Source organism: Rutilus rutilus, assembly GCF_951802725.1.
Source record: "Rutilus rutilus genome assembly, chromosome: 13".
NCBI lineage: Eukaryota > Metazoa > Chordata > Actinopteri > Cypriniformes > Leuciscidae > Rutilus > Rutilus rutilus.
In genome coordinates, this window is record NC_140218.1 from 24787045 (window position 1) to 24858643 (window position 71599).

A 71599-nucleotide genomic window follows, 5' to 3' on the forward strand; every position below is an offset into this window, starting at 1 on the left:
CTATATCTCGGGAAGGAAGCCAATTTAGAGCTCAATACTCCCGGCATAGGGGCCCCACTGGGTGACCCCTTCATGCTCGGAGTCCGGAGCCCCAACTCGGCTTGGGTCCCGAGTTTTGCCCGGTCAAAACTGGACAGTAAGTGGTGGTATCTCGGAGCCAGACGGTCAAAGGGGCTCAGGACTGTGGAGAATGTAGGGTCCATCTGGGACCTCTCCATGCCCGGAATCTCAAGCCTTAACTCAGCTTGGCTCCTGAATTATGCCCGGTTATACATGAAGGACTTTAGGACAAAACGGGCTCTATCTCATTTGAATGAATGTGTGTATTTTGTAGGCCTATTTAAATATAGTTGTAAATTAAGGTAGTAGGGTAAGGTTAAAAGGTTTGTAAGGTAAAAGCACACAAAGAAATGTTATCATTAAACACTTTCAGAAAATGTATCAAAGTTTGCAATTAGAGGGATTCCTCATTGAAACACATAAAGTGGGCTTAAATGGTTCCACAGTGAGTAATGGTGAAAAAAGATTTTTTTTCCTTTAAAAATGTAAGATATGTTTACAAATACATGCATGGACCTTAAATATACTGTGGACTAAGTATCATAGTAATTTTCATTGTGCCCACATTGAGAAATGTTACGTTTTTTTCATTCAAGGTTAGCTTGTGTTGGCTATAGTTTATATGCGTTTTGTGGCCCTGTACCATTAAGCCCATCTTAAAAAAAAGTTAATTTATGAAAATAATCTTCTCTACAAAAAACAATTTATGATGTATTTATTTGTAAATTAATGTAAAATGAATCACAAAACATTTGTTTGCAGTTCACATGCTTAATTCTTTGGCAGTCTAGCCTTTCTGTAAGGCTAATGGTTTGACCTAGAGATTAGCTTTGAACGCAAGCTAATAAAACTCATCTTTCCATTTAAAGGAAAATGATATCTACCAAGAAGGTTAAATATTTCAAAGTCTAACTTGAATGATTGGTTGAGGATTGCATGGCTGTCAACAATTAGAAGAATTCCCAGGCATTAATGCGAAAGACCTGTCTAACATTGTGGGGCCATCTTAAATTACTAGAGTGTTCAAGGGCTACCAAGAAAGATCATCTATTGTTCACTGTGCGGTACTTATAAATCAGAGCGCAGCAAAGCAACAACTAGATTGTGAGTTCAGACCTTACCTAGAGCCATTATAGCAGCTAAAGTGTTCATGTGCTTAAAGGCCCCCCACACACACTCGAGTTTTATTACGTTTTTTTATCCCCAACCGTTCATTGGTTAGGAATGAAATGACTAGAATTTATTCACACCTCTACTATTGAATCCAACGTATTACCAGTGCTCAGATTCACTTCCATGGCGCTGTCAAGTAGCCTATGATTTGCAGCCTGTGAGGTAAACTAAAGGCTATTGGCTATTTGAAAAGGGGGAGGAGCCAATCAATATGTCCTGCCTTAGCTTCCTGTTTCAGTGGAAATGACGTCAACGCATCATACAAAGCTACGTGTTTCAAGGCACTTCAGTGGGCCTTTAAGGTGCGTGTACACTGGAACAGAACAAGCATTAGCAATTAATTCCTATGAAACTTGAGCTAACTTCTGAAATTACTCGCTCTGCTCAGTTCGCACTAGTGGGCACATACCGTAACGTGCAAGATCGGCTGAACATAGCATTGCCGTCATCAATTATAAGAATGATCAGGGAATAATGCAAAAGACACATTTAACTTTGTATGGCTGTCTTAGGCTAGTAGAGTATTCAAGGTCTAACTTGAAATATTGTTTTAACACTGAATCACTCTCATAACAGTAGCTCCTGTGGCACAATCAGTCAGTGTATGGTACTTACAAGGCAGTATGCAAAAGTGCAATGTTGGAGGTTGTGAGTTTAAACCTCACCTGGAGCATGGTTTTAGACAGCAAGAGAAATTATTTCAGCAAAAGTGTTCAAGGTCTAACTTGAAAGATTCATTTTGTCAGATTGGTTGAACATTTTATGGCCGTCATCAATCTCAGGCAATACGTTTTTAGAAACCAAGGAATAGCAGCAGAAGAGTTGAACATTGCATGGCTGTCATCAATTAAGAAGAATTCTCAGAGAATGTTGCAAAAGCTCTGTTTATCGTTCATTAAATTATGTTTTATTAACTAACTTTGGGAGGAGCACCTTCAGATAATTACCCTAATTATCAATTAGCGAGATAAGAGGTATGCAGCAGACTAAAGCTGGGTGCACACTTAGCGATTTATAATAGTCCTTTGCGATTGTTGCTTGTCAGACTGTACAAACATGATCCTCGCTATAAGCCATGTCACACTGTAAGATCTCAGTTGTCATTAATGTCAGACTGTACGACAGTCAACATGCGTTAAAAACGGACGCAGACAAGAAAAGTTGTCCGGAGTTTTACATCATCAATCAATGACACGTTCGGTGACTGACCTGCGTTACACGTGGGATTGAAATGGTGGCTACAAAGAAATCTCTTAACGTTTATTTTGGTCGCAATGATCACAATGGTCATTAATCGGCTGTCGGTGAACACATCAAACTAACGATCAAAGACTTCAGATTTTAGCCTAGGATCAGAGGATTCTTTTAGAATTTGCAAAATTTGTCTCAGATGGCCAAATTGTGGCCAAAATCGCACAGTGTGCACCCGGCTTTGCCTCAGTTCCATGACAGTTTTCCAGAATCCCTCCACCCCATCTCCTCACCTCTGGTCTGTGCACTGTCCACGTAGCATTAATTTCGTAATCAGGAACGTCTGCAGACATCTGCGCACATGATCTGCATGCAACACAAATTTTCTTGTCCGCTCGGACAGTGCGTGTACACAGCACATGTGCAAGGTGAATGTTGAAACAGAAGAATCCACTAGGTCGCAATAAGCAGTTGCTATGTATTGTGCAGTATTTGAAGAAGAGAGTGGAAAGAGTGATACAAAACAACATGCTGTTCCAAGAACAGTAAACAAAGCAGCATATCATTCTCCATCGGTTTTGTCCTCTTAAACTTTGCATGCAATAGCGGATCTGCTGCTTTCGCAGTGTTCCAGGACTAACTTGAAAGATTGTTTTTACGCTGTGTATCACCATCGTGTCCGTAGGTCCAGTTGCACAATCAGTCTTGTGCATTACTTTTAGGGCAGTATATAGATAATGGTTTTAGAAAGCTAGAGATATTATGGTTGCAAAAGAGTTCAAGGGATAACTTGAAAGACTGATTGAACATTGCATTGCCATCATAAACTTGGAAGAATGCTCTGGAAATAATGTTAAAGACCATGTATAAAATTGTATGGATATCTTTAGTTGTCCAGAGTTCAAAGACTGGTTTACACAGAATGGACATCGTTCATTAAGATAGGTCAAGAGCTAATGTGACAGACTACTCTTGTATCGGATCTTCAGTTAAGGCATGCACACAATAGGTAGTATATTAATCTTCCGTCCAGAGACTCAGGTAAGGGCTTTTTTACTTATAAGACAGAATGCAAGAGAGCCATGCTGCAGTTGTTCGAGCCTTGCATCAAGCATGTTTTTAGAAAACAAGAGACAAAAGCAAGAGACTCGAAAGATCGGTTGAACATTTTATGGCTGTTAAAAATGAGAAAAATGCAAAAGTGTTAGAGGGAATGTTCAAATAATAATGTGAAAAACTGTCAACTTCAATTAAAAGACTGTGAAGGTCTAACCTGAAAGATCTATAAAACATTGGCTGTCCATCAATTGAAAGGCACAATCTGTAGTGTGAATGACAGCTAGGGAATAGGTGTCTTGTGATATAGGTGAGTCTGCTGCCACAGTGGTGCAATTATTCAGCGGACAATACTAATGCCACTTGCAGCAGGGAAATGATGAGGTATTTTGGTTCAAGCCTTACCGTTCGAGTGCGTTTTTTTTTTAATGAAAGGGACATTCTAGGAAGACGAGTTCAGTAATTTGAAAAAAAATGTATAGTGTTTGCTGGCAGTCTTGTTTAAAAAATGTCATGTATCCGTTCTTCCTTCTAGTTAGACTTGAAGATTGGGGCTAATCTAGACAATCTTATTAACAACCCCATTAAAGCAGCAGGGCTCTTATCTCTATTTATAAGGCAAGATCAGACTAAAAGGAAAATTAATTGAAACTAGGACCTTTTGTTAATTTAACACTTAATATAATACAGATAAGTAGTTCTAATCATACTGTAAATGACTGGATTTAACAGTTAACAGTATGCATGATGGCATGTTCTAGTCTAGCAAATGTCACAGTATTATGCAAATTTTTTTTATAATTGCTATTTTATATAGTTTATGTCAGGGTTATGTTCTGTTTTTGTTTTCATTGTGTTCACTTTCTGTTTGGCTGTTTTCTTTTGACCCAGTTTTGACATTAGGACATCACCCTTTAGTACTGGACTACTGTGCTAGGTACCCCAATGGAAGGGTCCCAAAAAAGTGTTACGGTTCGGAATTAGGGTACCATTCACAACTTCTGACAATGGAAACGGGAAAAATTGCGTACCGTACTGAAGTGTACCGTACCATTCGGTGGAAATGAGGCATAACAGGTTTTTACTTATAAGACAGAATGCAAGAGAGCCATGCTGCGGTTGTTCGAGCCTCGCTTCGAGAATTTTTTTAGAAAGCAAGAGACAACAGCAAGAGAGTTCAAGAGCTAACTTGAAAGATTGGTTGAACATTTTATGGCTGTTATAAATTAGAAGAATGCAAAAGTGTTTAAGGCTATGTTCAAATAATAATGCGTTTTTTAATTGGTTCATCTACTTCACCTGTCCGTCATGAATTAACTCATCAGCTCCTTTGTTTGCCCTTTATATTTAAGACCCCAGTTCATTCCTTGTTCTGGATTGTTTGTTGTGAGTGCTAAACATCATGTTGGTTGTTTCATTCTTGGTGTTCCTGTTGAGCTTTGTATTAAAGGATTCCTTGTCCTCGTTGGCTTTACCATTTACTACAGCCAACCATGACAGTTTATACAAGCGAAGTTTATACAAAGTTGTGTCTTAAATCAGACTAAATAACATAATTTGATGCTGACCCATTGAAAGTCTGTACTAAGAAAAAAATATCAACGTATAAGATGACGTTCTTTTATTGCAATGTTTTCCCAATAAAAACATTTTTGAGCTTGGGAAACCATCTTTGAACATTGTGTTCTGTTAAGCATTCTACACAATATTTTACATAATTTATCAGATGCATTTTAAATTTCATTTTGGAAATATACACACAGAAAGGGGTCATTCTATTTGTCATGAGCCATGCACCATCATAAATCAATATAAATATATTTACTGACCATATAAATATTCCTGTCTGCTGATCAGTTCTTTAATAAGAACTTTGAGCCAAGGACAGTGCACAGTGGAGACAAGATTATTTAATTGTGACATTCTGTTTTGTGCATTATTTCCTTGTTCCAACTAACTGGTTACACAATGGAAGTGGAGAGTAAAACAAGCATGATATGCTTCACCTGCTTTACCTTCTTAGCACACACACCCGATCAAACACATTCTTCCGATCAAAACCATAACGATAATTTAAATCTTGGTGTGGCGATGCAGTTATTACATCGTCACCTGATCCGTGTGATAGAAGTACATGAGCGCAAGGAACAATGGTTATTCATACACCCAGACGATAAAGCAGTGTATATTTCAGGAGGTTTAATTGTTTTTGTCATTCGTTATGTTGTTTTGGTAAGAGTGCATCAACGGGGAATGAAGACGTTGTTGTGTATGCTCTGTGATAGGTGCACATATCAACGAATATCACAACACGTTTCATTTGCCAATTCGGTTGGAGTTTAATTGTTTTCATGATATAACGCCATTACACATTTGTTTGTTTTTTACTATACTGTTTATTGGAAAGTATGATGAACGGAGACTATCTCCAAATGTTTTTTTTTCCAGGTGTTATTCACCTTTTACAAATGTATTGTTTAAGAAAATATTTCAAACGATTATTTAATGATTGCATATTCAGTATTTGTCATTTTGTGTTACCACAGATGTCCAGTTCTACCAGAAAGACTTGGGAGAAATAATAATGTAACAAAGCATAAAGTTATTGACAGCCCAGCAAGCAATTATTTATAAAGTTCTTTGGCGTAGGCCCCGTCCGTAGTGCATAATCCGAGGGTAGCGGATCTGCATTTCCTGCCTGAAGACGAAGGCAGGGGCGCAGCCGACCCCTCCGGAAGGTATAGACAAGACCTTCCTGGTGGTGGTGGGAGGGTGGAGGTGAATGAAGGTGTCAGCATCTGCGAACTCAAACATGTGTAAGTACCGATCTTTTTTTTTGTTTTGTTTTTTTCACACTATTTGAGTAAAGAGTTGGTTTTGTCCAGTTACAATTCTGGTGGGAATTCAGAGTATTTAAGCCAGACCTTCTCAGCCTTTGGGAAGGAAGGGGGTCAGTGAGTTAAGCTGAGGTTGCGTTTGTGCTGTTTAAAGCAAATTTACTTTGTTCTTTGTTAGAAAAAGTGTGCGCTGAATGAAAGTTTGTAAATATTCTTTTCTTAATTTTTTTTTTTTTCTTTATTCACAGACTTGTAATTTGTACCCCAATTTTTGATATTTGATTAATAAAATTCACTCTCTTTGGATTATCCTGGTTTACGCCTATCTGATTCTGGACTGATCTGATCAAACTTTGTAACACGGTATTGCCACATTTATCTACTAATTCTCACTGGGCCATGTGTGGCTGCCGTAAATAGGAGGTTATTTACAGTGTTATTAAAAATAATAATATTGAAAGCCCATTTTGCCAGTGGTAAATTGCCCCATTAAGTAACTGTTTTGCTCAAGCCGTGCTGTTCTGTGGTTTTAGTAGAGAGTGGAGAATGGACTTCTGAGAAGAGCTCATCAAATGTTGTATTCCCAGAATCAATCTTCCAACACGTATAAGTTGTTGTTGTGTGCTCGAGCCCCTGCCTTTTTTCAAAATTAAAGTGCCCTTCTCAAACAAATATCAATGATAATGTTGTGGTCAATAAAACAAAATGCATTTGATTATAATTAACATGACAACGTGTACAAAACTAAAGTTAGTAAGTAGCCTAAATTCACGTTTATTTTTACGTTTCTGTCAGTCCGAGGTGTCGTTGCCATAACAGGTTGCTATGGGTTTGCGTCAGCATGTGACTGTCTTGCTTCGGAATAATAAGGCATAGAATAGGCATAATAACCATAGCAAAAGTTATGCGTTTTAAAATGAAAATGCACTGGTGTAAACGTACAAGTATTCCACAGTCTGCTCGGGAACAGATGCTCTCGAGACAAATATGGTTCTTTCAGTGAGTAGGCGGCCTATATGGCTTGACGGCAATTTTGAAACTTTTTTTTTCAATAATAAAAGGTTGTGTGTTGATTCAATTAAAAATCAACATATCACATATTTTAAAATATTACATAATTCATTGAAGCAATTGTTATCTGGCACAAGTTCAAATTTCATTGGACAATATGAAGTAATAAGCGGTAATTTTCCGGTCATTCATAAATCGTTTGAAAATTACATGGTTAGACGAATTTACATTTATGAAGCGATCTGAATCTGCGTCGTTGAAACAATGGATGTTAACTGACTACAAAGCACTGAACAAAACCACCACCAAAAGTAGCATTAATGGTAAGTAGTATTCAAGTCACTTGTATTTTGTCTATGTATATTGATACACCGTTAATAATGATAGCATAGATAATTATGCAGCAATAGTATAATAATACAGTACTGGTCAAAAATTTGGATACTACTATTTTAATGTTTTTTTTTTAAGTCTCTTTTTTTTGTAAAGTCTCTTATGCGTATTACAATTTAAATTAATAGTTTTCTGTTTTAATATAGGCTACTTAAAAAAAAAATAATAATAATCATTTATTTCTGTGATGCAAAGCTGGATTTTCAACAGCCACAACTCCAGTCTTTAGTGTCACATGATTCTTCAGAATCATTCTAATATGCTGATTTATTATCAATGTTGGAAACAGTTTTTTTATTGAACCTGTGATACTTTTTTCAGGATTCATTGATGAAAAAAAAAGTTAAATAGAACAACTTAAAGGTGCTGTACGTAACTTTTTTTATAAAATGAATCCTTTTTTTATTGCCCGTCTGTGAAGGGGTTGTAATCACACATTACAATGATCCACTTTTCGCGTTTTGCTATTACCTCTGAAGGCCAGTATTACTATTTTTATGTGAAGTCTCCGGGTCGGATTTTCTGCGAAATCCACCGGATGTGACGTGCATGCGCTCTCCCGAGCCTCTTTCCGTTTTATATATACAGTCTATTGCGACGGACATGGAGTCTGATAACACCAAAAAACGACCTGCCTCCAGTCCAGCACAACACAGACTCCAACACAAACTCCAAAAAAAAAAAAATATATATATATATATATATATTTTTATCTGCTGAAGCTCGTCAGGCCAAACGTCAATCGGATCGACTCAGGATGAAAACACGGATCAACATTGGCAGAGCGTTTGAATTATGGAGAGACCTCGCTTTGTTTTAGGTATAAAAACAGACCCTGAGTTGGCTTTCATCCTTTTGGACAGGTAAGCTAACAATACTTCAAAGCATGTAAAATATATTGTGATTTTGTGCTTTAGTTGGCTCAAGTTAGACATCATTAGTTCGCCAGCTAACGCCGACCATTTGCTAACGTTATCTGATGTGAAAGACTACAGTTGTAACTTTATTGCTTTTCACGAGCACGAGCGCTGTTGTTGCAATCTGAAACATCACAGCTAGAGGCCGCTGGATCCTACATACAGCACCTTTAAGTCTTTACTGTCACTTTTTAAAATCAATTTAGCACAACCTTGCTGAATAAATGTATTAAAGGAGAACTCGGCAACTCTAGCAAACTCTAGTCACTTCTTCGCTGATTTTCCCTTTTGTTGTCGCATGTTTTCCCCACGAGCTCCCCCTACAGCTGTGGTGGGCGTATATTTCACAACACGGTCGTAAAAACTCACTTGCGGCGGCCTCCACCCCCTTTCTACCGCTGCTGATGTGCGTTTGTTTTGATCGGAGCAAGCCAACTGTATCGTGTGGAGCTATGTCTACCGAGGTGGGTAATACATCATACATGCGTACGTTTATGTCGAATTGTCGTAAAGCAATTCGTGTTTCGCGCTTGTTCTCATTCTCGTTCTCGCTTCTCACGAGACTTCCAATTTCTATCTTGCCGGGATGGTAGTCCCCAAGTTGCAAGGTTGGTTTTCCGCCTGGGAACGCCGGGGGGAACGGGGAAAGTCACCAATATCACCAGAACAGGGTTAGCATTATTTATAACTGTTAGCATCAGGTTGTTTAACCATCCAAATGATTTCTAGACCGTTTTATTAAGTTAAAAAAGTTACCAAGTTCTGCTTTAATTTCTTAAATAAAAAAAGAAAGAAAGAAAGAAAGAAAGAAAGAAAGAAAGAAAGAAAGAAAGAAAGAAAGAAAGAAAGAAAATTACTGACCCCAAGCTTTTGAACGGTAGTGTATTTTTAAGATGCTGTTCTTTTTTTTTAAGAATCCCGAAAAAAGTATCAAAGGTTATAAGTATATTATAATAGAAAACAATTATTTCAAATTGTAGTAATATTTCACAATATTACTGTTTTTTTTTTCTGTATTTTAGATCAAATAAATGCAGCCTTGATGAGCATAAAAGGCTTCTTTCAAAAACTTTATAAATAGTAGTGTCTAAACTTTTGGCCGGTAGGCTACTTGTATACTATTATACTTATATACTTATTAATACTACTATGTATATATATATATATATATACTCAGGGTTCGAATTACAAAGTGGCTTTCGGGGGAGCCCTATTTTCCAATCCTCCCTGACTGACTTTAACGCTTTTGGTGCATGTTCGGGCATTTAAAACAATAGGTTTACAGTAAACAGTACAGAACGTACTTGGTTACTTACGTAACCTTGGTTACCTTAGACTAGAGATAAGGGAACGAGTACTGCGTTGCCTTGCCGTGCTATTTCTCTCACGTCAGGTGTTTTCACTTCAGTCGATTATCTGTCATATGGCGAGTTTTCTCTGTATTTACTCTTCTATTTGGCGCGCAGAGTCTGGCAGGGTGCCAAGCGCTCCTATTGGATCGCGCGCTTCTGCTTTCTCGCCATTGGTTTGTGCAGTTGCCTCAGCACAGCCTATCAGCGCGCTCGCGCGAGCTCTGATGCTCTCGCTTGTGCTGCTGCAATGCGTTTTAAAATAAAGGCTTCAATATTCTCGAGAAAAGGAGTTTTCCCTTGTACAGAATGTACAAGAAATGTACAGAAAATCTAAATCTATATGCGACACAAAAAATGGACAGTGTTTTAGAGCTCCCCCTAAATGTCTCAAAGTAGGCTTTCAGGGGAGCCCAGGTCCTTTTCAGGGGAGCCGAGCTCCCCTTAGCTCCCCCGTAATTCGAACCCTGTATATACTGTATATGCCCCTTTTTTACATTTGAGCCCCTGCCCCTGATGAACCCTCTGCACGTCCCTGACGCATACCTATAGATTAAACGCGTAGTAGCTGATGATAACGCTTTTCAAAAATATTCAATGCTTGCACCTTGGAACCTATTTCAAGGTTTGTGTTCTCGAGCCACCAGGCACTGTTGTTGTCCAAATGAGCAGCCGGAGCGCATTAAGGGGTTTCGGTTAGAACGGTGTTGTGTAAGCGGCCCCTAAGTTAATAACTAATGACCTTTGCAACAGAAGTGAATCAATCAAGACTAACTTTAGCTGGACAATAACTATTCTAGAGCTGCTGTAAAGCCAAAACTATCTCTGTTATTGTAATTTCTTATTATCACTGAAAAGCTGCTTTGAAACAATCTATATTGTTAAAAGCATTATATAAATGAAGGTGACTTGACTCTACTTGACTATTCCTCATTCATAATTTGTTGATAAATTCATGAATGTTGAATGTTACATGCACATACTCATGGATGTATAGCAAATGGAATTTAAAGCAAGTTAGTAAAGCGAAGGCTGTTCATGTATTCAACTGCCCTGCTCTGGCAGCTCTTGGTACGACACATATATGAACCCCCGATACATCACACTGCACACAGATACTGATGGATAAACATGATTGAACTTTTCAGGTCACATTAAGCACAATATATAACCAATTCAGTACACAGACCATGTTCTTTGTCCATATCTCATGTAAAGTTAATGCTTGCAACACTCTTTACTCACATAATGTGAGTTTTGTGGGTGGGACTTGACCGACTTCTGAATCCATTGGGAATTGATTGGATGGTGAACCAGTGCATACAGTAAATTGTAATTTGGCTGTTGGCTAACATTATCTAAAAGGGTTCATTTTGTTTTGATGTTTACTTCAAGGGCTCTCACAGTCAAAATGAATGTTGAGATGTCCCTCTTCGACTGTTTCATGCTAATTTTTTTTTGCTTCCAAAATTGAAAATGTCAGATTCAAGCAGTGGGGCTGTTTAAATGTCACTCTAAATTGTTCAGTGATACATTGGGGTTTGCTAAGGAAAACGAAACAACACAGGGTCCACATGAGGACCCGTGGTCTTTTAGTTGTCTCAGTGATTTGAGTCACAGAACTGTCTGGATGGATTGAGACACAGGCGTCTTCAGTGATAACAAGTGTACAAACAAGACTGTGATGTTTAAATTGTTGGATTACAATACAAATGAACATGATGCTGGTCCACAGGTCCACAGTCCTGGAACAAACTATATTAAAATAACACACAGTTCACTGCTTCAATAGATGGAAATTTGTGCTCATATTGGCATAATACAATTGGTTGAAATAGGAAGAAGGAAGAAATTAATCAATTATTAAATTATAGGCAGGCATTAGGTCAGTGTTACAGTCACATCACAGTTTCTTGAATCATTTAATTATATATCAGTACACAAATGATGAGATCTGCTATAGAAATTAAATTAACTGCTGTTATTTCAAATTAAAAATGATGTATTCCATTCTGAGTTAATGGGAAAAATTCCGGTGGGATATGAGATAAATCCTTTTCTTTGCTATAGTGTTAAATTAAGAATGTGTGTCGGTCTTGTTGTTGAAGGGCTTTGACGGAACCATTGTGATGTAAGAGAGAATGTAGGGGACAATGTGTCCCCATAAATTTGTAACCCCCTCCCACTTTCGGACTGTACACTACTAATTCTTTACCCCCTCCCAATCACCCCGACCTGTCCCTCCCAACTTCGGACTGGACACCTGTTGTGGACACCTGTTCCGACCATCTGTTTATCACCCCCACTATCCCCCATCCTGAGGTATTTATGACTGTATAGGAATGCGAGTGTGTTTTTGAAGTGTTAATGTTTGAAAATGGTGAAAAAAACATTAAAAACAATGTATTTTAAACTTTTAAGAAGCGTTGTATAAGGATGACAGAGTCAGAGATAAGATCAGTGTTTTTTATTAAAGAAAGGTTTTTTCACTTACATTTGAAGAAAAGGTGTACTTTCACATATAAATAGATATTTAAAACCATGTATGTCATTAAAATACCATGGGTTGGTATACATACATTTGTAAAATGTTAAAACACAATGAAAAAGTTTAAATTGCATTTTCTAAAAGTTATCAAAAATGTGTTCATGTTAAAATGACATCAGACATGTATCAAAGATAGTATCAAAAATAGTCTTGAACGTTTTACAGTCCGTTGTTAAAGAAGAACAAAACTCTTACGCAGCTCAGTGAAACAAGTCCACCTGCTTCTAAGTCAAAAGTTAGAATGAGAGACTGGGATGCTGCGAGGGGCCACCCACAGACTCCACCCACCTAACACGCCCCTCCTCAAGCTGATGAAGAGGTTTTAGGAAAACAAATTCCTTACGCAGTTCCGCGAAAACACGTCTGTACACTTCTATGTCATGAGTTAGAATGAGCTCTGAACCTCGCACAGACTCCACCCACCTAACACGCCCTCCCCCTCAAAAGCTGATGAAGAGCCGCCCCATCAAACACCAGAGGTTGATTTAAATTAATGGTAGATAGCTTAACAAAATAATGTTGAAACATAATAATTGTTTAACAAATAACATTGTCACAGGAGAAATTATATTTAATTTTCAGACCAAAAGACTTTCAAGTCTCACCCTCTGCAACACACACACAGTGAAAATACAATTACAGATATCAAGAATTATAGTTTTTACTAGTTGAAATTCAATTGTTGATATCAAGAATTAGCATTTTAACTAGTGAAAATAATATTACAGATATCTAGAAATTACAGGTAAGAATAGCTATGGTAATGAGTTTATGAATATTAATGAGAACTGGATTTCCCATACTCCTCTTTTAGCGCCAGTATAGGTCAAAAATGGAGGAAGAACATCCAGTCAGAGAAACGCCTCCTTGTTTATTTATTTATTAGTTCGTTTGTTTTTGTTTTGTCACTTACCACAAATCCATTCACTCCATTGGGATGTTGTCTTTTATTCTGGACGGCAAGGGACTGTAACATCAAGCGTATTTTGCAGTATTAAACACGTATTTATACCGATTTCATCAGGCTCCGAAAATTCTTCAAAAAGAACACAAAGAATGGCCTTCTCAGCTGCCATAGTTGCAACTCTTGCGTCATCAGAACAGGGTGTTCAACGCACCACCGTTTCCGTTTAAAATACGTTTTGGAACTTTTTGTCGGACGCAGCCCAGGTCAGATCATTTGTGGTCTCGTTTTTGTCTTGAAAACCAAACTTTTCGTTTTGTTCACGCTTTGTTCTAATGCATCAAATCAAAACACAATACAACCAAAACGAAAAAATAAAACCTTTTTGGGTAACACTTTATAATAACGTTCAGTTGTAAGTCATTTATAAGTGGTTAGTTAATGATGAACTAATCATTTACAAAACATTCATAAATGATTAGCAAGTGATATACTAACATTTTATGTATGTTTTGTAAATTCCGTTACAAGTCATTTACAAGTGATTAATAAATGATTAACTAATTATTTATGAAACATGACTATGCATTCATAAATGATTAATAAGTGATATGTTCATTATGTGTTTTGTAGATTAAGTTATAAGTCATTTACAATTGATTAGTTAATGATTAAATAATCATTTACAAAACATGACTATATGCGTTTCATAAATGTTTAATAAATGATGTTTTTGTATGTTTTGTTCACATCAGGTGCACAGTGGTTAAAGACTCCATGTGTTTCAGAGAAGACAGCTGTCTATACCCTCACCAGTCAGCACTTACACTGCAGTACACACTACAGTGTCCAACACCTGTTATGATGTGTAAACGCATGAATAAATCATTTACAACACTTTCTACATCCCCTAATCTAAAGTGTAAACTATTCATCACTTGTAAATGTGTTACAGATCGTTTGTAGATTACCACTTCAAGAATCAATAAGGCATAAGTTCTATGAATCTTATCTACGAATGATGTGTAACACATTTACAACTAAGTTATGAATAGTTTAGACATAGAAGTGTACAGACGTGTTTTCGCGGAACTGCGTAAGGAATTTGTTTTCCTAAAACCTCTTCATCAGCTTGAGGAGGGGTGTGTTAGGTGGGTGGAGTCTGTGGGTGGCCCCTCACAGCATCCCAGTCTCTCATTCTAACTTTTGACTTAAGTCTTTGGACTTGTTTCACTGAGCTGCGTAATAGTTTTGTTCTTCTTTAACAACGGACTGTAAAACGTAAGACTATTTTTGATACTATCTTTGATACGTCTGATGTCATTTTAATACTAACACATTTTTGATAACTTTTAGAAAATGCAATTTAAACTTTTTCATTGATGGTTTAACGTTTTTAACATTTTACAAATGTATGTATACCAACCCATGGTATTTCAATGACATACATAGTTTTAAATATCTATTTATATGTGAAAGTACAACTTTTCTTCAAATGTAAGTGAAAAAACCTTTCTTTAATAAAAAACACTGATCTTATCTCTGACTCTGTCATCCTTATACAACGCTTCTTAAAAGTTTAAAATACATTGTTTTTAATGTTTTTTTCACCATTTTCGAACATTAACACTTCAAAAACACACTCGCATTCCTATACAGTCATAAATACCTCAGGATGGGGGATAGTGGGGGTGATCAACAGATGGTCGGAACAGGTGTCCATAACAGGTGTCCAGTCCGAAGTTGGGAGGGACAGAGTTCTGTCACCTCTGTTTGGGTTACATCTTGGGTTGGTGACAGAGCTCTGGCATTCCCGGTCTGTCATGCGTTGGGTATAATCTGGTTTGTTGTGAGCTCATGGCTTGTCATGTTTTTCCTTGTGCCATGTGCTCTCCTGTCAATTGTCTAGCCCCTCCCATCTTGTTACCTGATTATTGATTCATTTGCCCCACCTGCCTTTCTCGTTACCCTCTTTTGTTTGCTTCCCTATTTAGTCTCCCTGTGTTTGCAGTCCTGAGCTGATTTAGGTCACAAGCAAGACAGGACATAATATATGAAATACTAGAACTTCATTCACGGATTTGTCAGATGGGGGTAAGGGTAAAATTTACATGGGTTCCAGCACATGTGGGGGTGAAGGGAAATGAAACAGTATAGATAGGTTGGCAAAACAAGCCAGTAAACAGGAAGCTGTGGATATAGCAATTACAATAAGTAAAGCAGAAGCCAAAGCACAAATCTGGTCAGAAATTAATAAAAAATGGCAGGTATATTGGGATGCAGAGGAGAAAGGGAGACATTTATATAACATTCAACAAAAGGTTGGGACAGAGAGGGTCACGGGAAGGAATCGAATGGAAGAAATTAGGACACTGGGGGTTAAATAAGTATTTACATATTATGGGTAAGCTCATATCAGATAGGTGTGAATTTTGTGATAATATTGAATCTGTGGAACATGTGATTTTTGAGTGTCAGAAATATGAGAAGGAAAGAAGATCTCAAAGATGAGAGAGGGCAGAAGAAGGTTAGGGGGACAAGGAAATTCACTTAAAGGAACCATTAAATGATATGAGTACACTGTTATTTAGATTTTTAAAGGAAACAAGATTGGCAGAAAGGATATAATTCTTATTATTATTAGAAGTTATTTTCTTCTAGTAATTTTTTTTTTTTTTTTTTTTTTTTTTTTTGTGTGGTGGTTTAGTTATTTATCTCCAGCCAACACTCCAGTACAGTAGGTGGCGGAAATGCACCATTAATGTTGGATGCCAACTGCCGTTAAACATCAACGAAGAAGAAGAAGTCCTGTGCTGGTCACCTAGACCTGCTGTATGAAGTGTTATTTACAGGGGGGCAGGGTTTTCTATTATTTTGAAGGTACCCCCGGGCGCCGCCATAGGCTAGCGGACCCCCACCTGCTGTTAGCATCCCATTGACTCCCATTCATTTTGGCGTCACTTTGACAGCGAATAACTTCACATCTGAGGCGTTTAAAGACTCCATTAGTCCATTATTTATTTCTAAAGAAACACGAAAATTTATAAAAGGCTTCATTACCTTGTAGCTTCCGTTATGGCCCCGTAGAAGCAATTTTTGTAAAAATAGGCTAACGATTGCGTCATAACCACGCGACTCTCTGTCGCACAGTAGAGAATTACCGTATGGACAGGAGGAGAAGCTCGTGCGCAATCGGGGGGACGTGGAGGCAAAGTGACAAAATAATTAATCAGAATACTTAGCAAACGTTTCTCCTGCTCCTAGCTCATGGACACCTCCTACTCACACTCTCCGTCTCTGCAAGTTTCGGAAGGGAATGATTCAGATTTCTCTCGGCACAGCTACTAGAAGACAGACGGGTTGCTCACGTCACATCTACGTCGTCAAGCTCAGTTTGAGTCTGCGCAGTACGGTCAGCCATCAGGAAGTGAGAGTTTCTAATTGACTTCACTTTGTCTCCGTTGAATCCAATGGGGTCGCTGTGTCCATTTCTTTTACTGTCTATGGTTATTTACGAATTCAAGAATAGTTAGGCAGGGGAAAAATGTCATATTTCTGTGGGTCCCTGCACACTCGGGAATTGAGGGAAATGAGAAAGCGGATAAGGTGGCAAAAGAAGCAGTTAAAAAAGGAGATGTTGAAGTCAACATTAAATGATCAAAATCAGAGGGGAAAGGCATAGTGTGGAGAAGTATAAATCAACAATGGCAACAGAGCTGGGATAATGCAACAAAAGGGAGACATTTACACGAAATCCAAAGCATCAAGAAGTAGGGGAACAAAGAGGAAAGAGCAGGTGATAATAAGCAGGCTGAGAATTGGGCATATCAATCTTAATGGCACACTTTTAATTACATGAAAACATCCTACAGGAATGTGTGAACAATGTCAGGAGGCTGAAACAGTAGAACATATTCTTACAACATGCAGGAAATTTACTCAGGAAAGACAAGAAATGATAACACAGTTTAAAAAAATAGGACGGGTAGATAATACAGTAAAAAGTTTATTGGAGTATGGAGAAAGTGTGGAGGGTAGGAAATGGATATTTGGTTTTCTGAGGATGACTGGATTAGATAGGCGGATTTAGTATGAATGAATACAAAGGGTAAATAAAACCGAAAGGTGGCAGTAATGCAACTCAAAGGATGCCAGCTGCCGTAAAAACCCAAAGAAGAAGAAGAAGAAGAAGAAGAAGTCCTGTGCTGGTTCGTTGTCTATGTTCCCTCGTGTTTCCAGTTTTGACAGATGCCTGTCTTGTTTTCCCCCACGGGGAGCTTTTGTTTGTAGTTTTGTTTTGTTTATTTTTATTACTTAATAAAGATCCTCATTTTTCTGCACCTGAATCCTCGCTTCACTATTTACCATTCCGTGACACGGAGGGACGGGTTGGGGTGATTGGGAGGGGGTAAAGAATTTTAATGGATCAATAAATCAAGTGGGGGTAGTGGGGGTGATAAACAGATGGCCAAAACAGGTGTCCATAGGTGTACAGTCCGAAAGTGGGAGGGAGGGGGTTATGAAATGTATGGTATTTATGGAATTTTTATGGGGGCAATAAATCAATCAAAAGTGACACATTGTCCCCTACATTCTCTCTGATGCAGGTGGGAAGCTAAGAGCAAATATTGATCCGAGCTGACAGATTGCTTCCTTGTGACACATTGTTGCATCCTATCACCCTTAAGGAGAGAAGTGTGAACACACACACACAGGCTGAGACAATGAAATGACCTGCTTACAGCTCTACATTTGGCACACTCTTGGAACACAGTTAAATATATATTCTTTATTATTTAAAAATAGTTTGTAATTGTACAAATTAACTACAGTATTTACTCAAATAATTGTAATAATGTATATGTATAATGTAATAGATTTCTGCTGCAATTCAATAACAATTCAACAAAAGATTTTAATGCTGCTTAGGTGTTTCTAGTATCCAGCTGAGACCAGCGCACTAAGCCATCAGCCACAGCCTGGAAGTGAGGGCGGAGCTTATACAGCTATTTTCACATGGATTTTGATTAGATTGTTCGTCATTGTCTCATCATCACTGTGTATTTAAGTTCCTCTTTGTGCTCCCTTCAGGGTCCGATATTGTTTATGTCTTTGTTACGCTCTGTACGTTGCCTACTTCTCGCAATTGTGTTATTTGAGTTTGTTTTATAAATAAATATTTTATTTTGGAACCTACACATTACACACATGCATGTGGTATTATAATATACAATAAGTATTTAAAAAAACTACAGTATTTTAAAATATATCAATCTTGTTTAATGTTATGTTAAAAAACAATAGTTTGCTCATTGTAATAAATGCTGTAAATGGTGTTCATTAATTGATATTTCATTTTAATAAATGTATTCATTACAAATTAAAAACAGAGTATGGGCAATTAATGTCAAATATTCTGTATTTAATCATATCAAAATAAACATTTAATACAAAGCCTTGAACTAAAATAATTTAAAAACAGCTCATAATTTACATGAACATGAACAAAACACTCAAACTTTAAACATTAAATAGAAAGAACAACATTATTCCTGAAAACAACATTAAGTCATATTAGTATTATGTACATAATTTGTTTATAAACTAAAATGCACCACACTTATTTCTCAACTATGACAAATGCAAACAACACACACACACACACACACACACACACACACACACACACACACACACACACACACACACACACACACACACACACACACACATACGCACAACATTCACAAACCATAAATATAACAGAAGAAAGTGTAACAAACATAATATTTTTTCAAAAATAATACATTCAAAACATAGTTACTTAAAGTCCAAGTTACACAAAGCACAATGTAATCAAATTGCCCACAGAAAACAATATCTATACAATAAATCATGACAACAAATTTAATCTTCAATAATAAAATAAGATGTGCACGTGGCATGATAAACAATTAAAATATTATAACGTAAGCCAAATAATTACTGAATACATCTTTAAAAATAAACCAAAATAAAATAAACATGTACCCACGTTTATTGAAAGTGTACCCTATATCGAGCCAATGTCTCGTAACTAATCTTAGTTGTCAGTAATGAAAAAGACCAGGGGAAATCTAGATCAAGGTGAGTAGTTTTATATCATCATCCTTCACCAACAGTATATATTGGAAAAGGTAACCTATGCTCACTTAGTTATCTTTAGCTTTCAAAAAAGAAATAAAAATCCTATGGGATTTGATACAGCAACACAGTTTGGTTGTCATCTTCTGGTCACGAATTTGTTATTTATTCATTCATATCCTTTCCCCTCTTTCTCTGTCTTTTTAACCTTTTGGGGATGCCAGCTGGGAGAGTTTGCTGCCAAAGCATCACAATCCCAAAGGAATTAGTGCTCAAGCAAAGCCAGGGTGCTAGATTTGACTAGTGTGTGGTGTGCACACACACACACACACACACACACATATATAAGCACACTCGGAAATGCACAAAATTACATCTGACCTGACAAACTTTATTGAAATACATAAAGTGCCATGAAAGAACAATCACAATGAAAAAGGTTAAACCATTGTTTTGCTTAACCGAATCTATTGCTCTAGGCAGGCTACTAATATCACTAAAAGTGACTTTAATTCATAGCTTCACACTGAATAATATTTTTATTTATTTGTTATAAATATTAATTTAAATATAAAAATAATATTTAAATATAAATATAGGAGAAAATATGAGTAAAATCTCATAATCCACAGCATATCTGTGTTAAAAATATATATTATTATAGACTATTTTATTGCTTTACTGAAAAAAAAACCCCATAAAACAATTATTAAAAAAAACTAAAAAGGTAACACAATTACATTATAAATATTATTTAAATTATATTCAATATATAAATATTGTATAATGTTATACATATTATAAAATATAAATTATATTTCCCATAAAATTATAAAATACATTAAGTACCATAATGATTTGTATTTAGCATTTATGTTTAACACTGTGACACCCGAATGAAATTGTGACAACTTGTTCTGCCTTGATTATATCTAATATCATTTATATTTTAGACTTTTGCTTCTTCATACATGTCATGTGGTGTCATTGTGCTCACATTCTTAGTAAACACCTTTCGCAAAACATGCTTTTGAGTTAGTTCATGAGTTAGTTACCCTGTCTGAGATCTTTATGAAAACCTTCTTGTTTGACAACCTATCTATTCTCCCCTATTAAGTGTACAGAGAAAGTTGTGTTGAAATGCGTATGAGCAAGTTAGGATTGAATTATTCTTAGATTATAATTGCCTATACCTTACATCCAGTGCCCACATTAGTTGCCCATAGAAACTCATTAAAGCATTTCCAGATTTGCTTACTGCAGATCTCTCTGGACGCTTCTTTCGAGATGCTCATTTCCACTTTCCCTTCATGAAGCTGGAAGAGTCACAAGCTCATTGCCCTTACAGAATGTGTAATTAAGCACATGTGCAAAAGTAAAGATATGATGATGGCTTTCTGTTTGGCCAGAGATTGGAAATGCTGTGGGGTGTGAATTATGTGCACTGGCCCGCGTTCCCGAGAAGCTTTTAAGAGCTTCATCGTGTGATCGTTTGCAACGTGCATTTACCAAAAATGCACTTATCAGAAGGTGAATTTGATATGAATGTGTGAATACAAGATTTAAGTGCTACTTAAGAGTCGCTGTCCATTCATGAAGCGCTGAAATGTCAATCCATCTGCCTATAGCTTTTTTGCATAATAAATTATAAATATTTGTAATTTACTTAATGGGAAAGAAGTTATTATTCTTTTTTTTTTATGTCTAATAACCCAATTTTCTACATAAATATAATTGTTTTGTTTTGTTTTATTAACAATCTATTACTTACACATTTACTGCTTTGTTAATCTGATTGCAATTCCCAGTGATTAATTTACTTCCAGAATCAATGCAGACATGGAGACAGTGGTTACTCACAGACCGATTGAGTGACTACTGAGTAACAAGGTTGACAGTGCTGCCAATATTGCAGAGTGCACATTGAAGTAGCGGAAGCTGCGCTTTAGTGACATTTATCTATCAAGCGGTGGTCTGCTTTTTACTCCCCAAAAGGGATAATGATGACATTAATGCTGAACAGCATTGCACTGCAAGCGGTATAGCGCCCTTGGGTTGAGAGGAAGAAAAAGGTTGTTGAAGAGGAGGAAGATGTGAAAGACATTTTTTACGAGCCAACATTTACAATATATGGCCAGTTTTCATGTGTGGCAGCTAGTCGTTGACATGTTCTCCCTGTTTCTTTATTTTCATCAGCATTCACAAATTGTACAATTTCCCTCCAAATATAACATCTCCTCTTCCTCTGAATTGAATTTGTAAAGTTGTCTGCAACAATCATGCAACAAATTTGACTGTACCAAACTACGTCCACAAAAATCAGTGTACTTTGTAGTAGTCTTATTAATCAGTATGCTTAATTAGGCCTACTTGTTTTTATTTATTTTGAAATAATTGAATAATATAAACATTTAAATGAAAGTAATAACACTTATATTGCACTCGTATTGTTTAGATGTAATTTTGTAGTTGTTACGTAGGTGCAAGCATGTATCTGTCTCCTTATGATGCACTTTAGCACTCTACATTTACTCAAGAATATCTGTAAACCTGTGACAAGTTTCTAGTACAACTTAAGTTACAATGCTTTTGGGAAACAGCCTGTATTTCTAAGATGATTCGCATAACCGTTTCTACAATCTACTTACAGTAGGCCTACAATGCTTTTGGGAAACGCAGCCCTGGACATTAAATAAACAAAGTGTCATAAATGTGTCTTTAGTAATTATTAATCTACAGTGAATCTTCGGGCTATTGCTCTTTCAGCTCAGTTTTCTACTAATTATGTGTTGAATTGGCCGGTGAATTGGTCTGTAAATCTGCCAATGTAAACTATGAACAATTATAAGGTTTCATGGTATGCAAAGAAAGAATTAAGTTTGAAAAACACAGACAGAGAAAAAGTTTGATGTGTCTTTGAACGTGAGAAACGTTTTCCCTGGCTCACTTGGCGCCCTAGGTCAGTGGTTCTCAAACTTTTGACTATGACTACCATAGTAGGAAAAAAATATACTATGGTAGTCAATGGGGACCGAGATCTGTTTGGTTACAAACATTCTTCCAAATATCTTCCTTTGTGTTCAGCAGAACAAAGAAACTCATACAGGTTTGGAACAACTTGAGGGTGAGTAAATGATGACAGAATTTTCATTTTTGGGTGAACTATCCCTTTAATCTGTGGCCTGATGGTGGATACGGCTACTCGCAGTTCATCCTCAACATCAAAACGTGATCTGTATTTATTTTTCATGTATATAACTGCGGAAATATTCTGCTGGCACAAATATGTAGATCCAAATGGAAGCAGTGCATCGACTGCCAAGTGATTGAACAGCCCAATTATGTTTGACTGCTTCTCAGTGCTGCTCCACCCTTTGGGATCCAATCACCTCAACAATCACATCCATCACAGACCGTAGACAACCTCTAGACTGGGCAGTGCCTGAAGACGGTCTGATAAGGTCAAACACATTAGCCATTTGTTTGCGTGTTTGTGTGATTTAGGATAGACGCCAGTGAATTGCAAAGTGTCGGCATGTCTCATATTTTGTGTATCTGTAATGCCTCTGGAAATAGTTTTAAAAGGAATATTATTTAAACCAGAAATTTAACATGAATAATACACTGAGATTTATTACTTCCTGTAATGATGTGAGTAATACAAATTGAGCCACAAGAGAAACATAATTCCATTTTTATTCAATTATTTGGAAAACAAAATCCATTATTAAACATCACAAGCTTGATAAACAATTAAACTGTGATGCAGAAGAAAAGCTTTTTGAACAATTTATTATTCAGAATTAGTCCCCCATTCAAATGAATACATAATAAAACTGAATTTCTGTCTTAATTTGGGAAATAATAACAAGACACGTCAACATCAGCACATTTATACTATTCAAACCCAGTATTAACTGCAGTACTAACATATTTTTTTTAAAACACAGAATGTTACATATACCACAAACAGAGTTAACATCAATTGTGGGATTTAGATTGTATTGATTCAGATGGGTTTTGAATTCATTGATTGATGACACTATGAGCATGGAGGCACAGTCTAAAGGCATGCAATCTATCTAAAACACTGTAAAGTTTAGCGCCATAAAAATTAGTTATTGTGTAGCCTTATTTCAGGCTCACAGAGAAAGGTATCGATTTTGAAGGCAACAACAGTAACATTACAATAAAAAAGTCATAGCTACAAATATCTAGATCATCCAAACAAAATGAGTTAGACATACTGGTCCACATGACTGTTATTTCCCAGGATACCCCAGAGAGCCATCAAGCAAAACATTTGAACCTTTCTTACTGTGTTGGCCTTGTTTTCTCTACAGCCTCAGCAGGTGGTCTCTCATACCTTCACTTTCTCATTTCCTTTTTTTTATGTTGCTTGCTCTGCCCTTACAGCCCTGGCCATCATACCATCATGTTATGCACATTTTCTTCCATTCAAAATTCTTCAACATACCGGTCTACAACTCCGCTCAAGTGCTCAGCTTCCTCCCTGCTGTGAATATTCACCCTGTTCTCTAGAATTCACTCACGGTGATTGATGTAGATGGATTTCAACAAGACGGTACCAAAATGTGGTCCATCTATATTCACATCAAAAATCCAGTCATCTCAGGAGCTTAAAAAAAGCTTTATTTTACATGGAGTGTATTTACTCATGGGGGCAACTGTGTTGAGATCACATGACCAGCTAAAGATCAATATCAATTTCATCTTGGAAAAAGTTATATTATTGGATACTTTTATTTGTGAAATAAATTAATAGTGACTGCAAATAGGCCAATGGCATCAGTAACTGAAATGACTTGCCTACTTTTGCTATAAGTTCAGCATAATATGGGCTAACTCTATATTATTTATAAATCAACATTTCTTATGATACTCACTGCAAAGCCAAATTGTTGGAGCTTGATCTAATCCAGGGGTGGATTTTAGGGATGGAACTTAACCTAATTAGCTTTAGGGATAGAGTCAATGTTAGGGTTAGATGTGGTTAGACCTTTAGCTCCACTGATAAGGTCCAGAGAGGGGGAGCTGGACGTCAAGCTCCAGCCATTGGCTCTGCATTGAGCAACCTATCACATTTCTGCTAAATGATATTACGAACTTTCAAAATGAAATGTTGAGTGAGTGGCCCTAAAACCATGTTCAGTTTTCTCAGATACAGATGAAAATGAATGTGGCAACATTTTATTACATTGATTATTGAATGTATTGTGGTAGTTTAATTATTTTCAACTGTAAAAATGAAATGTCCGATTAGTGGTGCTGAGAGGTTAATGGTCTATCGCGTTTGAAATACTTTTTTTGAAATACTACCTACACTAATCCAGTGTTGTTAAAAGTACCTGTTTTTTGGTTCCAAGTAGATACTTCAATTTGAAAAAATTTATGATACATGCTTTCTGCAATACCTGTTATATAGAGTACCGGGTCAGTTCGGTACCTGCTTGAAGGCATCTATGCTGAGCACTCTGTAAAAAATGTCAAAGGTTTGTTTTTTACACCGTTGAGCATTGTAGCCAATCACAGAAATGTTAGTTAAGTGAGTGAATTCAGTAGCTATTCAGTGGCGTTTGAAGTCGACATGAAACATTAGTTGCTATAGTCTTTTTTCCCTTTTGTGACATATAACCGTGTGAAATAAACAAGAAAAAATGTAGGGTGGGGCTTGGTTTTGTACAATTTGTCAAGTCAAGTCAAGTCAAGTCACAGGACTCAATCCAAGTGCTCCACATTGCACAATGCATTCAACTTAAGTTACATTAAACTTGTTGTACCAGGTTGCTGTACCAGGTGAGCTACAGAGCTATTTTGCCATGGCAGAAAAGCCATACATATGATGCAAAAGTAAAAATGAACAATAAACTAATTATTTACTGTGGCAAAAGATTTTTGAGGTTATAACAGTATTGTGCAAGGAACAAAAAATAAAGTCTTTATTAATCGACAATCTGCACTTCTAACAATAATTTGTGTAAAAAGGAATAAAAGTCGTTGGTGTTTTGCTGCCACAAGTGTTCAGCTGGAAACTTCAGTAAATTGTATGTATACGTTTTGGAGTTGTATAGCACATTTTTCCAATGAGCCTGTGTTGCATATTCTATCATTGAAGACTCTCCTTTCGCTCTCTCTCTGCAATTTGCAAATCAAGGCAGTGTTTAAATGAAGCTACTTTAGAATGAAAGAATCAATTATGCCCGTGATCCTGTAGAGCATTCTTCAGTTTTCACACAAGAGCACTGCCTTCTTTGTATGTAGACTGTTGCTAAGGCTACGGAATGGTGACACTGTCCTAGTATGTCGCAAGCAAGAGTCACTTCTTTGACAATGTAGCAGCCTCCACTTTGAATGTCCCTGTTGTGCGCCAGTGAATAAAATAAAATTGAAAATGGTGTATGTCCTTGTGTTCATAGTTATTCCAGTGTTGGTAAATTACATCAGCTGGATATAAAGACTCTGTGTGCACAACAGCAACTGTCTGCAGTCTGTTCTCTTCATATGGAACATTGTTATATTTCATATTTCGATTGAGAAACAATATACATCCGGATATACATTTATAATATGTTTGTATTTACACTGTTTCAGCTCATTATTCATTGTTTTTGGTGTGTATTTTGTGCTACATACCCTCCCATAAACACGATAAGTGTCTCTGGTGCCAGTTCTGCAATGCACAAAAGCTCCATATGGCGATTCAGCAGCACGAATATATTACAAATTCTTGTAATAATAACTCAATATGAAAACATGCTTCGCTTCAGTAGTCTCTCCTTGGCTGAGAGAATTGAATGACTGAATCTTTACTAAATGGTTTCTTTGATGACATTGGTGGAAAAGGTCTGGTTGCTGCAGATGCTGATAGAGTGTCTGGTGAGAATGCGCTTCTGCTTATTATGGCGGCAGGGCAGGATTAGGTAACGAAGCGTGGAAAAAAAAATTTGCCGGTAGTTTGCCGAGACGAGGTTGTAGAGAACGGGGTTGATGGCCGAGCTGACGTAGAAGAGCACATTGGTGACCATGTAGAAGTAGTGGTAGAAATCGAAGAGAGCACTGTGGAAGAGAAAAAATAAGTATATACTGAGAGAGATATTGGTGCACCATTGTCATGCATATAGATATTTGCACTCTTTTTGAAGCCTGAAAGCTCCAGTCAACATTTACAACAAGTACGTGTAAAGAAAGTTGCCAGTAAGAAGGTGAGCAAATGTTCATTACGTATGCCTTTTATGTCTTGGGTATCTACTGTATGTAGTCTGATTGCTGATAAATATTCTGTCTTTTTACATTACTTTTTGTAGTTATAAACAAACATGATGGTGATGATAATGATCTTCATTCAACCAATCTTTTTTTGACCTTTATATAAAGTGACACACAGGCACACATGCTATATTGGGCCCTATCTTGCACCCAGCGCAATTGACTTTGTACACCGACGCATGTATCATTCCTATTTTGCACCCGCGGACTTTTCCCTTCACAGACGCACGTCGGTAAATTAGGAAATTAACTTGCACTCCCGCGCAAACGTTCCCTGGTGCTATTTTGCAGGTTTAGAAAACAATTCCGCCACTGACCAGGAAAAACCTAGTCTAAAGTCTGCGTTGCGCATGCGTTGCTCATGCGTTGCGCATGTTATTCATAATATGCTATTTTAACGGCGCATGCTTGGCCATAATCAATGTAGCGTGTGCACAACGCGCATGCACTTTGCTTATCTCATCTACACACAGACGCAGCAGTTCTCATTTTTAGAAAACCATACATTATTACAAGGAAAAATATTAACACACGAGGGAAATCGTTGTATCCATGAAGATAAATAGGCATAAAAAATAGGAAAAAAATAGGCATAAATCTAGCTTACACATTTACCCCAATTTTTATACGCCTGTTTAACCGAAGCTAATTTGGGTGGGTTTCTCCCATTCCCATACAATGTCACTTCTCTGTCTTTTACGGCCCTGACGAGAACGTCGGTCTTCTCGGCTTTGAACCGCTCCTGGCGTGCGCCTGGCAAATCCACCGTTATAATAGCAATCCGCCATGGAACAAGCGCGCCTGCTCTTAAAGGGAATGTGAGATGTCGCTCTAATTGGTTTATTTCACGTTACGCCCAAACCACACCTATGAATAATGAAGCTACTTCAGACCAACCCATTTTAGATTTGTGTCGGGCGCAAGAGTCATTTATCCCGCCGGTATAATAGCAACAGCGCCCAAGACCCGCCCACAAAGTTACTTGTGTTTCGCGCTTGATACTTGCGTTTCAGATCGTTAAAATAGGGCCCATTGTGTGTATAAGTAATTATAATTATTTGTAGATTCAGTTTGCTGCTCAGCTTTCATAAAGAAATCAAAGTACTAAGCGTTGATTAAACCGGTAGCACTTTTTGCTAGTGAAATTATAGATGACTCATGCTTAATTCATATCTATTTCAGCTATCCATTAAAAACATTCTTTTTTATTTATTTCTCAATTTCCCCACACCGTCAGAAATCCATATTTATTATACTATTATTTTGAAAGAAATTAATACTTTTATTCAGCAAGGATTCATTAAATTTAACAAAAGTTACAGTAAAGACATTTTTAATGTTACAAAAGATTTTTATTTCAAATAAATGCTGTTTATTTAAAAAAAATCACAATTTGTATTCATCAAAAAATCCTGTAAAAAATGCCACAGTTAACACAAAAATGTTTCTTGAGCAGAAATCAGCATATGAGAATGATTTCTGAAGGATAATGTGACACTGAAGACTGAAGAAAATGGCTGCTGAGAATTCAGCTTTGCCCTCACAGGAAAAAATCACATTTTAAAATGTATTAAAATGCAAAACAGTTATTTAAAATTGTAATCATATTTCACTGTATCACTGTTTTTACTGTATTTTTGATCAAATAAATGCAGCCTTTGTGAGAATGTGTGTACATATAGAAAGAATGAGCATGTTTATACATAAATACATAACATAAATGTTTATGTATATGCTATGGCTGATTTACTTTTATATCTGCTTGATTTCGATGACTTCAGTGCACTATATTCAATGATTTGTTGTTCTGAAAGTGAGAGCAATTTTTTCCTAGTGTGGGAGAGAGAAAGAGGGATGGTTTTGCATAGTGATTTGAGTGTGTGTCGGTAATATTAATGTCAAATGCTTCAAATGAAGGCTGCGTTTGACCCACCCTGGTGCCATCTCATGAATAATCATATATCTCGTGGATTCATGTCTCGTCATCGCATTAAAAAAAAGGAAATTAGGTTTTGACTACACAGGGCAAACGTCATATTCACATTCCAATATCCATTATTCCTGTGATATTTGATCACATCAGGATTATGATATGTAGCATATCCACAGAAGACAGAACCAGTATGAATCTCTATCAGCTCAGCAAGAGTATTGACATTCAATGCAACAATCTTTGCAACAAACAAACTTTGGTAAACTATTTCTTCAAGTGCTTATTGTAGCAGCCTGGGAACTTGTAAACAAAACTGTCTCTGGGGACTGATAAACACCTGTGCGCCCTGACTTCCGGAAATTGTGCCAAGCCAGCCAATCAGATTGGAGCTTGCTGTTTTCAAAAAGCTCCTACAATTTTTGTGTGCAATATACTGTTGCCATTCCATTTGAGCCTGTTACAATGCCTTATACATCTTGGTAGCATACCAAAACCTTGAATGCCTTAACATCTCCCCATTCATATGCTAACAAAAAGTACAACCTATATTTCTGAAACCTACAGAGGACAGAAAAAATACATCAAACACCCATCTACTTTGGAGGCAAATGGCCTAACCATCAGCAAAAAATACTTGAGACTGATGTCCCACTGCCCCGTAGCTCTCCAAATGTATGTAACGCTTTTTATTATAATATCAGTCCTCATGCTACACTTCTCAAATGTATTTAAAATATATGTATTCTTCCAGCTTGAATACCTTTAAAGTATGAATAATGAGTATAATAATTTGCAATGCATCTTTAAAGAAGCTGATTTTGGTCATCTGGGTGAAGCTTCTAATGTCCTCCCTTAGGCAACATTGATGATGAGCCCTGTATCATAAAAAGCTAAACAGAACTGAGAAGAATCATTAATCTGAAAGACTTTTCTTTTCATTATTTTTATGAATAATGAATTAATTCAATGGCTTTTGTGGAAATTATACAGCATAACATTATTCTGCAGCAGTTTAGTCAATCATATTGAAATGCTGGAAAATCCTGCTGGAAAATGAAGGAAGCATGAAGTGCTCTGAAAATGTCCTGGTAGACGGCTGCGTTGACTCTGGATTTAATAAAGCACAGTGGACCAAAGTCCTCTTTTCTGATGAGAGCAAATTTTGCATCTCATTTGGAAAGCAAGGTCCCAGAGTCTGGAGGAAGAATGGAGAGGCACACAATCCAAGATGCTTGAAGTCCAGTGTGAAGTTTCCACAGTCTGTGTTGGTCATCGGCTGGTGTTGGTCCACTGTGCTGTCCACTCAACGCAGCCGTCTACCAGGACATTTTCAGAGCACTTCATGCTTCCTTCAGCAGACAAGCTTTATGGAGATGCTGACTTCATTTTCCAGCAGGATTTGCACCTGCCCACACTGCCACAAGAACCAAAACCTGGTTCAATGACCATGGTATTACTGTGTAATTACTGTGTGATTTCATGTAATATTCTAATTTTATGACCAGCACCTGTATATATGCAATAATCACTTGTCATGAGTCTCCTCTCAGATTAAATGAAAAGACCTTTAATCAAATATAAGTAAAATGTCAGGCTGACATTACGAGTCTGGTATTAATCAATCTTGTCCATATTTGTGTTTTTGTAAAATCCTTTTTTGTCACCATAATGCTTCTTCATCAAAACCTTAATGCTGCCTTTCCACAACATTTTCCTTTCATATGTTCACTCCTCATCTTCTGATTCTTTCTGCTTTACTAAAACATCAAACGTGCTACAACATCAAGTACTGCCTCAGCTCACTGGCACATATTAAACAACTCCTGTAAAAAAAATAAAAAGTAACCCTTGCAGGTAAAAAGTACAGATGCTTCTCATACCCATAATCAGCACACCAAACCACTCAGAACACAATATCAACCACATAACAACACACTAAAAACCACCCTGAATGCCCTGGCATCTGCATAACAACACACAATTACCCCTCAGAACAGCATTGCAACTGCAAGACTTCCTGTAGCTCAAACAGTAGAGCGTTGGCGCTTGCAACGCCAAGGTCATGGGTTGCAAGGTCCCAGGGAAAGCAAGAACTGATAAGAATGTAAAATGTGTTCCTTGAAATGCTATGTAAGTTGCTTTGGATAAAAGTGTCTGCCAAATGCATAAATGTAAATGTAAATGCATTGCAACACACTAAAACTACCAAGAACACCATAGAAAACTCATAGAAAGACACAACTACACTTAGAACACCACATACAGTAGCAACACATTAAAACCACCAGCAATAACCTTAGAAGTGAGAATAAGCTGGTGTTTTTTTTACAGTTTTTCACAATTGTTAAAACACAGTTCCTAACACCTTCACCCATTTTCTCACAACACACAAAACCAAACCTTCAAACTACATTCACAAACATTCACATTCTTCTGGCAAAATCAAACAATCGGCTCAAAACCATTTTTATCTCTCTCTCAATAACCATTTCAGTCATATCCGACTCTTGGTGATTATATGGCCATCTCTCATCATATGCGAGAGACTGTCCATGAATTTTCTTGCCAATGTTTTTTTCTGGGGTAGGTTGCCAGGTCTTTCCCCAACCCATTACATGACTTGGGCCTCACACACATTCACACCTATGGCCAATTTGGCATGTCCAATCCACCTAACCTGCATGGCTTTGGACTGTGTGGGGGAAACCAGAGCACATACAAACTCCACACAGAAAGGAGTCCTGGCTCAGCTGGGGCTTGAACTGGCTACCTACTGAGCCACTGTGCCACCAAAACCATTTTACTTGTACTCAAAATCAAACAATGCTTTCAGATCATTCACACAGCCAATATATAAACACTATCATTCATTAGACACATAATAAAAAATCTGGTGTGCCAAATCCTGCCTTGACAACACTCCACTTACTCTTCCTCATCCTCATCCTCTTTCTCCTCGTCCACCACCTCTTACGCATACTCTTCCTCCTCTCCCTCTCAGATTGTTTCCATCCACTGTTGGTATCAACATTCAGTGCACCTATGCTCTTTGAGCTGGCTTATATTTTGTACAGTTCATATCATTAGAACAGGCTTGTGCAAAATTCAGAATTTCAGAATTGGCCTCCATTCAATTCATGAATTGGAATTTGAATTGAATTTACTCCGCCCCACAGGACATTGAACTGAATTTGAATTGGAATGACAGGAAGTGGAATTAAATTCATGGCAATTCAAAGAAATTCCACACAGTCACACAACAGAAAGAATGTGTCTCGCATGCATTCAGTGTTAGGAAGATTACTTTGTAAATGTTATTGCTTACTGTTATTAGTTACCCATTATAAATGTGGTTTAGATTACTTTATTGGGATAACTATATCAATGCAAAGTGATTTCGTTTTAAGTTGATTAGTAACTAGTTGAATTAAACATTTTACCTCAGTAATACAACTAAATACAATTACTTTAATTTTGTAATTTAATAACAGAAATTTCATTTCACGTAACTGTTTACTCCTCAACCCTGCATACATTTTGTTCTAAAATAGATATTGATCAAATTCTTGAAATAAATTACCCCCTCAATGTTGTTTAATTCGTTTTATTCCAATGTAATTTTCATTTCAAAGTAATCACACAAACACAAAGTTGTTGTAAATGCAGTTATCATTTATTCCAATGCAAAAAATTACTGAGCAACACTGTTGCATCTAATTCTCAATAGCTCCTCAAATGTTTTTTCATTGAGTCTGCACCGTTCTGGTCTGAATATCTTTCCTGAAACACTAAAGATTCTCTCAACAGGTGCAGAGTGAAGTTGTAAGGGACTTCTGAAACTTAAAAAGTCAAGTGTTGCCCATCAAATTGTGCTTTCAAACAAAGGTCCACCTCAAATTGTTTAGCAACCATTTTAAATACTTGGTTAAAGTAAAGCATTTTGATAAGTACATTCAGTAAAGCTCCATGGGAAATGGAGTCATGTCATGAATGTCATGTTCCACAAAATTACAATTACAATAAATCAAACTTAATTATTTGTTCTGTGACTAAATAGACTGTATTTATATAGCGCTTTCACAGACCTATGGCCACCAAAGTGCTTTACATAGCCTCACATTCACCAACGGCGGTGTCAGCCATGCAAGGCGCCAACCAGCTCGTCGGGAGCAGCTGGGGTTACGTGTCTTGCTCATGGAAAACCTCAACACTTAGTCAAGTGGAACCAGGGATTGAACCACCAACCTTTCGGTTTGTAGACAACCTACATGAACCACTGAGCCACTGCCACCCCACATATTATAATGCAATCATATCTGACATATACTGTAAAGCTTCATTGTTAAACACTTCACTTAAAATATGTATATGAATTTCTTTGAATTTTTATTGAATTGCAATTCTGCTTCCTTTAATTCAAATTCGAATTGTAATTCTAGATCCTGTTTTTGACATCAATTCAAATTCAATTCAAATTCAAGAATTGAATTGGAATTAAGGAGTCATTCTCAATTCAATTCTGAATTGTGCACAAGCCTGCATTAGAAACACAACCACTTAAAACACCAAAGCAACTGCATAGAAACACACTGTAGTTTTTATTGGCAAGTACCACTATACCACAATATTTCGCTCTAAAAAATGCTGGGTTGTTTTAACCCAATGTTGGGTCAAATATAGACCAACCCAACGTTGGGTTAAAAATGCAGTTTAAAAATGGACAAACCCAGCCGTTGGGTTACATTTTTAATGTAACCAATGCAATTTGTCCATTTTTTTAATTGCATTTTTGTCCATTTTTGATTTTGTCAAAAATGCAATTTGTCCATTTGTGACCCTGGATCACAAAACCAGTCTTATGTTGCACGGGTATATTTGTGGCAATAGCCAAAAAAACATTGTATGGGTCAAAATTATAGATTTTTCTTTTATGCCAAAAATCATTAGGATATTCAGTAAAGATCATGTTCCATGAAGATATTTTGTAAATTTTCCACCTTAAATATATAAAACATTTATTTTTGTGAATGGATGTAGCACTATCGCCAATAGAAATGGACAACTTTAAAGGAGATTTTCTCAATATTTCAATTTTTCTGCACCCTCAGATTCTAGATTTTCAAATAGTTGTATCTCGGCCAAATATTGTCCTATCCTAACAAACCATACATCAATGGAAAGATTATGTATTCAGCTTTCAGATGATGTTTAAATCTCAATTTAAAAAAAAATTACACATAAGACTGGTTTTGTGGACCAGGGTCACATTTTTAAACTGCATTTTTTAACCCAACGTTGGGTTAGTCCATATTTGACCCAACATTGGGTTAAAACAACCCAGCATTTTTTCTAAATCTAGTTGTCATTACTGTCAAAACCAATGCATTTTTGAGCAAGGGTTCAAACGTCATGCCATTCTGGATATTGGAATTCCACTGAGGTGAACTGTGCATCAAATCATAAAAATGTCCCATCACTCATCAGCATATGGTTTAGGAAGTTCACGCAAGCTATGCATGACAACCACAACATAAATCTGTGTGCAGTCAGCCACTGAAAAAAAAAATCACATGTACACGCTCACATGTTCAGATTAGTTTGCTCTGTGTATGTGGCGCTCTGTATGAATTATAAGCTGAGGGTAAGAGTATGTGCCTCAGATTTATCGATTCACCCCTTGAATCATAGAAGAAAACTCCCAGAAATCTCTACCACCACCAGATGCATCATGATTTATGTGCACTGCTGTTGGGGGGCGCTGCCCAGAACAAAGCATTGATTTGTGGAGCTATAATGTGCGGTGAGCTGGCTACAGGCTATAACTTTTCATCTTTTGTGCCTTTGTATGTTATTATAAGCTGCTTTGAATGTTATTAATAAAAAGCTCATGGACTTCTCGGTCTCTAAAAAACAGAGGAATTTGATATCATTTGCGAATTGCAGTTAGATTGTTTGTGCATCTACATACTCTCAGCATGTGTGCATTGTCCAATAAGAGAGTACAAATCGAAGAGTTGAGAGAATGTTTTACATCTGAAGTTTCATTAGATTTTTATTGTATTGTGTTGTGATTTTTAAAAAAACTGAAACTCACTGTGTCCATTCAGTGACATAGCAGTACATTAGTCTTCTAGCATGGTACGGCAACCAGCACACCACAAAAGCAATGACCACGGCACCTGTGGAGAATAAAATAAAAGAGAAATAATAGGTAAAACATTCATAATAAAGAACAATTTCACCTTTGTGAAATAATATATGTAAATCAACAGGTTTTAAGAGCACTGGTGGCTTCAGCATGTAATAGTCACATTTTTTAGAAACAGAATTTGTTTCCTGACAGAAATGAATTTGAACTCTCACACTTTTCTTTTACCGATCCCCTTTCAATCTTTCGACCCCTTTAGGTCTGATCCGAGTCAAGCAGGGGTTGATTCACTCATCTCAGTTGTATCTTTGTATGAGGCTCTTGACTAGACGCACAAGGCTATTGATCTCTCATATAGTGACAGCAAAAAATTGCTTCTGTATCAACTTCATGTCCATATCAAGGCTTTTAGATTATTTTTTTCTTTTTTTTTCTTTAAGTTGGCTTCAACATTATGGGACTTATTCATGAAAACCAAGCAGAATGAATTTCTGTATAAATTGTATGTACAACCATTTATATGCAAGTGTTCACACCGTCACACAGTTGAATGTGACAATTTACACATGGATGGCTTCATGAACTGTTTACATAGCAATTTGTTTTGCTTGTGTTTCATAAATAAAACCTTATAGATTACAAGTCATGTACGTCTGGACATTGAGATGAATATGAATGTTAACAGATAGCTTAGTATTAATGACCTCCTTGGTTATTCAAGAGGCAGTGTTCTAGTACAAACTTGTGTTAATTCATATTCTATATTTAGTTTGTGCAAAAATGTTCAAAAGCATTTAGTAATCACTTAATGGTTAAAATTGTTAGTAATGAAATGAGAATTGTATTAATGCAATTGTATATTGTCCAATTGTATATTACAATATATGTTGACCTATCATTATTTCATTTTATTTTATTTTATTTTATTTTATTTTATTTTATTTCATTTAAATAAAGAGTTTAACTTTGGTTGTGTTTTATTTGGCCCTACGGTATATATATTAATTAATTAATTCATTCATTCATTCATTCATTTTCTTTCCAGTGTTGTGGAAGCTACTTTGAAACTATCATTTTTATTAGTAAAAATTGGTGGATAATTATTTTAAACCGGTTCATTGACATAAACCTCCTTAACAACCCAATTCACTAGAATGAACCGTTTAGGGCAAACTGATAGCATGTTTCTGACTTAACTCTACATATGAGCACATTCATGTTACTGAAAATGTAAGTTATTAGCGTCAGCATCATTACTTTTACTCCCCAAAACTGGAATTTTGGCTGGAATTTCAACATAATTACTGTAAATATTCTATTGCATTATTTGGTGTGCAGCGAAATAGCAAATCATGTGTTTTTACAGTATTTACAAGAGCTATAATATCAGCTTTGTAGGTGATTTCAAATCAGTTTCACTATTGTCAAGCACCAATTCACCTCAAGCAAATTCATTCAGCTCCACATATTGTTTATCTCTCTGTGCCAAAACAGAGAAGTGTTAAAAGCACAGCCATTAAATTTTTTATGGATCAAACTAGTCACCAATTTGTCACACAGATGGTGATTTAAATGGCTGTGCATGTGTGTGTGTGTGTGTGTGTGTGTGTGTGTGTGTGTGTGTGTGTGTGTGTGTGTGTGTGTGTGTGTGTGTGTGTGTGTGTGTGTGTGCAAAAAAGCAATTAAAAGATAAAGCCCAAGAGACGGAGGCTGGAGACAGATAAATGTTGCATGGTCTCAGCTTGTTTCTTTTGAAATTCTGTCAGTTATCGGGGGTTTCCACCATCAGCAATCACTGGTGTAAGTGTTGCCCTCTCTTTTAATCATTTTATTCAGTAACATGAAAATATTGAATAGTAAAATAATTACAAGAGCAAAAACTGTTTATCAGAGGTTCTCGGCCCCCAGTACATTATAAACTTTTTCCTTTGATAATGTAATGTTGTAAATCCGCCTCTGCTCGTTTCAGCCCACTGCAGTGCAATGCCGACAGCTTTAGGCATTTTGGCTGTAACACTTTGACTGCGGTTAATTCAAATCCCTCACCGCCACTCTAAATTATCTTGTTTTCTTTGATTAATTTCATTTTCTCCTCATTCCACCTGTCTATCTCCTTATCTTATCACTAATGGAGCAGTAAACGAGTAAGTCACCCTATATCTGAAATGTTAATGTGTCAGGACAATGTTGGCGCAGAGCCATGGATGAAATTTGTGAAATTCAATCATGAATTCACTTTTGTCTGATTAGTTTTGAAATGAAAAGCTAAATGAAGTCATTTGGGTACACGCATGTGTGATATATGTTTGTTTTTCAATAGTCAGTCAGTCTTTATTCTCAAAGCCCAGCTGATCCCATTCCTCACAACAGCTTTGGATTTATAAAGAAATATAAATACAGATCGGCGACAGATCTCACAGAAGAGGATTAGGCTTCTACACAGCGGCAAAAACACGGATTGCTTCAGACAGCGCTGTCGACATAAATAAATGTTTACAGCATGCAAACACGTTGGCTGCCTACACAATAATGCTGCTTTTTTCTTAGTGTGTCTCAGGAGCCGAGTGAAGAAAAAAATCGCTTTTCTATATCATGTCTTTGTATCAGTATGTGTTGTTTTCATTTGAAATCAGCAGAAACAACATTCACAAATGACAAAAATCTTGCCCAGTGCCATGCTTTGATAAGACCTAATTAGTTCTATTATTTTAGGTTGTGAATATGGTAATTAGGCAGTGCTATTGACTATTTTGTCCATTAAATTGTGCCCCCAACCCACTTTAATTCTTTGGTGGGTTCAGTCTCATTTTGCAGATTAAGACTCATTAACAAACTTGAATTATTCATGTTGCTTTTGTATAGCATATTTGTGAGAGAAATAGAAAATTATACAAAATGGTGTGTAATATCTTATGCGAAGCAATTATTAGCATTTGAAAAGGACCAGAGATGGTACTTCCTCTTCTCAGTCAGATCAACACTTGCTGCCACAGTTCTTGCGCAGGGTCAAGATGAGCACCTAATCACATTGCAAGCCAGAATAGATCACCTCTCTTTCACTCTCTCTTACAAAAGTGAATCCATATCTACAGTCTGTCTGTCTGTTGTTTGACTTCGTCTCTCTTAAATGCTGTTCCACAGTCAGATCCCATCCTTAAGGACATTTGTACTTATTAAATACAGAGTGACTGAGATGATTGACATCTGTCACGTTCCGTTTCGTTTTGTTCATGGACTTTCAGTGTTTTTTATCTGTCACATGTTTCTTTGTTCATTTTCCTGCTACTTGACCGTCTCCTTGGTTATCGTCATTATTAGTGCATGTGCGTCAGTTTTTTGTAATTATCCTCTTGTGTTCACTACTTAAGTTGTTCCTTCTCCTGCGCTCCTTGTCCAGTCACCGTAATACCTACTGTCATGTTAATGTGAGTTTCCCGGCCTGTAAGCTGATTCTTGAGTGTTATTATTAAAGTGTTGTTTGGATTTCAACCCTTCAGCCTGTTCCTGCACAACACCGTTACAACATCAAGAAGAATGAGCCGAAACCTTTATATGTGACACATGCTTTTTCATGGTAAGTAACACTTTAGAACTTATTAGCTCATAGCTAACGAATTAGGCAAATAAATAAAAAAGTACATCACAATGAAGAAAAGTAAAGGTGCAGACTAATTATAAAACCAGCAGACTCAATTCATAATGAAGAAAAAATGTCAGTACCATGACAATAGATGGAAAAGTTAAAATATATATATATATATGGCTATTTTTTTCCTCCCCACTTTTTATCCACATTTGACTGAGCACCACTGTTATTTTGATATTATTTATATACTATTTTAGTATTTTTGACAGTATTTTTGACTTTAAGTTAACTTTTACTTTTGACATTTTTATTAGTTTATATTTTATTTTTATATCTTTAATTCATTTTTATTTCAGTTTTAGTAGTTTTAGTACTTCAGCTTTAACTTATTTCAGTTAGGTTCAAAGACAACATTTATACATTTTTTAATCTAATATTTTATTTCATTTTATTTCAGCTTTATTTCAATTAAAAAAAGATTTTTTACTAGATTTAGTTTCAGTTAACAATAACAACACTGATGAGCACTTTGTTGACTACACTAACATGGAGTTTTGTATAGAATGTGCTGTAGTTATAAAGCCCTAAAGCCCACTAGCCTACAAAACAATATCTTTCTCTTTCATTATAGAATACAGAACATCGCCATAACTTCTCGAGATGTCTCACTAAGTGCCTGCTTTCGATCCAGTTCAAGAATGAAAGTGGGTAATTCTGTTTCTGAATTTTAACAGCACTCGTACAAATTCAAATTCACTTGACGTAGAAGCGAGTGGAGCCAACATTAGATAAATTGAGAAGAATGGATAAAAGTGCTGCCAACACTCTCTGACCCTGTATGAACCTGCTGTGCACAAGAAAGTGCCCTCTGCAGATTTGCCTAAATTAGTCTTTTAGTCAGCAATTTGCAGGCTCCTTACATCAACCATGGATCACCTCACCCACTCATGCTGTCACAGTGACAGATTAAGTGTTTTATAGACAAACTCTGCTAGATTTATCAGTACATGATCGGAAATGGTGAGGATAGAAGGTGAACAAACTATAATGATAAATGGAAATTATTGTTTGAAGTTAGGTCAAGTGTGAGAGAACATGCATTTCAGTTGGGAAAACAAACTCCTAAAGGGGTCCTATTATGCTTTTCCACTTTGTTTAACTTTTGTTAGTTGTGTAATGTTGCTGTTTGAGCAAAACTAAAAAGATCTGCAAGGTTAAAGAGCTCAAAGTCCTCTCCAAAAAAATCCACTTTTCAAGAACTACAATGAACGTCTCATTTGGACTACAACATGATTAAATGGTGGATAACATCGTATCTATAATGTATAAGATAAACATACACCTCTGAAACGTCCTGTGAAATCCGTGCTTGCAAAGTCCGTGCGTGAAATCCGTTCTGGATGATCCTCTTGGTTGTTAACAATAACATTGTCAGGGTCTGAATCGAGCTTGAATTGGTTTTAAAAAGCTGCCATCCTTTATTTACACTAGAGTAGAGCTCGCAGTTATGGAGGCGTGGTATACATTTCTCGAACACGCGCTAAGCGCAGCTAATCAATCACAGCACATTTCATATTTCGGAAGGAGAAGCTTCATCAAAAACGACGCGTTACACCAGATAGTATTATTATTACCAGCTGTAATAATGTAAAATATGTGATTTTTTTTTTTTTTTTTTTACAATCAAGCATGAAAGCATATTCTAGTACACCCCAAAAAACAAATCAATACTTTGCAAAAGGGCATAATAGGATGTGTGGATCCAAAGACTGTATTTTATTACTGATATAACTGAGCTTTTACACATACTCGCACATGTGCAGAAATGAGAGGTATCTTTCATTTAAATTTTATTTTTGATTTTCTTTCTTGAGGGGTCATTAATTGCGGGATATGGCATGCACACCTGGTTTTTTATTTATTTATTTATTTATTTATTACAATCACTTATAGTAGTATTTAAGCTGCACTGAAAAATAACTTTGTAAAAAGTTATAAGGAGACTTGGTTTAAATAGACATGGCACTATGGGACGATAAACGCAAAATCTGTTTGATCATTGTGGTGACGGGCTGGGCTCTGGGTCGGGCTGTGGCTGATGTATGGATCAGGGGTAAACACTCTCAACGTGTCTAGTTGTTATAAGGTAATGAATGGCGAAACGGCAAAACTCCACAGTAAAAAGACATTATGTTGACTGTTTCAGGCCAACGCAGCAATTCTGGCTGCAAAATCCAATTTTAGGTCCGGTCTTCTATCAGCAAGGGTTGAGGACAGGCACACGAAGATGACGATTTAGGTAAATCGGCTTTAATAAGTTTCAAAGATATATCGCAGGTAACAAAAGAAACACAAACGCAAACAGACGCTAATGTAAACGTAGACCGGACACTTGGGAACTGAAACAGTATACTTATATACAGATGGTAATGGGGTGAACACAGCTGAAACAAATGACAAATCATATTAGTAACCATGATGATGACATACAAAGGTCCGGAAACTGAACAAATGAAAACAGGAACCAATGAATACTAACTAAAAGTCCAAAAAACTAAGAACAAACATAACTAAATATCTATAACATTTATCCCCCACTTAAATAGGACTTAAGTACAGCTTAATGGCCTGGTTTCACAGACAGGGCTTTGACTAAACTAGGATTAGGCCTGAGTTTATCAATTAGGGCATTCAAGTAGCTTGTATATACATGTTTTATTAACACAACATAAATCATTAAAACATAATGATTTAAAATATACTTTAAGGGAAAACATTTAATTTGCTTTTAAAAGTGTACTTTGGTGTGTTAAGAAACATTGTCATGAAACTGTACTCTATTAAATATACCTAAAAGCCTTTTATTTCATTAATACGGTATCATCAACAAGTTCAGGTTTTTTTTTTTTTTTTATATATATAATTTTAAGATTTGCACATTCAATACAATTAACACACTACTTTACCACAAGGGAAGGAAGTGATGACTATACATTTTATTGACGATATAAAGCCCCTTGCTTTTGTCTCTTTGTGTTTGAAATGCATTGCAGTGTAACTGCATTTTGTCATGAAATACTGCATTTCATGTTGTGTAATTCCCTCAGTCCATTAAATTATTCAGGTTACACTTAGTACCCTTAAGGGGCTTCTGGCAGAAAATCACATCAAACGGTCTCTTATGATGCAGTAAATTAAATGAACAGTAATGATTGTCTCCCCCATGGTGCTGAAAGCTGCTGTGAGAGCAGTCAAAAGTCTTACACCGGTACACTGACCCTTTAATGGAGGCTGCAGTCAATTGGCAAAACAAACTAACTCTGGATTCTTCCCCGGTGTACTTATCTCAACTGCATCTCTAATGGAAAATACATGTTCTTCCTGTTTAAGTGATTTAAATGACTTTGTAAATTAAGTTAACTTGAATAGCTGTGGCATGTTATATTTTCATATTTTTAGCTCACGTCTTTCAAATCATCCCCTTGTTAGACCAGCACAAAACTTCTAAATCCAAACAACGGGATAAAAACCACTGAAAGTGCTGTGTGAGCAAACATAATTTTCATTGCACACATACAGTATTCAGTTTTCAATTGCCTGTAAAAAAAAAATATATATATATTAGTGTGTAGAGAAAATAGCTGTTTATAAAAGCAAGACAGTGTGCAGAGCCCTGCAGTGTATTCTGAGCATTATAATAGGTGTTGTTTGTGACTCAGCCTTGCCCCTGTATTATCTATGAGGATATAAATACATTGCTTTTAGTTTTCACTGTTTCACTTTGAAGAGTTTATGGTCATATTCAACCATAGAGAGACTGCATTGGATTAAATGAGAGAACCAGACTCTTATTAACGTTCTCTTCATTGATCAGTGCACTCAGTGGGACTCTGCACGACACTTGTCATGATAATAAGGACACACACACACACACACAAACACACACACACACACACACACACACGCATGCATTCTCCTACAGAATGAAACCAGATGGCAAGTGTTTGTTAAAGGTTTCGACATAATCTCTATAATAGGGGTAAATTGAAGCTGTAGCTTAAAAAATGGAGTAAAAACAGTAATATTGTGAAATATTATTTCAATTTAAAATAACTGTTTTCTATTTGAATTTATTTTAAAATGTAATGTATTCCTGTGATGGCAAAGCTGAACTTTCAGCATCAGTAGTTGCGTTTCCATTAAAGATTTGCGCAAAACTTTTGCGATTTTTATTTATTTATTTATTTTTTCTAAATATCGATAAAAAACTATTGCAAAATGATGGCGTTTCCATTAACCGATGTTATGCACCTAAAACGTCATTTTTTTTCCTCTCGCGATAAGTCGTTCCAAAAATCATGGCGACGGACGTTGGTAAGTTTATATATATCACAGCCACGTACCGCACTAGACATTATTATTATTAATGGAAGGAAACTCATATTCTGTCCAAACACACCGCGCCTTCTAAGTCAGGTGACTGTAAATGCGCAAAAACTGTTTCCATTGCAGTTTTGCGAAATATTCCTTTTTCGAATTGCCTGAAAAACCACCTCATGCGAGCGTAAAAACTTTTTGGCGATAAATGGGAGTTTTTGCGAAATTTACCGTATTTTCAATTCGCAATTTCAATTTGCGCAATTTGAAGGGTAATGTAAACACGGCTAGTGTCACGTGATCCCTCAGAAATGAGAAATCATTCTAATATGCTGATTTGCTGCTTAAGAAACATTTCTTATTATTATAAATGTCTAAAACTGTTGTGCTGCTTGATCGTGAAACAAACCGTGATCATGAATGATGAAAACACATTTAGTAAACACCAAGAACGTTACAGAGCATGAAACTTCAACACAGGACCAAGAACAGACAAAGACTGAGGGTTTAAATACACAAGATGATAAGCCACTAATCTATGAAACAATGAGTAACTAAGGAAACATGAACTAAACACACAGGAACTGAACACAGCCAAAACAAGACAAAAGAATATCAAAATAAGAGTCCTTGAAAACAGACACATAGGGAATTGTGACAGTACCACTGTTGGAAGTCCACCACCTCAAACGTTTATCTTATTTAATATATTCAGTGTTTGACTCCTGTATACTACTGATTGTATGCATACATTGTAAATTAATTTATAATGTTATACTGTACACTTGAAAAAACATAAAGGTACTCACGCAGCACCATGACTCCATGGCGCAGTGATTGGGCACGGTTGGGTTCAACAGCGACACTAAGCATGGTAGCGTTGCCTCCGATGATACAGATGCGATTGTCCTGGGCAGACTCCCGAAACATGCGCAGCAGCTGACTGGCTATGACTCCATTTAATGCGGAGATCAGTGCCATGGGAACCACAAAGGACAGGAAGGCATTCACCTTGAGGAGTTATAGGGAACAAAGGAAAAAGAGGGAATAAGTAGGCAAGTGGCTTAGACTTTTATGATGCTTTTTTGTTTGATGCAATGACTCACTCTCACTCTCACTCTCACACTCTCTCTCTTTCTCTCTCTCTCTCTCTCTCTCTCTCTCTTTTTTATTTATTTATTATTATTATTTTTATGATATGCCTTTTTTTAGACTTGTGTAGACCCTGAAGACCTGCACAATTGTATCTCCATTTGACAAGACTGGCTAGGGAAATGTGTATGATAAAAGCCAGGAAGTCAGTTGGATCGAATTTAAATTATATCCCAAAATTTTATCCAAAGCAGGACTGCAATTATTTCATGCATTCAAGGTATTCAGTACATTTTAGAATTTCCTAGGAGTCGAACCCAAGTATGTCCAATGGGCCTAAAGTTTTTTTTATTTTTTTATAATCAGTTATGTGTGCACAGCATCATCACATTTTTTTATTTATTCTTCCACCTGGATAAGAAGGTTCTCTTGATACCTCTTAATAAACTCACCCCAAAATGCACACACACATATGTTGGTTCACCATCATTATGAGGACATTCCATATAGGCTTAATGGTTTTATACTGTACAAACTGTATATTATTTCCCCTTACACTAAACCTACCCATCACAGAAACCTTTCTGCATTTTAACATTTTTAATAAAAATAGTTTAGTATGTTTTAAGCCATTTTAATTACAAGGACTCAGGAAATGTCCCAATAAATCACATTTACGTTGTAATACCAGTGTAATACCTATGTCATTAAACATATTTGTGTCCTAATAAATCATATAAACAAGCACAAACAGACACAGACACACACAATTATTACTGCAAGGTATGCAGGGCTCTTTTCTTGAACTGGTCACATTCCTAGATCTGTCATTAAACTGGTCTTTTGTTCCTTTCCTTTCCTTTTTTTTTTTTTTTGCTGTTGCCAAAGCAAGTTAATCTCATGTGATCTGACAATCTGCACTGCATGAAAAAAAACTGAGATTAAGCCAAGACTATTGAAATACTCCTCAGAACTAATTTAGAAGAACATAGTGTTGGTTTAAGCAGTCATGTTAAATTGGTGTTGAACAGATGACTGGAGTTTAAGAGTCCAGCACTGTTCCTTCCAGACTGAGAAACATAAAAGAGATCAGAAGGAACATATCAAAAAACCACTGAAGGGAAAGAAGATGTGAATATTTAGAGTATTTTAATGAGGAAGGTCAGAGATGTTAAAACTGACCATGGGGGAAAAAAATAATTTTTTGGGCTTGTTACTGCAAGGTTGAACCAGAGCTATTAATTAGGACTAAAGCAAACATTTTTTTTTTTTTTTTAAACATAACTTTAGGAGTTTGAAATAAAAATAGTGAGTATGTGTTTGTGGTACAGCCGCGGATCAGTTACGCACTGCGAACGCAGCATATGTGAAAGCACTATAGCGCGTGCTGCTCCTGCACCGCATACGCACTGCATTACTTTAGGAGTTCACTGGTAAGAGGATTTGGGTGCTAACATAGCTGTGTGTTGCAAACGAACAGAATATAATATTATAATGATACATATTATAATTTGTTTTGCACCTGCCTGCATACTAAGCATGACTGGTTACAGATTTAGTTCCACTCACTTGAAAGTGCCCTGAAAAGTGGACTTTATTTGGTCAGAATTAATATTAGGTCTGGTTTCTATGTTGTTCGCATGGTTTCTATGTTGTGACATGAAAGTCAGTCGTGGGTATTGAGGGCGAAAGAGGTCGCTATTAGTTCACTCCCCCCACCTACATTTTCCTGCCGGTATTGAGAATTGAACCCGCAACCTTCGAGTTAAGTCTGACTTTAACCATTAGGCCACGACTGCCCCACAGAGGATGGTTATATCTTGTCTTTAATGAGGAAAGTCAGAAATGTTACAACTGTGTTAAAGCGTACAAGATGAGAGCAGTATAATGCAATTATCATGACAATTGATAACATAACAGTTTAGACACATACAGTTCAATATATCCAAATCACCTTTATTAATTTTAATAAATAAACAAGTTATATCCACATCCAAAGATGCCTACTATATATAGTAGATGAAAAGCAGTACATGAAGAGTATGTCTGATTCATATGCTGCATCCTTACCTTTTTATATAAGCATTTTTAAGTTGTGTGGCTTTAAGAACCTTAATGGGATAATTATTTATGTATTATGTAACTGCAGGCTGTCTTACTAATCATGTTTGTAAGATCAGTACTCCCACTGAGCAAAAATGAGAATGCAGAGAAGAATCCTTTGTGTGTTTATGAAGACACACAAACAGAAGCAAAAGTAAGATTTCGGTTTGCATTATGTAAAGAACCTATGGGTACATTGGCAAACAAATGTAATTTCTTTAGGGATTCTTTGGCTGAGTTCAGTAAAGGCCAGACCCAGCATAATTGATCAAGTCAATGTATCTATTATTCGGTCATGGCAACAGTCACGAAAATGTCATGCTTTTATATGTATTGATTTCCCAGGCATCATAGATGGAATGTTATGCTGTGATTGCACGGACAAATTATTTTAAACTCCCCTGTAAAGACCCGATCTCCATGGAAACCACAGAGGCTATTCAAAAGTTTTCAACCACCTTATAAAATGACCAAAAGGGTTTTTGGAGACAGTTCAAATTTATCTGAATGACAGAGTTTGTATAATGGAGTAACACTTATAATACAGTATAATGGCAGTGATCTGCCAGCGACTTGATTTCGCCCTGCAGCTCAGGCTGGAAACCTGTACATTTATATCTGCTGCTTCCTTTACAAATTTGCGGGAACCAATCACAAACTGGCTTATCCACCTGGCGAGCTATTGGCAGGTTTAATCCAATCCAATTCCAGAGCCGTTACGGCTCTGTCCAATTCCTTTTAACCTCTCGACGATGCTCAATGGCTTCTTTTTAGCAAACAAATCGCTCGAGTGGGTGTAAATACCACTGACTTTCATGTTTTTTTGTTTTTTTTGCATAACCTGCAAAAATCGCACGATTCCATTGCTGTTTCTGCAAACCGCTGATCAACACGTTTGGTTACACATTTCCTGCCTGCAGTTTTCGCGTCGCTCTGCAAAGTACTTCACCCGGATCGTTGGTCTGATTGGTTGAAGGACTATCCAATTGCGTATAGAGTCATTTGAACTATGCCCGTTGATCACGCCTCTTGTGCAGTAGAAAATGCATAGCAGACTCCCCAGACCAATGTTCAATCTTAAAAGATTGAGCTTGGTCTGGTGATAGCCAGACTACATTCCAGTATTACTTCTCCATCAAAGCTTTCCAGCAGGTACATCTCACTTAGGCACAGTGCACATGCACTCACGAATAAACAAACAAATCATGTGGCAAATCAAATTCCGCTCAAGTGTCTGCTTGTCAAGGATCCTGTGCTCAGGTTACTGCAGTCCTAATCCATGCGTGGATTATCTACACCTTGACTGAAGATGCTCACTGTGTTTGTATTTCGTCTGGAAACTGAAGCACCAGAACAGCATGATCATGGCTCAGTCTTAATGTTCCAGACATAAGTGTTTCATAAAAACAAAAATAATTAGGGCTGTAGAACAATAAAAAAAAGAATCCAAGTAATTTCATGAAACCCTGATGAATTAAATAAATTGCAAATTATGGTATTCTTGATGTACATTTTATGAGAAATACACATTGTTGCCCAAACACATTATTGTGGCGAATAAGTAAAGCAGACATCACAAAAAGTCACATTTCTAATTCAGTTTAGTTTTTTTTCTGAGCAAGTGCAAATATATATATATATAAGAAAATCCTCCATTATAAATGTATAATGCATTAAAATTGTCTCAAATCCTTGTTAATGTACATAAAGACTTCATCCTAGTTTGTAATATTGTAGATTTTACAGTCTGTATACTGTACATATTAATATTATATATTATATATATATTCTTTTAAGGTTAATTTACGACTCTATTGACTCTGATAATCTGTTTGTTTGTTTTTTAGAACAGAGATTACTGTTCTCCCACAATTCTATTCTGAAAACAAAAATTAGACAACCAAATATAAATGTCTAAAATGTTATAAATGAGTCTATAATTGTTTTAATTAAATTTAAATAAGTTTATTATGTAAAAAATAATTTGAAAATAATGATGAAGACTTGTTTCGTCCAGTTTTTGAACCAATCTCTTGAATGAATGATTCAGTGATAGCCCTATATCAAATACATTTTAACAGTCACTAGTCACAACATCTCCAGACTATAAACTTTTATCCCATTACTTTTATTATTTAATGTTTGCAACACTGAAATAGCAAAATAATACTGTAGTTGAAAAGACTGTTTGTGAAGCTGTTCATATAAAATTATAAAGCTTACATGAGCGCTGTTCGCTCTGGCTCAGCGACAGCATGAAAGCAGGTTTAAATATTCCTCTGTAATCGTAATTTCAAAGGTTTAATACACATAGCGGAATCATTGTCATTTAGGAATAAGATCACATGTGTGTTTGAATTGAGATTGCAAACTTTCAACGATTAACTGTGCATACATATGTAGGCCAGTCCCAGGCGCACCACAATAATTTTTCTGCACAACAATAACTGAATGTTTGACGAATGAATAAGTGCAATTCACCTTTATTCAACAAGGTGGCAATGTCTGATACACAATGATGAAGTGGTGTTTACTCATAGTTACCGCAGGCAGAAAACAAAAAATTAGGAAGTATCATCAGCAAAACTTCATTTCAAATGGTGGTTCTGGTGAAGAAGCTGTTAGAAGATTTTGAAAATTATATTTTCGAGAATATGTTTGAGATCGTGAATATGAGCCAGATACTAAATGTACTGGGAAATGAGCTCTGACGAGGACAGTGATGATTATATAAAACATCTGTTCATACTGAACCCTTTCAAACTCCAAAAGGTAACAAAATATGCTTTATTTTATTCTTCTGTAATTGTTACTCTAATATCAGGAGAGTTTTATATTATCGCGACATGTAAGATATAATTGATTGGTAAAACATTCATACATTAAATGGTAATTTTGAACTTTTTACCACCTGTATTATTATGGTGGTCATCAGTATATTGCATTTGAAAACATTTATTTTATTGAGCAGGTTAACTTTACTGATATGGTTCTTTTAAAAAATTGTGAGACACAAGTTTTGAGAGATTATTAGGCAACGATTTACTCAAATTCAGCTAGTCAAACAACATCCACAAAATTACAACTAGCTAATGCAGCTTATCCATTGACTAATACTATATTTTTTCTAAAATGTTTTTCCTCCCTTGATTGTTAGATTAATATTCTGATTAATTAATTCAGATTAGTTATTATTCTGTTAGTTTATTGTGTCCAATGTGAGACCACCTGAGCAGAATTCATAATTAAATTCTCTCTTTATTCAGCACAACACTTTTAAAATATTTTAAAAATGCATTTTGAGGTGCTAAACAGATCAGCTGCCAGGTCATTTTTGTTTTTACCATAAATAGATTTCTAAGCTATACCTCAGTCAACACAGTCTGATCCCAAAAGGCGACAACATCAAACTGAAAACCCCACAAATGGAAATACAACAGAGAGAGAGGAGAAGTTCTTATGAAACGGGTGATAAATAGACTAATGGAGCAACATGCATAGTGGTGTGTGTTAATAAAACACAGTTGTAGCACTGTAATAGGTTAGAATTCAAATGAGCTCTTTGTGCCTTGTACACATTTGTTCAAGTCGTGCAATGTTTGATTTAACCAATGAATGACCCTTAGAGGCTCTAATGAAGTAATTAGCTAAATCTTGGGCCAGTGGTGTGTATCTGTAACCTGCATGTGTGGTCCTTAAGGGTTATGAGCAATGCTAATTCATATTTGTTCACTTCAGATAGCAGTATGTCCATTGTGTGTGTTAAAGCTGAGGCTGGATTAGTGAGGTTTCTATGGTTACTAATAGCACACTGTTTGCATATTTGTAGTCTTTTGTCTCTTATGCAATGTTCTTCTCATAATCTTAATTCTCTCTCTTCTCAAATACACACTTAATGTCACAAATGAGCCAGTGTTTCTGCATTTAAAATAGGGCGATTTTACATTAAAGTGACTGGAAATATGTTCAACAAGTTTACTGTCTTCTGACATGTTCCTGGTCTTATTGGATTGAACAGTACATTGCTTCAAAGAAAACCGTTGTCTTTGTAATTTTGCATTATAATGTAATAACTTCTCTACTCCTCCTCTGAAATGACTTTCTCTGCTGCTGTCATTCAGGCTGTGCCGGCTATTTTTTTGTCATCGTTCATGGCATCATATTTAAAGCAGCACTCAGTAGCTTCGGGATTTCTTCGCTGTATTCTCGCTTTTTGCTCGCAGGTTTCTCTCTAGAGCTCCCCCCACAGCTTCGGAATAGATATTTGACAACACTGTTGTAAAAACTCGTTGGCTATTCTCAGACACCAGAGGCTAGTAGATCAACGACATCAAAGCAGATGGGACATTCTTTAAAACGTCTTCTTCCTTCGGGTTCGGACAGCGTGAGGGAGCGCAATAATGACAGTATTTGAGCAGATTTCTTTTGGCCGTAAAGCAATTGTTTACATCGCGAGACCTGATATCACGCGATACTTCCTGACGCGGCGGCCGGCGGCCCGCCGTCTCAAAGTTGCAAGTGCGAATTTTCCGCTCACGGGCACCAGGGGGGTGCGAAACGACCACCATTCAACCCGAAATAAGTAATATAACCATTCCAATGACTCCGAAGCTGTTCAGTTAAGGTAAAAAAGTTACTTAGTTCACCTTTAAACAAGCTTTCATGGCAGGATTAATATTTACCAGACTGTAGTATAGTCAAAAATGTGACTTGCAACACTATATCTGGTTTATAGAGCAGTACTGTGGTGAGGAGGCATGAAAAAGACAACCTTTCAGGCCTTTAAAAACATTCAGGACAAGTGCCACCCATGATGTAGAAAAAGATTAAACTTGTCAACACTTGTCATCTTATTTACTGTCTGAAAGTTATCATGTCTCTTCTTTCTTTTGGCCTCAATTCCATCTCTCCTCCACTCTCCTCCTCAAAATCTTGGCTGAGGTTTCTTTTATCTGCTAGACATCTCTCTGCCTGTCAGTATCTGCTGCCCGATCACAAGTCTGTGAAGGTGTCTTGAGTAAAGAGTTGATTGCTTTGAAGTACTTGAAAGGTGTAATTCACACTTTGGATATGTTGGTCAAAAGTAACAGCATACCTTGCCACTCAAGGCCACTGAGAATGAACTCAAAATGCAACTGACTGACATTTTACAGATTCACTGAAAGTATAGTGCATTGTGTCGCTTTCGCTCCCACCACAAATTCACTTACTGTAAACCAAATAAGTTGGCAAAACTCAAAAAATGTTTGGTAATCAGTTGTATTATATTTTACGTTAAGAAATTCAAAGTTAGCAGTTATTTTGTACTCGTACATTTTACTTGCTCTTAACTCGAATTAATTGAGTAAGCTAATTCATACATTAACTTAAAATGATCATGTAGGGGAGAGCGGGGTAAGTTGTCACATAGGTAAGTTGTCACACTGTCCATAACTCCAACACTAGAGGCTCTATCTCAAAAATCAAATAGCCACTTTATGTGACTTCTTCTTCTAGAGTCAACTTCCTGTTCACATGTGGTCAAGATCACTGTAATCTGAGGTTAGCACAATTTTCTTATTTTTCTGCTTAAAAAGTAAAAAAAAAATCACTTTACATTTTATGCAATACAACTTTGTTAGGTATGAATGTTTAAAATTATTATTTTGCACAAAATAGAGGAGACAGTAACGTGTCTTTTGGTACTTTAGCTAAAGTGATATGTTGAGCTAAACTTGAGATTTAGCCAACATTAACTCACATGTCAATATGGGGCAAGTTGTCTCAATGACTTTGGGGCAAGTCGTCACATGTGACAACTTGCCCCTGTACAAATAAACACAGCCCCAGCACCAACCCTGTCCTGCCTAGCACGCCCAGTTATGCTTCTCCTATCACCAGCTCACCCAATTACCCAGCAATGCTATTGCTGACAGTGGGCTACCAACTCCAGTGGACATCCGGCCATATCCAAAAGATGGCCCCCGAAAGCCAGCCAGCAAAGGAAGAAAACGACGCAAATCAGCAATATTTACTGACACGCCAGTGAAGCAGCAACTAGAAATAGAAAAGAATAAGTCTCAATCTAGCAAAAAGCTGTTTCAAAAGAAAGGGAAGCAGAAATCTGGACCTATGAAAAACAAGGCAGCTACATTTACATTTAGTCATTTAGCAGACGCTTTTGTCCAAAGCGACTTACAAATTAGGACTAATTTAAGCGAGTCATTGTGAAGAGGCAAAAAAAAAAACATAAGAAGTGCTCAAAATACGAAGTTCAGGCATTGTTCAGAGTAGCATATGCGTAAAATATGTAAAATGCAACCATTGAGCCCATGATGCTTGCACCTCAGGCCAGGCAATTTATGTGTGTCAGAATTGTGACTCTGGAGATGAGTCCGATTAGTCAGATACAGGGCATCTGTTTTGTTCAGAGGTTAAGTTAAGCAGGTTATCTGCAGCATTCCATTCAGTTATCAGGATCTATGTGCAAGCCATAGAACGTTTGAGTTTAAAGTTCAAAGTAAAGTGGTTTTGCCACTTAATTGAAATGTGCATTATTTGGATTGAAATAATTGTTTTTCCAGGTTCTCCAGGCACGGATGTTTATATTTCCAGGTCTGTTTTGAGTTTAAAAGTTAAAATCAATATTCACAATTAAGTAGTTGTGTTCTTATTTTTTTGAAAATCTAGTGTGACAACTTACCCGCCCTAGTGTGACAACTTACCCACCGATGGGGCAAATTGTCACAAGTGCACACTCGCTATTCAACAGTCTACAACTCCGTAATGAGATAAGATATGAAGATGTTATGAATACAACATATGTGCCCAAGACTTCCTTCTTTCATTTGGTATGAGATTTATACCATTTTGATGTATGGTGCTCAGTAAATGTTAGACAGTGTGAAAAGTGTGACAACATACCCCGCTCTCCCCTAATCTAGAAACTTGGCAAGCTTTAACTAGCTAATTGGTAACACAGTGCTTTAGCATTAGCAATTACTGAATGAGTAGACATATATCTGTTCTCAAACTTAGCTCATTCTCACTCGTCACTATGATGCTAACCCCCCACGCTTAATGTTAGAATTTACTCTCCCTTTCGAGTGTCATGGCAAAGCATGCTGAGATATAGAAATCCCAGCTAAATTTAAGTTTGTCTGAATTAAAAGAAACAATTTCATGAAACTCAAAACAATTAAATAATTCAGATTACTTAAAATGTGTCAGTTTTGTGAAATCAAAAGAAAAAGAAAGTACCCATAAAAGTTAATTTGATTGAACTTATTTGTTTAATTTCAGTTTACTCAAACCAATAAATTATTCTTTTAAATTGTTGAGCATTACGGTTTACAGCTGTCAAGCACACAGGCTGCTAAACTCCCTTGCTGTGTTTTCCTGGCTGACCACCCTGGCAGATCTATATGAGGGACACAGATGCTTCACAACATGTAATTATACTGCAGCTTCATGAAACAGTTATTTACAAAGTGTATTTGTCCTGACCTACACTTGCCTGGAAATAAAAAAATAAAAATGCACCAAAGCCCCCATCTTACACAACCATCTCTCTCTCTCTCTCTCTCTCTCTCTCTCTCAACAGCAGATATACCCGTCAGTACACTGTGAACAGAGACATCACGTCATCTCTATCTTTGCTGATTCCAGAGCTAACTGACATGTGTCATCTTAAATTTATTTCCGGTTGTGCTTAAGCGCAAATATATATTTTTGTGTGGGCAGCCTGGGCTAGTTTTGATATTATTTTTGTTGAGACAGTTGTATCAGACAATTGCATTCATTATTTGTCTCAAATAAATCATATTTAAATAACGTTAAATATTTTACAGAGGCTTTCTTACAACTGAGCAAGATAAAGGGAACAGTCCAAGGGTTTCCTGCTGAAAAATCCAGTGTCCATGTTTATGTTTGAGAACAGCATGTTGGTCCACCAGGTATACCAGCACTATAGTATAAACCAGCCTGGACCAACATGCAGGTCTATGATGTATATTTCAGCAGGGCTTCAAGAAAAAAGAGATATTTTATTTTAATAACACTACATTTGTTTTTGTTTTATTTCTTACTGTTAAACACTAGGGCTCTCAATAGAGTAATGACCTCTGGCCAGCATTTAGAAAGCAGAACAAAATAATACAATAATATGTAAAGTCAGTAAATGTTTTTAAACGGATTATATTAAACATATTTAATTAATATGTTAAGTTAATGCATTGACTGACAGACCTAAAATAATAACTAATAATACTAATACTAATAACTTCCGGTCAAAAGTTTGGAATATTTAAGGTTTTTGAAAGTCCCTTTTGCTCACAGAGCCTGCACTTTAATTGGTCAAAAAAATACAATTAAAAATCTTTTTATTTTATTTGTATTTTTTTCAGCATCATTACTCCAGTCTTCAGTGTCACACGATCCTTCAGAAATCATTCTAACATGCTGATTTGTTGCTCAAGAAACATTTCTTATTATAATCAAAAATGTAAAACTACTTAATATTTTTGTGAAAACTGTGATACATTTTTTTTCTTATTTTTTACAATAAATATGTTTGCGAAAAGTGTTTCAGCAGAGCACAGCTAAGTATTATCTATCAAATTTCATCTCCCTCTCAGAAGTTAAAATGTATTTTTATCTGTCTTTCAGCATTTTTGTTGTTGTTGTTGAATCCAGAAAGCTGTGCTTTATGAATGGTTTTGTACTGTTGAATGAAGGGGTGCAATGTCAGAACATGAAAATTTCAACTCAACAGTCCATCTCTCCTCTTTTGTTATGGCTAGAAGAGCTCTAAACACCTGCCAGAACAAAGTGCCAGTCCAATATCTACTATCAGCCAGTTATCTTGCCAATATGCACTGTCTGCTGCTATGTATATGTCGGTCTCACTTTATTTGTATACACATAATTTCAAGTTCAGTACTGGATTATTTTCAGGTGTAGACTGTGCAATACAAAGATCAGAATAACAAACAGAAGCAGATGAACCATTAGAAAGGCATTCAAGAAACCATTACTGAACCGAAAGATGCGGTATACATATTTATGTCAGTTTACACTTTATGTGGCAAGGTTATATCACATCACAAAAAGCAATAAAAGACCATTTACGGTTTCTTTCTGCAATCATTTTGTGTCCCACAGAGCACTAGTGGACTGGATTATTTCATATTGTGAAACCTTCTGTTTTTGAAAGAGGACATCTAGGGGTTTACTGTGGTAACCAATTTGCCAAGACTAAAACATGATAAACCATTTGTCCAGTAGCAATAAGCTGATATTGCAACTATCATTCTTTTGACTGGAATATCTCAGGATGATACACGCACTCAGCACCGACTGATGGAATTTGTCAGAACCAATACGTCTCGTATTCATACGCTCTATTCTCTCTCTCCAGTTTTTCTGCAGCTTTGCCTCTGTTTCGGTGTGCATTCATATTCTCCTTTTCTCTCTCTTTTTGCCGTCTGATTCAGATTGTGACTCACTGACTGTTTCCGCAGTGCTATGAGTTCCAATTATCCACAGGCATTTCAAACACAGAATACTGTAATATTACGCCATTTAATATGAAGGATCATTATTTTGCCTCTTATGCTACGTACTCCACAGGTGTTCTTGTTTTTAGTGTTACTCTGTTGTTGTTGTTGTTGTTGTTGTTTTCAAATGTAGAAAGATGGAAAGCTGATTGTTACAAGCAGGAGACCTCCTGTCCTTGTAAATGGATTGTGTTCCAAACTAAATTAGATTCACCGTGTAATAGAAAAGAATAAGGCAGGCACAAGGTTAAGGTCTACAAGAACAATTTTCCAAGAATCAAAGCATAATGTCTCCATTTCCAGGCAATTAGGTTGTACTTTAGGGAACGGTCAAGTGCATTCCATTTTCTTAAGATAGCAAATCCTTATTTTGGAGCAAATCTTGGCACTTGTTACTTAAACTAATGTACAGAAAATCCCTTAAGAGTCATATTGGTTGTAGGCTTGTATTTTCAAGAAACTGAGTAGTTAAATTCATTAGAATCACTGACTTATTTTGACTTTCATGACCATCAGTGCTCACAACAGAAGCAATTCGGACCCTGCTGCTTCTCATTTTAATGTGTTTGACTAATGAAGACATCAACATTTAATTTGCAATTCCAATAGAATCAAAGGGGCATAATACATATTAATTAATTTACCCACTGCTCTTGTGGTTTAGAATAAAATACACAGCAAAATGTTTTCAATTCAACTGAATTAATCCACTGCATTAGTTTAAACCAGCAAAACTGATTTTTTTAAGGATCAGATCCTTATTTACGCAGAAATAGCTCCTTGAGGTAAAATTAGCGCATTTTAAAAGTGTGCTTGGTAAGTTTTTGTTTGTTTGCCTTTTTCATTTTTATTTTTTTTCCAGTGGTTTTGGACTTCAGGACTGTTTGTTTAGACATTTTTATTTTTCCAATCATTATGTTTGGACTGTTGATAGTGAATAAACATGTTTGGACTTGCTGACATTTTTTCAACTTGGAGTCAAATTTTATGTTTGACTGTTTGTTTGAACATTTTATTTTCATCTCACACACATTCTATTTGAAGTGTCTGGCACTGGTGTATGGAGGCAGAATAGTCTCAATTATAATTCACGCAGCTTTCGACCAGTTCATGGCTGAGCAGAGGTCTGTGCAGTTGAACGGTTCATTTATGAAGTTAAAGAAGCTCGAGATCAGTTGAAGCAATAGTTTATGATCTACTGATGTAAGCAAGTGCTGTGGTAATCAGATGTCCCATATCGTGTCAAAAATAAAGAATGATGCTTGTTTTGTTGTATTTTAGCTGCAGGTACAGGTGCAGGTACTCTCACTGCTACAACAATCACGCTAATGAATGCAAAACAATGATCTGTGGTCAATACCCACCCTAGCTCTCTAAGCACTGGCCTCATTGAGATTGTTCTTTAAATACTAGTGAATAGACCTATTTTAATGAGTTGCTAACACAATGATAAATCATAAATCAGATGCATGTACAATAATTTTCACGTGAATGAATGCATAGATCCGACTATTTTAAGTGTGTATTTAAATGGTCCAGTGGTAGAACTTTAGCGTGTCAGAGGTTCTGGGTTTTTTTTCTCATCAAAACCGATTATGTTTATCAGTGGTTGTATATCAGGCAAGGACACGTTTGTGTGCATTTTGTTTTGTAATTTCACCGGAACTAATAGAGAGTCTCCACAACGGATTGAAGCGCGTGTCCGAGTGAAGACTGTGCGCGAGCCACAAGAGAACACAGTATCCGCGCCACTGATCGCAGCGGCAACAAACACTTTGATCACTTGATTTCAGAAACAACACATTTCAGCGCTAGATCGCCTCTTATTTAACAAACGAACCAAAATGAATGCTTTGCTAGTTAACTGGAGATGTTTTATTTATTTGTATTGGTACATTCGTGCCGCGAGATGTTTCAGAAGTGGTGGGGACAATATCGACCTTAGCAAAAAGTGGTGGGGACATGTCCCACCTGCCCCACCCGCAAATTACGCCTATGGGTGGACACAGGACATGAAAATCCATCAATGCTAAAAATAAATGTTTATGTTCACATGTGGACTAAACAGCAGTTAATAAACTATTGTTTTAACTGATCTCAAACTTCTTTAACTTCAGTAAACACACAGAAATTAACCGATCAACTGCACATACCTCTGCTCAGCCATGAACTGGTCGACAGCTAGGCCCGCCCTCACGTGATACTGATTGGTCGATTGATAAGCTTAAATCTGATTGGCTACAGAGTACGACTCATCTGTGTAGGAGGAGAGCGCTGCCAGGAAAGTCTCGAAAACACATTCACGATTTGCACATTCACATTCAAGGATAAACTCGTACATTTTAAACATTCAAAGGTTTTTGTGCACAGTTGTCTACGAATTGTGTTTTACATTTGTGAAATCTATTTTAATGAATATATCATTTTATTTTGCGCATGTGAATTGCTTTTTGTGAATACATATTTTTGTGTGTACGTGAATTAGGTTTCATGCATGTGAAATTATCTATGCATGTGTGAATCATGGTTTTTGCGTGAATTATAATTGAGACTAATCTGCCTCTATACTGGTGGATCATACAAAATCCATTCCATCATTTTAGGCAATGCTGTTTACTCAGGTATGGTTGTTGTGTTGTGTCTGTAGTATGCAAATTGTGTTTTGTTTAGTTGCTTGTTTTGTTTAGATGGTGTTTTTTTTTTTTTTTTACCCTTTGGGTTACACTTTATTTCGACATTCTACTACCTATAAGTAACTTTGCAACTACATGTCAGCTAACTCTCATTAGATTATTAGTAGACTGTCAGGTTAGTGTTAGTATAGGTTGTTAGGGTTCATGTTAGTAGAATAAATTGACATGTAGTCAGAGGTGGACCGTAACAAAGTCCATTTACTTGAGTACTTGAGTACACTTTTTGAGTATCTGTACTTTACATGAGTATTATTTTTTCTGGAAACTTTTTACTTTAACTTCGCTACATTTGAAAGACAAATATCATACTTTTTACTTCACTACATTTCATTCAAGGTCCTTGAGTAGAAAGTAGTAACGTCAGTCAGGGAATGATTTTGGTTAGAGGGGTTGCATTTTGGTTGGAGATGAAAGTCGGTTGACGTCAGAACCCGATGTCGGGACGCTTTGTACAGTAAATTACCTTGATACCTGTCTGGAAGCTTGTTACCACCACAGAATAAAAATAAAAAAGGTAATTGCTACTATTTATCTCACAATTCTTACTTTTTTCTCGCAATTGCAAATTTACATCTCACAATTCTGCTTTTTTTTTCTCAGAATTACGTGATATAAACTCGCAATTGCAGGTTCTAAATTCAGAATTGCGTGATATAAACTTGCAATTACAGAAATAAGCTTCCATAGAATGCAATATATAAAGTAAAAGTTATTATTATTATTATTATTAGCTGTGATGCTGCTGGTCACGTGATCTTGCCCATGAGGCAGCAACCCGCTACGTAAATAATAAAACAAGATTTGTATTGTTATTATTTTTTAAAACTGATAGGAATTAAGTCTTCATCTCTCGTGAGCCTATTGCTGCTTATCAAAAGTTCAGAGTATTTTTTATTACCAAAAAAAAAAATCTGAATGCACACTTTTTACAATGTTGACCTGCCAGTTAAATCAGCCTAATATTTCTAGTGGAAATTCGTATTGGATATTGAAATTATTCGTTTAAAGTGGACCATCGAAATAAAGTGATACCATCAGTGCTTAATTTGTAAAGTGGCCATGCTTTCTTCAGTAAATTGCATTGAAAGCACTATATAAAGTAAAAGCTACTATAATTATCATCATTACTATTTTTATTAGTAGTCAGTGATACTGCTGGTCACGTGATATTGCTCACGAGGGAGCGACCCTCTCCATAAAGAATAAAACAAGATTTTTATTATTATTTTTGAAAACTGGTATATGAATATCAGTTATCAGATATCTTTCTCTCATGTGGAACGGCATTATTTATCAAAAGTTCTGAGTATTTTTTTATTAGCAAAAAAAAAAGAAAAGAAAAGAAAAACTAAGCCCACACTATTTACAATGTTGAAATTCGTGTTGGATGTTGACAATTTTCCTTTAAAAATTATTAGGTATTAACCAGCGACGCTGCGCAACAGGTTGTTCCTTATGATAAGACACTTTTGGTTGTAGTAGCTATTATAAGAAAAAAACAATTATCCAACGCAATGACTATAACCAAATCAATACAGAAATATATGGAAATAATCCACTCGTTGCAAGCAAGGAAAGAGAGCTGTGCGCGCTCACCTGTAGAACGGTTTTAGCAGTTATCGAGGACACGATTGTGGTGCATATAAATTCATCATTCACCAGTCGCTGTCCCATGGTGAAAAGCATCGGAGTAGCCAGGAGAAAAGAGGCGATCCACATGGCGCTGATGAGTTTCTTGGTGCGGCTCCGCGACATGATGCTCTTCGCCTTGAACGGGTGGCAGATGGCCATGAAGCGCTCCACGCTCAGGCTGGCGATATTGAACGCCGTCGCATACGAGCAGCCGTCCCGCAGAAAGTAGTACCCTTTACAAACAGCCTCCCCAAAAGCCCACGGGTGATGAACCCAGATGAAGTTGTATAACTCGATGGGCATGCAGAGGATCAAGATGAGCAGGTCGGATATGGCCAGGCTCGCCAGGTGATAGTGCACCGTACTCTGGAGGTTTTGGAGAGATTTTTTCGTGAGAAGTGTGTACAGGGTGATCGAGTTCCCCAAACACCCGATTACAAACAATAGCACATAAATCACAGTGACGAAAACTTTAGAATAGATGTCTGTATTCACGTCCAAATCATCTTCGGAGACGTGCTCCGTTTCATTGTCCAGAAATGGCTGAGACCGGTTCGCCGAAGAGAGAAGTTTCTGCGTTAAGATGCGCAAGTCTATGAAGTTGCGCCCTGGTAGCGTAGTATTAACCTCCATGGTAGTCGTTAAATATCAACACATATAAACGAGTGCCAAATTAATAGCGCGTTCCTTGCAAAAGTGTTTCACATTTGTACATTTGAGGAGCTATGCGTAAAGCAGGTGAAATACTGGCCACTGCTCTAAACTTACTCTCACAGGTCTGTGAACGCGAGACTCCAGACGCTTTTATATGATGAGGAGGCGTAGCTATGAACGCAAACCTTGAGCAATGACGCAGTGCCATTTAACGATTGGTGTATTTCTATTGTGAGGCTGAGCTACCTTGAACACATTTATTGAGTCTCAGTTCTGACTGCTTTATTGCAATGTCCTGAATTTAAGCATAAACCAACTGGTTTTAAAATACGTTGGATGCTGATTTTACATTTCCCTTGGCTACAGTGTAAAATATTATAATGATTATTTTCCATCCAATTTGTTCCTGTCATTTCTACTTAATGAATTTTCAGTGTTCTTAAGTTGTAACTGAATTATAAATGGTACAAAAAAATGAAAATAATAATAATTCTGTACCTACTCATCAATGGTTGTCCCTTTTGGTCCACTTTAATTTTGGCTACTTAAAAATGAAGGTTCTCGGCTTGAGTAGATTGAAAAAATGGCTGTGTCCGAAATCGCATACTCTCCTGAGTAGGTAATTATATTGAAAATGTACTTATTTCACGACTGCTAAAGAATTATGTTCTATGTAGTATGAATGTAATCTAGACGTACACCATTCGCCATGCTGTTATTATCATATGCCAGACAAGCGTCAGTTGTGTCGCTTCAGGCTTCAGAATCTCGCCGGAAGAAGTAGGCCATCCGGGTACTTTTTGCCTACTCTTTTATGAGTACTGTGAATTCGGACGTACTTCTTTTGTCACTCTGTTTTTCGCCTAATATATAGTATGTGATTCGGATGCAGTCAAAATTCTGACTATGAAAAGTCTGAAAATTATGAGTTTTTTATAGAAATTATTATATTAGCTCATTGATGAGACAGTAGAAATACAAAACAGGGGCCCAGCAATGTAGTAAACAGGTTTCCTGGATGATTGGTCAAGTGTAATAATTTAGAAATATTTGTCTGCTAAATGGCGTGATTGACCAATCAGAAGAGGAATTAAGTAAAGTGGGCAGTGCGGTATCTGAGGGCTTGTTTTGTAATCTTGTTCGTGACGGGAACCTCCAGAAGCATCTGTCAGATTTTAGTTGTACAGATTGTGTCATGACTGTGTGACTGGTGTGTTTGTATGTCTAGAATAACATTTGAATATTATTTGGATATAAATAATGAAGGACAGACTTCTGTCTGCAAGTGCTACCATAATTAATGACCCACAGATAAAACAAAAATGAAAATGTTTAAAGGTCAATGGCATTTAATTCTATAAAATAACTGTCTATCATTGTGAAATTAAGTTTAATGAGGACGATATTTTTTATGAGTCAAGGCTGTCAATCAGGTGATTGCTGGGAATAAGCAGGCATTTGCCATCAGACTGTTCTCAGTGTTGTGATCTCTTTCGTCAGCTCTGTCTCTTGTCTCCAAAATAATGATCTCTGAATGTCCTTTGATTATATAAATCTCTTCACCACCTGCCCCTAATTCTGGCTGTCACAAGGAGGATGAAGTTGAGCCCCTTCCTAATCTCATCTTCATTAGTTGACATAATGTAAATCATGTTTATATGTATGCCCATTTTTCAAAATGCTCCAGCACAGCATAGCAGTTTGTTGGAAATTATTTGAATTGAATGCTTCACTTATCTTAGCATACATTTGAGTTAAAACTATAAGTGATGTTTTAATGCACATTATAACAAAATTGAAAATAGCGTCTGTAAGTTAACATTATCTATGCTTGTCCCAGTTGTACTTAAAAGAAAAGTTTTATGCATTTATGCAAACACCCCAGGTGAATAGGGTAAAAAAAAGAATAATTAACTAACAGATATCAATCACCATACTTCCCCAGTTGATTGATATCATTAAGAATTACAAACATCAGGGATGCACCGATATGAAAATATTGGGCGATTGTACAATCGATAGCTCTTTATATTTGAAAGCCGATAACCGATATATTGGCCAATAAATCAAAATCCATGTTTTTATATAATTTGAGAGCCTGATTACAGACAAAAGTCTCACCATTAAAATCCATGCCCCAAGCACACAATTATAATGATGTCTAATTATATTACTTTAAATGTCACAGATATGATGTCAGGATGTAGTTATTAGAACTGTCAGAGGTGATGGATACAATTACAACCAAAAATGTTCAATCCAGATTAAGACTAAAACAGCCTCTCTGAAAGATAGCTTGCCAAATGTTGTTATTTTTGTGCTTTCTTTTGTCATGGCTTTTACATAAAACCATGACTCCTGAGGTTAGCACTCTCCTCCCTCTCCCTCTCCTCTTTGGTGATAACTTTTTTGTTACCCACAATCATAAATCATGCAGAAGCAAACAGAAGAAGAAGAGAAACCAAACCAAACCAAGAATATTTCAAAAATAGATGAGATAGAAAGAAAGAAAGAAAGAAAGAAAGAAAGAAAGAAAGAAAGAAAGAAAGAAAGAAAGAAAGAAAGAAAGAAAGAAAGAAAGAAAGAAAGAAAGAAAGAGAAAACAAATATACAGCATTCATTTTAACCTGTTAGTTAATGTCCCATTCATTGCATCCATCATGTCCTATGAGACTGTCTATAGCACTTTCAGTTCACTAAATCTGAATCCAGATGCTTTAGGCAGTTTTTAGCTACACTTTGTGGTTTGGCTCAGTTCTGTGTAGATTAATTACCATTTGGATGTAAATGTGACCCCCTTTCTCATCTTAATTAGATTGTACAGTGATCAATGTAAGTGTAATAATTCTCAATGGCCCATCCTGATAACCATTTTATAATTTATGGCCGTTATTAAAAGTAGAGTATATTACTTGATTTTCTGTATAGAGCCTGAGTTTTTTTACACAGCAGAAACTTTGCCTGCTGTTGTAGTTAATACCTAGTTCTGGCATGAACTCTAGATGGTGTAGGCTGATAGGTCTTTAACTCATTCGGTAGCAAACAGGTCATTATCTACATAGCACAGCTGATTCGTTGTTGTTGCACCAGCGTCCAATGAGCTGCGGCTCAACAATTCAGACAAATACCAGTAGAGTTGCTGTCAGCAGTCTGTAGCTGAAACCCTCCAACTTCCCCAGCTCCACCTGTATAGATCTACGATGGGGGTTATTTCATGTATGTTACATATGAAGAAGCATCAGCATGTCTTACATGCTCACAGCAATGTCTGTGAATTTATTGCCAATAGCAAGTTTCGATACTTGCTCTGCAGCAGCAGCGTGGCAGATCTATTCAGCCGAGACCATATACATTAACATTGCCGTATCTATTACCATGCCAAACTCTACCATACCAATCTCCAGAGAGTTGTCATGACAGAAATATGGCTTTGCTCATTTACTGCTTTTACATGTGGTTGGTTTTACATGTATTAATTATTTTTAAAACATCATTATTACATCCTATTATGAATCAAATACACTCTATTCAACTTCACATAAGTGCCTCTTTCCCTTTTGGCATGGATGGGAAAACATAGGTGTGAAACATATTTTCATAATTAGCCAGAACTCAAGAAGACTACAGAAGTGTTTCTCAATTTAAAAGTAAAGTGTTCACACAATAGGTCCCATTATTAAGATTCAAATTTCTTCAAGACATCCGTCTCTGGCTTTGAGAATGGTTGATTTCTTGAACGGTTTTCACTGTGTCGCCAACATGTAATTTATTGGTTATAACTGAGTTGAAAGGAAGGTTCCCAATGGGAGCTCTGTAATTTACCCCTGAAGTGTCATGCACCATTGAAATGTTTTCTGAGACTAAGGTGGCAGGCATATTGGATTATATTGCTGATCTGTGAATTAATGTGGTATGCACTATATGACCATTCTCATGCACTGCATCTCATGTGTATATGTTTACCGAAATGCTAAACTAAAGTGTTACCTTTTTTTATTTGTATTTATCATACCCTCATTGGGGGCTGAGCCACAGACATAGACTGATTCATGTTCCATACTGGTCACACAAATCTCAGTTCAATTAGTACCAGATGCATATTTGTATTGATGATTCTAATTTGATTATTTTATATCCAATTGTTGATATTTGTGTTTTGAAAAAGGTTTTGATTCATGTTTTGACTCCTAACCAATATTCTACATTAAAAATTGTCTTTTTATTTGGGCTAGTAAAATTCATTTCGGGCTACCAAAATCTGAAGAGTGCCTGCCCGAAGGGCTACCAGCAATTTTGAAATTTTGCGAGCCCTGCATGGTCATCGTTCATTAAAAGAGAGTTCAAGGGCTAATGGATAGCCCAGCATTGCATTGGATAGGTGTGTTCAATTGAGGTACATAATAAATGTGTGTTAATCATTCGGCAAGAGAGGCTTACAGGTAGGGGCTTGTGTGATCAAGCTTAACAGCCAAGCTTTAAATTGGACCATTTTGCTTTTGCTTACCCACATGATGTCTGATACTATGACTTTGTATCAGAAGCTCCAGTGGCGCAATCGGTTAGCGCGCGGTACTTATAAGGCAGTACGCAGCTGAGCAATGCCGAGGTTGTGAGTTCGAGCCTCACCTGGAGCATGGTTTTAGAAAGCAAGAGACGCTATGGAAGTTAAAGATTCAATAATCAATTTGAAAGAAAATCAATAATATCAGAAAGGTGATCAACACATCCTTGAGTTGCGCTGGGGTCAGACAGATCAGACCACCTGAGAAAGTAGTTACTATGTCTGATTTCAAAGAAATTGATGGCAAAATTTTGGAAGAAACCGTACAGCACCTTAAAACATCAACCTGCACTCTTGACACACTTCCCACATCTTTTTTCAAAAGTGTGTTAAACAGTTTAGAAGCAGATCTTCTAGAAGTGGTAAATGCCTCACTTCTCTCTGGGAGTTTTCCAAACTCCCTGAAAAGTGCAGTTGTCAAGCCCCTCCTGAAAAAGAGCAATCTGGATAAGACCATATTAAGCAACTATAGACCGATATCAAATCTTCCTTTCATAGGCAAGATCATTGAAAAAGTTGTCTTCAATCAGCTGAACAAATTCTTATGCTTGAATGGATACTTTGACAATTTTCAATCTGGTTTCCAACCGCACCACTGCACAGAGACAGCGCTCATAAAGATAATAAACGATATTCGCTTAAATACTGATTCAGGCAAATTATCAGTGCTGGTGCTACTCGACCTCAGTGCTGCATTTGACACTGTCGATCACAACATACTTCTTGACAGGCTGGAAAACTGGGTGGGGCTTTCTGGTATAGTCCTAAAAGAAAGAAGAAAGAAGAAAGAAGCAAACTCACTGCACTTGCTGTCTGAGAGCATTTCACTGGGAATTTGGCTTGGGGGGTTTGTCAGTCTCTCTACAGTAGCAAAAAGAGTGCGTGTGTTGTTTAAATTGCTGTTTATAATATTTGAGAAGAAAGTCTGTCTAGCTTTGCCTAGTTCCATACTGAAAGCATGGATGCTGTCTTTGTTGATGTTATAATGGACTACAAGTTTTGTCTTCCGCCACATGCACTCTGCTTTTCTGCATTGTCTTCTCATATTTTGCACTGCTGTTGAGTTTCTCCAAGGTGCTTTTTGTCTGCCACTCTTCTTCCTGACTTTCACAGGAGCAATATCATCAATTACACTTTTAACTTTTGAGTTAAAAGAATCAAGGAGAAAATCAACAAAGTAGCCTTTTAATATTGTAGCAAGGGACATCTGTAACGTTGCGGTTGAAACCTAGGAGGAAGCAGGATCCATGTGCAGCACACTTTATTTAAACAGACACAGACACAAACTCAGACTCAGACTCAGACTCAGACTCAGACTCAGACTCAGACTCAGACTCAGACTCAGTCTAGCAGGTAAACAAGCTAAACAAGCTAAACAAGCTAAAAAAGGGGGCGTGGCTAATTAGAAACACCTGGGGAGACTAATAAACAAGAAAAACTACAAAGGACTACAAAACATGGCACAGGACAGGAAATGACAAAAGACATACAGGGTTAAACTCAACACTGGCAATTATGGGGTTACATGAAAATGGATTATGTGATGTGTGTGGTGTATCTGAAAATGTATGTCATGTATTACTTATTTGTAGTAAGTATAGTATATTTCAGGATGTATTAGTCAGTTATTTGAAGAATGGAGAGGATAGAATGAAGAATGAGGATGTTTTAGGAAAAGATTTAATGGACAGACAGATATATAGAGCACTAATTGCGTTTATATATGATTCAGGTTTGGGATTTAGAATATAATATGCTTGAAACGTTGAACCCGCCATGGGGGATGAGTGTGGACGGAGGAGCTGAACACGTAGCGCCGGATGAAGCTCAATGAAACCTCTATTGCAGGTATGATGAATAATGATGATGTATGTGGGATGATAGAGTAAGGTTCAACAAGGAAATATAGATAGATAGTCAATGGTCCATTTGTGAGAAGGAAGAGGAAACACTTTTAAACTTCAGACTTATCACCCAAGGTTAATTTGCCATCCAGCACAGTAGGTGGCGATAATGCTCCTTAGGAGTTAATCGCCATTAAACAAGAAGAAGAAGAAGAAATGACAAAAGTCCACACAAGACAAGGGGAACACAAGACAGGAATCATAACAACATCATGGTGGCTTTCTTCACTATTTATAAAAGTCCATTTAATCAAAAACCCTTTCAATAATTGAGCACTGCACTGCACTGGTAAGACATCAGCAAAAATGTAATTTGTAATTTATATATGCAGGACCATTAGTTGCCCAACAGCAGAGTGCAAGAATTTGTCTCAACCTTAAAGAGGATTTTCTCTGGTCAGCGAAGAAGCATGTTGCACTCAAGAAAGGCCCACTGATTAAACTCGTTTTTGAGAAGTCTTGACAAAGAAATGCAGAAATGAGTGGAAAGAACATGAATTCAGTGAAATGCAGACTGTAGAGGTTTACTATTTTTACTATAGGGGTATATGCACCCGCTGTGCTGCTTTTTCTGTGCATGTTGTGGATTTCATAAATGTCGTTGTGCAGTGCATAGCAATTGCTTCCTGGATTAAATACATGTGGGAATTTGACCCTATTTATTGTGTTTATAAATGGCCTTTGTCACTTGCTGAGTTTGTGTTTCCTATTGTTTTCTCCAACTGGCCAGTGAGCCTTGACCTCCTGGTTTGTACTAAACGTTACTGCCAGAATAAATCTAATTTAAGAGATGGAGCATTTCAAGGGTCATTGAGATAAAAAACAAAACAAGCATTTATCTGTGGGTCATTCATCCATAGCTATAAAAGTAATTGCCATAAGATAAGAAATATTTAAAGCACTTATTTTGTGCTATAAATATCTTGTTCTCTTTTAAGCAGTCTTTGAACAGGAAATTAACAAGAAATGTGTTATCAGAGAAGTCGAATTATCTGCCATTTGTGAATGATGAATTTCTCCATGCATACAGAATTTTCATTGCCACAAAAATCTCATTGATTCTCACTGAGTCTCACAACCACTCACCAAGCAAAAGTACAAAAAACACATTAATAGCAATTTACAATGCTTTCTAACTACATTACCTTGCATATACTGTGCAAAAGTCTTAGACACGTTAGTATTTTCACCCCTCAAATAAGGTTTTAAGCCAGTTACAGTATCTTTTGCTGTAGTGTGTCAGTAGGATACATCATACATGTCCAAACATTCCTTTTTCCATTTATTGTAATAACCTAGTGAGATTTTTATATGCACACGGAGTCTGACAACAGCCGGTGCTCCACACGGAGATCTGATCTCACCATCATTGAGTCTGTCTGTGATTACGTGAAGAAACAACGCTTGAAGAAACATTCCCGCAAAGCTATAGAACTGTGAAACGTTTTAGGCACTTAGTTAAAAATGCTGTCAAGTGAGGATGCTTTCAAAAGTAATGTCATAAATAGATTTTATTCATCAATTAATTTCTATTAACTAAATCAAATCAATATTTGGTGTCACCACCCAAGTGGTGTTATGGGTTAGGGTTAGTGAACTAAGTTGACATGTTGTTGCAAAGTTACTTAGCCAGTAGAATGTTGGAGAACCATCAAAACGATCATCAAAAAAGATATTTGTATGAGAGTTAGTTGACTTGTGGTTGCAGAGTTACTTTTAGTTAGCAGAATGTCTAAAGTGGACCACCGTAATAAAGTGTTACCCATTTATACTTAGAGTCCCTCAAAATGACAGAGCATGTAGTACAGATGAAAATAATTTATTACGAAATTTATTAAGTAATTATTGTTTTGTCTTGTTATATTGTTAATTAATTAAAGCAATTATATAGAAAATTTATGCAATTAAATCAATAGGCAGTGTCTGCGGCTGCAATGAATCATTAGAATTTATAATAATAAATTCACCCTTTGAATCAGCATGACTAACACTGGCTTTATCCTCTGTTTTCATGGTCACATGTGTTAAATACTACAACATAAATGACTATAAATAGAAACACTTTTGTCTGTCTCCCCTGGTTGTTCTCTGTCCTGTCCTCTGAATGAATGAATAAATCTCCCTCAGACAGACATTAGCTTAGGGTTGCCTTTGCTCTTTGACTCCCTTTGTCTGAATGCTTCCATGATGGCATTTGGCATTTCCTCCCTCTGAGAAGTTTACTGGTGGCATGAATAATTCATTTTGGTTACATTTGGTGAATTGGGTATTTCTTTTTCATTTGCCCACACAACTGAATTGTTGAGATGTGAGATGCACCACTGCATTACCTGTTAAACTACTTTACTCTAAATCAACTAAAGATCATACAGGAGACGATGGAGAGGTGGTGATTTAGATGTTAAAAGCCAACAGTCCACCACTCAGGGATATATAGCACTTTAAGTTGAATACTTGCTCTATGAGTACTTTGAGTAATATATTAGTGACATTTATTCACTTGGTGAAATGTTTCACATTTCTGTAGCTGATCATTTCATCTTTTCTGAGGTCTTTAGATTTAATGCTGCATCTAATTAATTAAAAATGTTTGACATTTAAAGGGCACATCACTTCTGGAAACAGTAGGTCTACCCTTCAATTACTCTGCAGGTGACAAGTAAAAGCTGCAGGTTTGCAGGTGTTGACGTCTGTCTTCAACACGCCTTTGTTTTTGTCATTGTTCAGTGAAAAAAAATAAAAAAAATAAGGCAGCTGTGATTATATCATGAAAGGAACATTTAAATTAGAGTACTGTAGTCTGGCCTATTAGATTAAAAAAAAAATTCTGAGAAGGTTATCTTTAATCCAACCACAGTTAATTTAGTTTTTATGTTTAAAGTTTGGCAGCAAAAGCCTGGCAATTTCACCTCTAAAATGCTTCTCATTGTTTACTGCTTTTATTTGGAGCAAGAGATTTGGGGGAGTGACTTCATTCACTTCACCAAGTGAATAAAGTAGCCACTGAAACCGGCTTAATGAAATAGGTCAAGGATGCGTTTGTGTGCTTGAAAACAGTGTGGTGAATTCAGGGGTCTTGACATGAAAAATAATAATAATATTGCAGATGGAATAAAAGACATTTTCACTGTCATTTCATAGCAAACATAAAAAAGAAAATTTTCATCTTATTCTTGTGATTGATTGATTGGTCGATTGGTCGATTGATCGATCAATTAGTGTTGCGATTATTTTTTTCCACCAGCATTTAAATGCATTGGATGCTCTGGATAAGAATCTCATTTGCTAATTGCAGCTTCAAGACACTTCCCTCCCTTTCTAGTGTGCTATATAGCGCACCTGTTCATAAATCAGAAACAAACAGCATCTTTCCTTTAAACTGCAGAGCACCTTCTATTACAGCTACATCACTGTCATCATGCTAATATCAGATCTGCAACTGGCCTTTGTGTGGACTGATCAAATCCAAACCATCAAATTGATAAAACACATGTAACTTCTGGCCATAAATCATTTGATTGAATAAGAAAACTCATTAGACAGATTGATCACAAAATGTGTAGCCCTACCGCTGTTATTAGAAGACAGTGATAATCTATTTTAGTAGGAAGTATTTTTGGAATGGTAAGCAGAAAAAAAAAACCACTCTCTGAAAGAAATTACACAAATAAAAAATTTGTTTGTTTAGTAAATCAGAAAGCTTGTGGGGGACTTTATTCCTAACAATTATTTTATGGCAAGTATCACAGCGGAAAATCTAAATAATAGTGACCCTGGACCACAAAACCAGTCACAAGTGTCAATTTTTAAAATTGAGATTTATACATTAATAAATAAGCTTTCCGTTGATGCATGGTTTGTCAGGATATGACAATATTTGGCCGAGATACAACTATTTGAAAATCTGGAATCTGAGGGTGCAAAAAAATCTAAACATTGAGAAAATCGCCTTTAAAGGTGAACTAAGTAACTTTTTTACCTTAACTGAACAGCTTCGGAGTCATTGGAATGGTTATATTACTTATTTCGGGTTGAATGGTGGTCGTTTCGCACCCCCCTGGTGCCCGTGAGCGGAAAATTCGCACTTGCAACTTTGAGACGGCGGGCCGCCGGCCGCCGCGGCAGGAAGTATCGCGTGATATCAGGTCTCGCGATGTAAACAATTGCTTTACGGCCAAAAGAAATCTGCTCAAATACTGTCATTATTGCGCTCCCTCACGCTGTCCGAACCCGAAGGAAGAAGACGTTTTAAAGAATGTCCCATCTGCTTTGATGTCGTTGATCTACTAGCCTCTGGTGTCTGAGAATCACCAAAGAGTTTTTACAACAGTGTTGTCAAATATCTATTCCGAAGCTGTGGGGGGAGCTCTAGAGAGAAATCTGCGAGCAAAAAGCGAGAATACAGCGAAGAAATCCCGAAGCTACTGAGTGCTGCTTTAAAGTTGTCCATTTATGTTCGCGATTGTGCTGCATCCACTCACAACAATAATTTTTTTTTATATATATATATATTTATTATCAAAATATTTTC

At 36.6% G+C, this 71599-nt stretch overlaps 1 protein-coding gene across 1 annotated transcript; it reads right to left on the reverse strand.

The window, feature by feature from the left end:
* Window positions 1-26193: 26193 nt before the first annotated feature.
* ntsr1 (neurotensin receptor 1 (high affinity)) lies at window positions 26194-60729 on the reverse strand. Its single transcript, XM_084427597.1, has 4 exons — window positions 59914-60729; window positions 43703-43904; window positions 34877-34961; window positions 26194-26639 (listed from the first exon to the last, which is right to left on the reverse strand). The coding sequence occupies exons 1-4, from the start codon at window positions 60580-60582 to the stop codon at window positions 26393-26395; spliced, it is 1203 nt and encodes a 400-aa protein (XP_084283723.1). The 5' UTR covers window positions 60583-60729; the 3' UTR covers window positions 26194-26392.
* Window positions 60730-71599: the final 10870 nt, after the last annotated feature.

Coding starts and splice junctions, on each gene's coding strand:
- ntsr1 (XM_084427597.1), bottom strand. CDS start 60,582: ATGGAGGTTAATACTACGCTACCAGGGCGCAACTTCATAGACTTGCGC. Junction 34,962..43,702: donor CCATGGAGTCATGGTGCTGC/GTGAGTACCTTT, acceptor TATTCTCCACAG/GTGCCGTGGTCATTGCTTTT. Junction 26,640..34,876: donor TATGTCACTGAATGGACACA/GTGAGTTTCAGT, acceptor TCTCTTCCACAG/TGCTCTCTTCGATTTCTACC.